At 42.9% G+C, this 72,089-nt stretch overlaps 6 non-coding genes across 6 annotated transcripts; 3 read left to right on the forward strand and 3 right to left on the reverse strand.

Moving 5' to 3' along the window:
• Positions 1-19,129: 19,129 nt before the first annotated feature.
• trnae-uuc (transfer RNA glutamic acid (anticodon UUC)) lies at positions 19,130-19,201 on the reverse strand. The gene has a single exon. It is a non-coding gene; the product is annotated as a tRNA-Glu (tRNA).
• Positions 19,202-22,137: 2,936 nt separating this feature from the next.
• trnaa-cgc (transfer RNA alanine (anticodon CGC)) lies at positions 22,138-22,209 on the reverse strand. Its single transcript has one exon. It is a non-coding gene; the product is annotated as a tRNA-Ala (tRNA).
• Positions 22,210-23,007: 798 nt separating this feature from the next.
• On the forward strand, positions 23,008-23,079 carry trnae-cuc (transfer RNA glutamic acid (anticodon CUC)). Its single transcript has one exon. It is a non-coding gene; the product is annotated as a tRNA-Glu (tRNA).
• Positions 23,080-40,098: 17,019 nt separating this feature from the next.
• trnak-cuu (transfer RNA lysine (anticodon CUU)) lies at positions 40,099-40,171 on the forward strand. Its single transcript has one exon. It is a non-coding gene; the product is annotated as a tRNA-Lys (tRNA).
• A 3,453-nt stretch (positions 40,172-43,624) lies between these two features.
• Positions 43,625-43,696, reverse strand: trnae-cuc (transfer RNA glutamic acid (anticodon CUC)). The gene has a single exon. It is a non-coding gene; the product is annotated as a tRNA-Glu (tRNA).
• Positions 43,697-45,328: 1,632 nt separating this feature from the next.
• On the forward strand, positions 45,329-45,400 carry trnaa-ugc (transfer RNA alanine (anticodon UGC)). Its single transcript has one exon. It is a non-coding gene; the product is annotated as a tRNA-Ala (tRNA).
• The last annotated feature ends 26,689 nt before the right edge of the window (positions 45,401-72,089 follow it).

The raw sequence follows: 72,089 nt of genomic DNA on the forward strand, positions 1-72,089 counted from the left end.
CAATTCTTCCGACATCACTGTCGCAATATTTTGAGGTTCGTAGCAACTTTACTACATTACTTTCGCATTATTTTGAGGTTTGTAGCAACACTTACTACATGACTGTCAGCATCACTTTGAGGTTATTCGAAAGTTTCACTCCATTACTGTTAGCATCATTTTGAGTTCATTAGCAATTCTTACTACATCACTGTCGCATCATTTTGAGATCATTAGCAATTCTTCTGACATCACTGTCACATTATTTTGAGGTTCGTAGCAACTCTTACTACATTATTGTTGCATTATTTTAAGGTTCGTAGCAACTCTTACTACATTACTGTCATCATCACTTTGAGTTTATTAGCAACTGTCACTACATTACTGTCGCATCATTTTGAGTTTATGAGCAATTCTCACGACATCACTGTAGCATTGAATTGAGTTCATGAGCAACTCTTACTAAATGACTGTCAGCATCACTTTGAGGTTGTTCGAAACTCTTCCTACATTACTGTAAGCATCACTGAGCTGATTAGCAACTATCACTACATTACTGTTAGCATCATTTTGAGTTCATTAGCAATTCTTCCGACATCACTGTCGCAATATTTTGAGGTTCGTAGCAACTTTTACTACATTACTGTCGCATTATTTTGAGGTTCGTAGCAACACTTACTACATTACTGTCAACATCACTTTGAGTTTCTTAGCAACTATCACTACATTACTGTTAGCATCATTTTAAGTTCATTAGCAATTCTTACTACATCACTGTCACATCATTTTGAGATCATTAGCAGTTCTTCTGACATCACTAGCATTAAATTGAGTTCATTAGCAACTCTTACTAAATGACTGTCAGCATCACTTTGAGGTTGTTCGAAACTCTTACTACATTACTGTAAGCATCACTGAGTTTCTTAGCAACTATCCCTACATTACTGTTAGCATCATCTTGAGTTCATGAGCAATTCTTACTAAATCACCGTCGCATCATTTTGAGATCTTTAGCAATTCTTCTGACATCACTGTCGCATTATTTTAAGGTTCGTAGCAACTCTTACTACATGACTGTCAGCATCACTTTGAGGTTGTTCGAAACACTTATTACATCACTGTAAGCATCACTGAGTTAATTAGCAACTACCACTACATTACTGTTAGCATCATCTTGAGTTCATTAGCAATTCTTCCGACATCACTGTCGCAATATTTTGAGGTTCGTAGCAACTTTTACTACATTACTGTCAGCATCACTTTGAGTTTATTAGAAACTATCACGACATTACTGTTAGCATCATTTTGAGTTAATGAGCAATTCTTCCGACATCACTGTCGCAATATTTTGAGGTTCGTAGCAACTTTTACTACATTACTGTCAGCATCACTTTGAGTTTATTAGAAACTATCACGACATTACTGTTAGCATCATTTTGAGTTCATGAGCAATTCTTACGACATTACTGTCGCATCATTTTGAGATCATTAGCAATTCTTCCGACATCACTGTCGCATCATTTTGTGATCATGACCAATTCTTCTGACATCACTGTCACATTATTTTGAGGTTCGTAGCAACTCTTACTACATTATTGTTGCATTATTTTAAGGTTCGTAGCAACTCTTACTACATTACTGTCAGCTTCACTTTGAGTTTATTAGCAACTATCACTACATTACTGTTAGCATCATTTTGAGTTGTTGAGCAATTCTCAAGACATCACTGTAGCATTGAACTGAGTTCATTAGCAACTCTCACTAAATGACTGTCAGCATCACTTTGAGGTTATTCAAAACTCTTACTACATTACTGTAAGCATCACTGAGTTTCTTAGCAACTATCACTACATTGCTGTTAGCATCATCTTGAGTTCATTAGCAATTCTTCCGACATCAATGTCGCAATATTTTGAGGTTCGTAGCAACTTTTACTACATTACTTTCGCATTATTTTGAGGTTTGTTACAACACTTACTACATGACTGTCAGCATCACTTTGAGGTTATTCGAATGTTTCACTCCATTACTGTGAGCATCATTTTGAGTTCATTAGCAATTCTTACTATATCACTGTCGCATCATTTTGAGATCATTAGCAATTCTTCCGACATCACTGTCGCAATATTTTGAGGTTCGTAGCAACTTTTACTACATTACTTTCGCATTATTTTGAGGTTTTTAGCAACACTTACTACATGACTGTCAGCATCACTTTGAGGTTATTCGAAAGTTTCACTCCATTACTGTTTGCATCATTTTGAGTTCATTAGCAATTCTTACTACATCACTACATCACCTCATATTTTGAGGTTCGTAGCAACTTTTACTACATTACTGTCGCATTATTTGGAGGTTCGTAGCAACACTTACTACATAACTGTCAGCATCACTTTGAGGTTATTCGAAAGTTTCACTCCATTATTGTTAGCATCATTTTGAGTTCATTTGCAATTCTTCCGACATCACTGTCGCAATATTTTGACGTTCGTAACAACTCTTTCTACATTACTGCAAGCATCACTGAGTTTCTTCGCAACCATCACTACATTACTGTTAGCATCATTTTAAGTTCATTAGCAATTCTTACTACATCACTGTCACATCATTTTGAGATCATTATCAGTTCTTCCGACATCACTGTCGCAATATTTTGAGGTTCGTAGCAACTCTTACTACATTACTGTCAGCATCACTTTGAGTTAATGAGCAATTCTCACGACATCACTGTAGCATTAAATTGAGTTCATTAGCAACTGTTACTAAATGACTGTCAGCATCACTTTGAGGTTGTTTGAAACTCTTACTACATTACTGTAAGCATCACTGAGTTTCTTAGCAACTATCACTACATTACTGTTAGCATCATTTTGAGTTCATTAGCAATTCTTCTGACATCACTGTCGCAATATTTTGAGGTTCGTAGCAACTTTTACTACATTACTGTCGCATTATTTTGAGGTTCGTAGCAACTCTCACTACATGACTGTCAGCATCACTTTGAGGTTATTGGAAACTTTCACTCCATTACTTTTAGCATCATTTTGAGTTCATGAGCAATTCTTACTACATCACTGTCGCATCATTTTGAGATCATGAGCAATTCTTCTGACATCACTGTCACATTATTTTGAGGTTCGTAGCAACTCTAACTACATTACTGTTGCTTTATTTAAAGGTTCGTAGCAACTCTTACTACATTACTGTCAGCATTACTTTGATTTTATTAGCAATTCTCACGACATCACTGTAGCATTGAATTGAGTTCATTAGCAACTCTGACTAAATGACTGTCAGCATCACTTTGAGGTTGTTCGAAACTCTTACTACATTACTGTAAGCATCACTGAGTTTCTTAGCAACTATCACTACATTACTGTTAGCATCATTTTGAGTTTATTAGCAATTCTTCCGACATCACTGTCCCATTATTTTAAGGTTCGTAGCAACTCTTACTACATGACTGTCAGCATCACTTTGAGGTTGTTCGAAACTCTTACTACATTACTGTTAGCATCACTGACTTGATTAGCAACTACCACTACATTACTCTTAGCATCATCTTGAGTTCATTAGCAATTCTTCCGACATCACTGTCGCAATATTTTGAGGTTCCTAGCAACTTTTCCTACATTACTTTCGCGTTATTTTGAGGTTCGTATAAACTCCTACTACATGACTGTCAGCATCACTTTGAGGTTATTTGAAAGTTTCACTGCTGTTTGCATCATTTTGAGTTCATGAGCAATTCTTCTGACATCACTGTCACATTATTTTGAGGTTCGTAGCAACTCTTAGTACGTGACTGTCAGCATCACTTTGAGGTTATTCGAAACGTTCACTCCATTACTGTTAGCATCATTTTGAGTTCATTAGCAATTCTTACTAAATCACTGTCGCATCATTTTGAGATCATTAGCAATTCTTCTGACATCACTGTCACATTATTTTGAGGTTCGTAGCAAGTCTTACTACATTATTGTTGCATTATTTTAAGGTTCGTAGCAACTCTTACTACATTACTGTCAGCATCACTTTGAGTTTATTAGCAACTATCACTACATTACTGTGAGCATCATTTTGAGTTCATGAGCAATTCTCACGACATCACTGTAGCATTGAATTGAGTTCATTAGCAACTCTTACTAAATGACTGTCAGCATCACTTTGAGGTTGTTCGAAACTCTGACTACATTACTGTAAGCATCACTGAGTTTCTTAGCAACTATCACTACATGACTGTTAGCATCATCTTGAGTTCATTAGCAATTCTTTCGACATCACTGTCGTATTTATTTTTAGGTTCGTAGCAACTTTAACTACATTACTGTCTTATTATTTTGAGGTTCGTAGCAACTCTTAGTACATGACTGTCAGCATCACTTTGAGGTTGTTCGAAACTCTTACTACATTACTGTAAGCATCACTGAGTTTCTTAGCAACTATCACTACCTTACTGTTAGCATCATCTTGAGTTCATTAGCAATTCTTCCGACATCACTGTCGCAATATTTTGACGTTCGTAGCAACTCTTACTACATGACTGTCAGCATCACTTTGAGGTTATTCGAAACACTCACTACATTACTGTAAGCATCACTGAGTTGATTAGCAAGTATCACTACATTACTGTTAGCATCATTTTGAGTTCATTAGCAATTCTTCCGACATCACTGTCGCAATATTTTGAGGTTCGTAGCAACACTTACTACATGACTGTCAGCATCACTTTGAGGTTATTCGAAAGTTTCACTCCATTACTGTTAGCATCATTTTGAGTTCATTAGCAATTCTTTCTACATCACTGTCGCATCATTTTGAGACCATTAGCAATTCTTCCGACATCACTGTCGCAATATTTTGAGGTTCGTAGCAACTCTTACTACATTACTGTTGCATTATTTTGAGGTTAGTAGCAACTCTTACTACATTAATTTTGCATTATTTTGAGGTTCGTAGCAACTCTTACTACATTACTGTCAGCATCACTTTGAGTTTATTAGCAACTATCACTACATTGCTGTTAGCATCATTTTGAGTTGTTGAGAAATTCTCACGACATCACTGTAGCATTAAATTGAGTTCATTAGCAACTCTTACTAAAAGGCTGTCAGCATCACTTTGAGGTTATTCGAAAGTTTCACTCCATTACTGTTAGCATCATCTTGAGTTCATTAGCAATTCTTCCAACATCACTGTCGCAATATTTTGAGGTTCGTAGCAACTTTTACTACATTACTGTCGCATTATTTTTAGATTCGTAGCAACTCTTAGTACATGACTGTCAGCATGACTTTGAGGTTATTCGAAACTTTCACTCCATCACTGTCGCATCATTTTTAGATCTTTAGCAATTCTTCCGACATCACTGTAGTATAATTTTGTGGTAAGTAGCAACTCTTACTACATGACTGTCAGCATCACTTTGAGGTTGTTCGAAACACCTACTACATTTCTGTCAGCATCACTTTGAGATCATGAGCAACTATCACTACATTACTTTTAGCATCATTTTGAGTTTATTAGCAATTCTTACTCCATCACTGTCGCAACATTTTGAGATCATTAGCAATTCTTCCAACATCACTGTCGCATTATTTACGTTCGAAGCAACTCTCACTACATGACTGTCAGCATCACTGATTTTATTAGCAACTATCACTACATTACTCTTAGCATCATTTTGAGTTCATTAGCAATTCTTATGACATCACTGTAGCATCATTTTGAGATCATTAGCAATTCTTCCGACATTACTTTCGCATTATTTTGAGTTCATTAGCAATTCCTACGACATCACTGTAGCATTATTTTGAGGTTATTAGTAACTCTTACTACATTACTGTCAGCATCACTGAGTTTATTAGCAACTCTCACTACATTACTGTTAGCATCATTTTGAGTTCATCAGCAATTCTTCCGACATCACTGTCGCAATATTTTGAGGTTCGTAGCAACACTTACTACATGACTGTCAGCATCACTTTGAGGTTATTCGAAAGTTTCACTCCATTACTGTTAGCATCATTTTGAGTTCATTAGCAATTCTTACTACATCACTGTCGCATCATTTTGAGACCATTAGCAATTCTTCCGACATCACTGTCGCAATATTTTGAGGTTCGTAGCAACTCTTACTACATTACTGTTGCATTATTTTGAGGTTCGTAGCAACTCTTACTACATTACTGTTGCATTATTTTGAGGTTCGTAGCAACTCTTACTACATTACTGTCAGCATCACTTTGAGTTTATTAGCAACTATCACTACATTACTGTTAGCATCATTTTGAGTTGTTGAGAAATTCTCACGACATCACTGTAGCATTAAATTGAGTTCATTAGCAACTCTTACTAAAAGGCTGTCAGCATCACTTTGAGGTTATTCGAAAGTTTCACTCCATTACTGTTAGCATCATCTTGAGTTCATTAGCAATTCTTTCGACATCACTGTCGTATTTATTTTTAGGTTCGTAGCAACTTTAACTACATTAATGTCGCATTATTTTGAGGTTCGTAGCAACTGTTAGTACATGACTGTCAGCATCACTTTGAGGTTATTCGAAACGTTCACTCCATTACTGTTAGCATCATTTTGAGTTCATTAGCAATTCTTACTAAATCACTGTCGCATCATTTTGAGATCATTAGCAATTCTTCCGACATCACTGTAGTATTATTTTGTGGTAAGTAGCAACTCTTACTACATGACTGTCAGCATCACTTTGAGGTTGTTCGAAACACTTACTACATTTCTGTCAGCATCACTTTGAGATCATGAGCAACTATCACTACATTACTTTTAGCATCATTTTGAGTTTATTAGAAATTCTTACTCCATCACTGTCGCAACATTTTGAGATCATTAGCAATTCTTCCAACATCACTGTCGCATTATTTACGTTCGAAGCAACTCTCACTACATGACTGTCAGCATCACTGATTTTATTAGCATCTATCACTACATTACTCTTAGCATCATTTTGAGTTCATTAGCAATTCTTATGACATCACTGTAGCATCATTTTGAGATCATTAGCAATTCTTCCGACATTACTTTCGCATTATTTTGAGTTCATTAGCAATTCCTACGACATCACTGTAGCATTATTTTGAGGTTATGAGTAACTCTTACTACATTACTGTCAGCATCACTGAGTTTATTAGCAACTCTCACTACATTACTGTTAGCATCATTTTGAGTTCATCAGCAATTCTTCCGACATCACTGTCGCAATATTTTGAGGTTCGTAGCAACACTTACTACATGACTGTCAGCATCACTTTGAGGTTATTCGAAAGTTTCACTCCATTACTGTTAGCATCATTTTGAGTTCATTAGCAATTCTTACTACATCACTGTCGCATCATTTTGAGACCATTAGCAATTCTTCCGACATCACTGTCGCAATATTTTGAGGTTCGTAGCAACTCTTACTACATTACTGTTGCATTATTTTGAGGTTCGTAGCAACTCTTACTACATTACTGTCAGCATCACTTTGAGTTTATTAGCAACTATCACTACATTACTGTTAGCATCATTTTGAGTTGTTGAGAAATTCTCACGACATCACTGTAGCATTAAATTGAGTTCATTAGCAACTCTTACTAAAAGGCTGTCAGCATCACTTTGAGGTTATTCGAAAGTTTCACTCCATTACTGTTAGCATCATCTTGAGTTCATTAGCAATTCTTTCGACATCACTGTCGTATTTATTTTTAGCTTCGTAGCAACTTTAACTACATTACTGTCGCATTATTTTGAGGTTCGTAGCAACTCTTAGTACATGACTGTCAGCATCACTTTGAGGTTATTCGAAAGTTTCACTCCATTACTGTTAGCATCATTTTGAGTTCATTAGCAATTCTTACTACATCACTGTCGCATCATTTTGAGACCATTAGCAATTCTTCCGACATCACTGTCGCAATATTTTGAGGTTCGTAGCAACTCTTACTACATTACTGTTGCATTATTTTGAGGTTCGTAGCAACTCTTACTACATTACTGTCAGCATCACTTTGAGTTTATTAGCAACTATCACTACATTACTGTTAGCATCATTTTGAGTTGTTGAGAAATTCTCACGACATCACTGTAGCATTAAATTGAGTTCATTAGCAACTCTTACTAAAAGGCTGTCAGCATCACTTTGAGGTTATTCGAAAGTTTCACTCCATTACTGTTAGCATCATCTTGAGTTCATTAGCAATTCTTTCGACATCACTGTCGTATTTATTTTTAGCTTCGTAGCAACTTTAACTACATTACTGTCGCATTATTTTGAGGTTCGTAGCAACTCTTAGTACATGACTGTCAGCATCACTTTGAGGTTATTCGAAACGTTCACTCCATTACTGTTAGCATCATTTTGAGTTCATTAGCAATTCTTACTAAATCACTGTCGCATCATTTTGAGATCATTAGCAATTCTTCTGACATCACTGTCAAATTATTTTGAGGTTCGTAGCAAGTCTTACTACATTATTGTTGCATTATTTTAAGGTTCGTAGCAACTCTTACTACATTACTGTAAGCATCACTGAGTTTCTTAGCAACTATCACTACATGACTGTTAGCATCATCTTGAGTTCATTAGCAATTCTTCCGACATCACTGTCGTATTTATTTTTAGGTTCGTAGCAACTTTAACTACATTACTGTCTTATTATTTTGAGGTTCGTAGCAACTCTTAGTACATGACTGTCAGCATCACTTTGAGGTTGTTCGAAACTCTTACTACATTACTGTAAGCATCACTGAGTTTCTTAGCAACTATCACTACCTTACTGTTAGCATCATCTTGAGTTCATTAGCAATTCTTCCGACATCACTGTCGCAATATTTTGACGTTCGTAGCAACTCTTACTACATGACTGTCAGCATCACTTTGAGGTTATTCGAAACACTCACTACATTACTGTAAGCATCACTGAGTTGATTAGCAAGTATCACTACATTACTGTTAGCATCATTTTGAGTTCATTAGCAATTCTTCCGACATCACTGTCGCAATATTTTGAGGTTCGTAGCAACACTTACTACATGACTGTCAGCATCACTTTGAGGTTATTCGAAAGTTTCACTCCATTACTGTTAGCATCATTTTGAGTTCATTAGCAATTCTTTCTACATCACTGTCGCATCATTTTGAGACCATTAGCAATTCTTCCGACATCACTGTCGCAATATTTTGAGGTTCGTAGCAACTCTTACTACATTACTGTTGCATTATTTTGAGGTTCGTAGCAACTCTTACTACATTAATGTTGCATTATTTTGAGGTTCGTAGCAACTCTTACTACATTACTGTCAGCATCACTTTGAGTTTATTAGCAACTATCACTACATTACTGTTAGCATCATTTTGAGTTGTTGAGAAATTCTCACGACATCACTGTAGCATTAAATTGAGTTCATTAGCAACTCTTACTAAAAGGCTGTCAGCATCACTTTGAGGTTATTCGAAAGTTTCACTCCATTACTGTTAGCATCATCTTGAGTTCATTAGCAATTCTTCCGACATCACTGTCGCAATATTTTGAGGTTCGTAGCAACTTTTACTACATTACTGTCGCATTATTTTTAGATTCGTAGCAACTCTTAGTACATGACTGTCAGCATGACTTTGAGGTTATTCGAAACTTTCACTCCATCACTGTCGCATCATTTTTAGATCTTTAGCAATTCTTCCGACATCACTGTAGTATTATTTTGTGATAAGTAGCAACTCTTACTACATGACTGTCAGCATCACTTTGAGGTTGTTCGAAACACCTACTACATTTCTGTGAGCATCACTTTTAGATCATGAGCAACTATCACTACATTACTTTTAGCATCATTTTGAGTTTATTAGCAATTCTTACTCCATCACTGTCGCAACATTTTGAGATCATTAGCAATTCTTCCAACATCACTGTCGCATTATTTACGTTCGAAGCAACTCTCACTACATGACTGTCAGCATCACTGATTTTATTAGCAACTATCACTACATTACTCTTAGCATCATTTTGAGTTCATTAGCAATTCTTATGACATCACTGTAGCATCATTTTGAGATCATTAGCAATTCTTCCGACATTACTTTCGCATTATTTTGAGTTCATTAGCAATTCCTACGACATCACTGTAGCATTATTTTGAGGTTATTAGTAACTCTTACTACATTACTGTCAGCATCACTGAGTTTATTAGCAACTCTCACTACATTACTGTTAGCATCATTTTGAGTTCATCAGCAATTCTTCCGACATCACTGTCGCAATATTTTGAGGTTCGTAGCAACACTTACTACATGACTGTCAGCATCACTTTGAGGTTATTCGAAAGTTTCACTCCATTACTGTTAGCATCATTTTGAGTTCATTAGCAATTCTTACTACATCACTGTCGCATCATTTTGAGACCATTAGCAATTCTTCCGACATCACTGTCGCAATATTTTGAGGTTCGTAGCAACTCTTACTACATTACTGTTGCATTATTTTGAGGTTCGTAGCAACTCTTACTACATTACTGTTGCATTATTTTGAGGTTCGTAGCAACTCTTACTACATTACTGTCAGCATCACTTTGAGTTTATTAGCAACTATCACTACATTACTGTTAGCATCATTTTGAGTTGTTGAGAAATTCTCACGACATCACTGTAGCATTAAATTGAGTTCATTAGCAACTCTTACTAAAAGGCTGTCAGCATCACTTTGAGGTTATTCGAAAGTTTCACTCCATTACTGTTAGCATCATCTTGAGTTCATTAGCAATTCTTTCGACATCACTGTCGTATTTATTTTTAGGTTCATAGCAACTTTAACTACATTACTGTCGCATTATTTTGAGGTTCGTAGCAACTCTTAGTACATGACTGTCAGCATCACTTTGAGGTTATTCGAAACGTTCACTCCATTACTGTTAGCATCATTTTGAGTTCATTAGCAATTCTTACTAAATCACTGTCGCATCATTTTGAGATCATTAGCAATTCTTCTGACATCACTGTCAAATTATTTTGAGGTTCGAAGCAAGTCTTACTACATTATTGTTGCATTATTTTAAGGTTCGTAGCAACTCTTACTACATTACTGTAAGCATCACTGAGTTTCTTAGCAACTATCACTACATGACTGTTAGCATCATCTTGAGTTCATTAGCAATTCTTCCGACATCACTGTCGTATTTATTTTTAGGTTCGTAGCAACTTTAACTACATTACTGTCTTATTATTTTGAGGTTCGTAGCAACTCTTAGTACATGACTGTCAGCATCACTTTGAGGTTGTTCGAAACTCTTACTACATTACTGTAAGCATCACTGAGTTTCTTAGCAACTATCACTACCTTACTGTTAGCATCATCTTGAGTTCATTAGCAATTCTTCCGACATCACTGTCGCAATATTTGAGGTTCGTAGCAACTCTTACTACATGACTGTCAGCATCACTTTGAGGTTATTCGAAACACTCACTACATTACTGTAAGCATCACTGAGTTGATTAGCAAGTATCACTACATTACTGTTAGCATCAGTTTGAGTTCATTAGCAATTCTTCCGACATCACTGTCGCAATATTTTGAGGTTCGTCGCAACACTTACTACATGACTGTCAGCATCACTTTGAGGTTATTCGAAAGTTTCACTCCATTACTGTTAGCATCATTTTGAGTTCATTAGCAATTCTTTCTACATCACTGTCGCATCATTTTGAGACCATTAGCAATTCTTCCGACATCACTGTCGCAATATTTTGAGGTTCGTAGCAACTCTTACTACATTACTGTTGCATTATTTTGAGGTTCGTAGCAACTCTTACTACATTACTGTTGCATTATTTTGAGGTTCGTAGCAACTCTTACTACATTACTGTCAGCATCACTTTGAGTTTTTTAGCAACTATCACTACATTACTGTTAGCATCATTTTGAGTTGTTGAGCAATTCTCACGACATCACTGTAGCATTAAATTGAGTTCATTAGCAACTCTTACTTAAAGGCTGTCAGCATCACTTTGAGGTTATTCGAAAGTTTCACTCCATTACTGTTAGCATCATCTTGAGTTCATTAGCAATTCTTCCGACATCACTGTCGCAATATTTTGAGGTTCGTAGCAACTTTTACTACATTACTGTCGCATTATTTTTAGATTCGTAGCAACTCTTAGTACATGACTGTCAGCATGACTTTGAGGTTATTCGAAACTTTCACTCCATCACTGTCGCATCATTTTGAGATCTTTAGCAATTCTTCCGACATCACTGTAGTATTATTTTGTGGTAAGTAGCAACTCTTACTACATGACTGTCAGCATCACTTTGAGGTTGTTCGAAACACTTACTACATTTCTGTCAGCATCTATTTGAGATCATGAGCAACTATCACTACATTACTGTTAGCATCATTTTGAGTTTATTAGCAATTCTTACTCCATCACTGTCGCAACATTTTTAGATCATTAGCAATTCTTCCAACATCACTGTCGCATTATTTACGTTCGAAGCAACTCTCACTACATGACTGTCAGCATCACTGATTTTATTAGCAACTATCACTACATTACTCTTAGCATCATTTTGAGTTCATTAGCAATTCTTATGACATCACTGTAGCATCATTTTGAGATCATTAGCAATTCTTCCGACATTACTTTCGCATTATTTTGAGTTCATTAGCAATTCCTACGACATCACTGTAGCATTATTTTGAGGTTATTAGTAACTCTTACTACATTACTGTCAGCATCACTGAGTTTATTAGCAACTCTCACTACATTACTGTTAGCATCATTTTGAGTTCATTAGCAATTCTTCCGACATCACTGTCGCAATATTTTGAGGTTCGTAGCAACACTTACTACATGACTGTCAGCATCACTTTGAGGTTATTCGAAAGTTTCACTCCATTACTGTTAGCATCATTTTGAGTTCATTAGCAATTCTTCCGACATCACTGTCGCAATATTTTGAGGTTCGTAGCAACTCTTACTACATTACTGTTGCATTATTTTGAGGTTCGTAGCAACTCTTACTACATTACTGTTGCATTATTTTGAGGTTCGTAGCAACTCTTACTACATTACTGTCAGCATCACTTTGAGTTTATTAGCAACTATCACTACATTACTGTTAGCATCATTTTGAGTTGTTGAGAAATTCTCACGACATCACTGTAGCATTAAATTGAGTTCATTAGCAACTCTTCCTAAAAGGCTGTCAGCATCACTTTGAGGTTATTCGAAAGTTTCACTCCATTACTGTTAGCATCATCTTGAGTTCATTAGCAATTCTTCCGACATCACTGTCGCAATATTTTGAGGTTCGTAGCAACTTTTACTACATTACTGTCGCATTATTTTTAGATTCGTAGCAACTCTTAGTACATGACTGTCAGCATGACTTTGAGGTTATTCGAAACTTTCACTCCATCACTGTCGCATCATCTTGAGTTCATTAGCAATTCTTTCGACATCACTGTCGTATTTATTTTTAGGTTCGTAGCAACTTTAACTACATTACTGTAGCATTATTTTTCGGTTCGTAGCAACTCTTAGTACATGACTGTCAGCATCACTTTGAGGTTATTCGAGACGTTCACTCCATTACTGTTAGCATCATTTTGAGTTCATTAGCAATTCTTACTAAATCACTGTCGCATCATTTTGAGATCATTAGCAATTCTTCTGACATCACTGTCACATTATTTTGAGGTTTGTAGCAACTCTTACTACATTACTGTTGCATTATTTTAAGGTTCGTAGCAACTCTTACTACATTACTGTAAGCATCACTGAGTTTCTTAGCAACTATCACTACATGACTGTTAGCATCATCTTGAGTTCATTAGCAATTCTTCCGACATCACTGTCGTATTTATTTTTAGGTTCGTAGCAACTTTAACTACATTACTGTCTTATTATTTTGAGGTTCGTAGCAACTCTTAGTACATGACTGTCAGCATCACTTTGAGGTTGTTCGAAACTCTTACTACATTACTGTAAGCATCACTGAGTTTCTTAGCAACTATCACTACCTTACTGTTAGCATCATCTTGAGTTCATTAGCAATTCTTCCGACATCACTGTCGCAATATTTTGAGGTTCGTAGCAACTCTTACTACATGACTGTCAGCATCACTTTGAGGTTATTCGAAACACTCACTACATTACTGTAAGCATCACTGAGTTGATTAGCAAGTATCACTACATTACTGTTAGCATCATTTTGAGTTCATTAGCAATTCTTCCGACATCACTGTCGCAATATTTTGAGGTTCGTCGCAACACTTACTACATGACTGTCAGCATCACTTTGAGGTTATTCGAAAGTTTCACTCCATTACTGTTAGCATCATTTTGAGTTCATTAGCAATTCTTTCTACATCACTGTCGCATCATTTTGAGACCATTAGCAATTCTTCCGACATCACTGTCGCAATATTTTGAGGTTCGTAGCAACTCTTACTACATTACTGTTGCATTATTTTGAGGTTCGTAGCAACTCTTACTACATTACTGTCAGCATCACTTTGAGTTTCTTAGCAACTATCACTACATTACTGTTAGCATCATTTTGAGTTGTTGAGAAATTCTCACGACATCACTGTAGCATTAAATTGAGTTCATTAGCAACTCTTACTAAAAGGCTGTCAGCATCACTTTGAGGTTATTCGAAAGTTTCACTCCATTACTGTTAGCATCATCTTGAGTTCATTAGCAATTCTTCCGACATCACTGTCGCAATATTTTGAGGTTCGTAGCAACTTTTACTACATTACTGTCGCATTATTTTTAGATTCGTAGCAACTCTTAGTACATGACTGTCAGCATGACTTTGAGGTTATTCGAAACTTTCACTCCATCACTGTCGCATCATTTTGAGATCTTTAGCAATTCTTCCGACATCACTGTAGTATTATTTTGTGGTAAGTAGCAACTCTTACTACATTTCTGTCAGCATCACTTTGAGATCATGAGCAACTATCACTACATTACTGTGAGCATCATTTTGAGTTTATTCGCAATTCTTACTCCATCACTGTCGCAACATTTTGAGATCATTAGCAATTCTTCCAACATCACTGTCGCATTATTTACGTTCGAAGCAACTCTCACTACATGACTGTCAGCATCACTGATTTTATTAGCAACTATCACTACATTACTCTTAGCATCATTTTGAGTTCATTAGCAATTCTTATGACATCACTGTAGCATCATTTTGAGATCATTAGCAATTCTTCCGACATTACTTTCGCATTATTTTGAGTTCATTAGCAATTCCTACGACATCACTGTAGCATTATTTTGAGGTTATTAGTAACTCTCACTACATTACTGTTAGCATCATTTTGAGTTCATTAGCAATTCTTCCGACATCACTGTCGCAATATTTTGAGTTTCGTAGCAACACTTACTACATGACTGTCAACATCACTTTGAGGTTATTCGAAAGTTTCACTCCATTACTGTTAGCATCATTTTGAGTTCATTAGCAATTCTTACTACATCACTGTCGCATCATTTTGAGATCATTAGCAATTCTTCCGACATCACTGTCGCAATATTTTGAGGTTCGTAGCAACTCTTACTACATTACTGTCAGCATCACTTTGAGTTTATTAGCAACTATCACTACATTACTGTTAGCATAATTTTGAGTTGTTGAGCAATTCTCACAACATCACTGTAGCATTAAATTGAGTTCATTAGCAACTCTTACTAAATGACTGTCGCATTTTTTGGAGGTTCGTAGCAACTGTTACTACATCACTGTCAGCATTACTTTGAGGTTATTCGAAACTTTCACTACATTACTGTTCGCATCATTTTGAGTTCATTAGCAATTCTTCCGACATCACTGTATCATTATTTTGTGGTTAGTAGCAACTCTTACCACATGACTGTCAGCATCACTTTGAGGTTGTTCGAAACTTTCACTTCATTACTGAAAGAATCACTGAGTTTATTAGCAACTATCACTACATTACTGTTAGCATCATTTTGAGTTCATTAGTAATTCTTACTACATCACTGTCGCATCATTTTGAGATCATTGGCAATGTTTCCAACATCACTGTCGCATTATTTTGAGGTTCGTAGCAACTCTTACTACATCACTGTCAGCATTACTTTGAGGTTATTCGAAACTTTCACTACATTACTGTTAGCATCATTTTGAGTTCATTAGCAATTTTTACAACATCATTGTAGCATTATTTTGAGTTCATTAGCAACTCTTTCTCCATTACTGTCGCATCATTTTGAGATCATGAGCAATTCTTCCGACATCACTGTTTTGAGGTTTTTTAGGTACCTTTGTTTGTAACCTCGTCCCCACTGATCCTGGATCTGCTCGAGGTTCCTGCCTGTTAAAAGGAAGGTTTTTATCACCACTGTTGCAGGATGTGCTGCTGATGGAGAATTGTTGGCTATAAACTCATTGAACTCACTCCAAGTCAATAGTTTTGAGCAAACTCACGACTCCTGATGTTTAACTCAATTGTTTGTTAAACACAGAGATCCAGGTGTAGTCCCTCTATGTTCATCCACTAAACTAGAATAGAGTTCTCCTCTTTCCATGGTGGAACAAAGAAGGGGGAGGGTCAATAAGAATATGATCTTTGGACGTTACAGCATCTAAAGACTCAAATCCATATTTCAGGATACATATTTGAGAGGGAGGAAACAGTGATGGGAGGCTGGAGGCTTGAAGGGCTTGATTTTTAGCGGCCAGTGAAGCCACCTTTTGCTGGCTGAGTTCCAGAGACTCATGGAGGCTCTTTGTGGAGGATTTCCACGAGAGAGTCCAGCATCGAAACTTGTTAGTTTCCTGTCAACTGAGTCCAGGATGTCCCCGAGGTCCTTATTGGGTGATGAGGGTGCGCTGGACGGTCGGCTTCTTTTGGGAAGTGGGGTCACCACGTTACCGGTCCTCCCCATGACGGGTCGGTGGCAGCACTCGTCTACGTTCTCCTGCAGACTTTCTGCGGTTCCTTCTTCCAGATTTTATTGATGAGGATTGTTGTGGATGAGAGAATTGAAAATTCTTACTGCAGTTTGAGGTTTTGATGATTCAAACTGTGTAGATTGGCGTTAAGAAGTTAGCTAGTTTGGATAAATTCAGGTGTGAGCCACCACACTGAATCAGGCACAGGTAGGACGTTCACCCTGACATAGAACATCAACAGTTTAACGTTGCTGGCAGGACTCCAACCTGAGCAGGGACACCCCAATGGATTTCTAGTCCATCGCCTTCACCACTCAGCCACAACGACCACATTCACACACACATTTGTAGAGGATGGATATTCACAAAATGATCTTAATTTCTGTCACAAGCCCATTTGTGTGAGGTCCTATTTTCTCTTTTTCAGCATTCCTTTGTTTCCAGGTCTCTAATAAGTGCAGAATTACAAAGACAAGCAAGCTGGATCCATCCTGGGCAGGTGATAGGAGCCATTGACCACTGGCCAGAGACCCTGGCACAGACGTTGGGGGTGGTGAGAGAGAGCATTTCTACAATTATATTCTACATTTATAGAAGTCTACAATCCTACAATTTCATTGAGCAGACGCTTTTGTCCACAGCCACGTACGTACATCACATGTATAGAATATATATGTTCCTCTTTCATCTACTGATTAACCACTAAATGCAGTCAAATGCCAGTAAATTCTGAGCATTTATTCATTATTCATGATTATTCATTATTTTTGAATCCATTTTCACTGTCACTCTTCTGTTCATTTTCAGTTTGATTCATAAAAATGAACAAACTTTGACGTGTTTTCTTCTCTTGTGTGTCAACAACTTTGGATTGAATCTCCTGACAAACAGACCACATGACCAGGAGGAAGTGTTGTTGGTGAGTTTGGCCCCTGAGCTCAAGACAGTTGGGACCAATAAAGGACAGCTTCCAATGCAGCTGTGAAGCCTCGTTGTCAGCTGGGAGGAACGACAGGTGTCTCCCTCTAGTGGCTCCTCACAGCAACACCAGCCTCATTTCATTCACATGCATCCACCACCTCACTACCAAAGGCCAGTTGGGCCTCCACAGACAGGAGAGTTTCAAGTGTTGGACAAAGGTCTTTAAGATGTTCTTATTAATTCTATAACATCTGAGATGAAAATCTATGGAATTACAACCAACAAGCAGCCAAACACCTGATCAGATGCTCCTTCATGAGGCTGAGAAGAATCAATCTAAACTGGGATGAAGAAAATTAACTGAGAGGAGAAACCTCCTGATTGGATGACATGGACCCACCTGATCCATGTCAGCCTTGTTGGAGCAGAAAGAGGTGGATCAGAGGAATCAGTGGATCAAGACTCAGGTGGCAGATGAAGAATCTCTTTATTCACAATGGAGTCAGAGAAATCTTCCAACGTGAGAGAACGTGACAGACCATTTTATACTGAAGACAGGCTGTGTGTGTGTGTGTGTGTGTGTGTGTGTGTGTGTGTGTGTTTATGTGCAGACTTTTCCCTGGAACAACATTTTTTATTTGAAGCAAGAAAGCAAGAGCCTCCAGATCAAAGTCAGAATTGATGATGATGTCATCAGGGCTTTGATAGTGTATTTATTTGTACCTAGAATTCTGTCTTTGATCTCAGGAGGATGTGAGAGAAACTCAACTTTAAAAAGTATATGAGAGCATTCAGCTTGGTTAGAAAACATTTTGACTGTTCAACAGTAGAGTTTGTTAGAAACAGTTTACAACACTCAGAATTAAATTGAAGATACAAAAACCTTCCACACTTAAATCCTGTCTCTAACTTCAAACTGGGGATGAACATTTTTATAATCAATCTGTCTCTATGTGATGGCCCTGCCATGGACTGGTGACCTGTCCAGGATAAACCCCGCCCCTCACCTGAGGGATAGGCTCCACCCCCACGAACCATTGCAGATCATCAATAACCAAAGCTACTAAGGAGGATTACAGAGTTTGGGAGTCAGTGACTTAATAGAGTCTAACAAAGGGTTGGACCTGAATGAGACAGTCACCCTTCAACATGGGGCCATGGCAGAGTGAACCAAGAACACTACAATGGGGGTGAGAGTGGAGCCATGATGGACTCACAGTTCATCACCTCCACCATCATGTGGACCACCTGATCACCTCTCCCTCAACCTCTAAATAACTCATTCCCTGACCGGGAATCGAACCCGGGCCGCGGCGGTGAAAGCGCCGAATCCTAGCCACTAGACCATCAGGGACCACACTGAGCTCTCCAACAACAGAGACTATAGACAATGACTCAAGAACACAGGACTCTGTGGTCTCAGCTTGAGATGCAGAAGGTCCACCAAGACCACCAGACACCTCAGCCCCCTAAAGACAGTCCACCCCCAGGATCCTGCCCCCTCTGCTCCAACTCAGCCCTCCATTCATAACGTGACTTTCGCTACGTCCGAACTGCCAAGTACTAACCTACGTCCTCCTGCTACGACCTGAACATGGCGGCACCACTCAGACACCCGAGAAGATTGGTGGGGAAGCACGACCTCTGCTGGCAGAGCACAGACACCGCAATTAGGTAGACAGCACCAACGAAAGCCCCACCTGCTGGCCTGACTGTGGTACTGCACTCCACTCTGAACGCACCCTTCACTCATTCTCTATTATTAAGCACGTTAACGCACCTGTAAAGGTGTGTTCACATTATATACATATTATATATTTATGCTTGGCCGTTTTTGATGAACTTGGGCGGTACTCTGGTGCAAAGATGAGGTCATGGAGCTGATCTGGGAGCAGTCCTGATGTTAAATGCTGTGATGAAGGACAGTGTAGAGGAAAAATGCGTCAAATTTAAATTTTAAACAGTTTAACGTTGTTGGCAGGACTCCAACCTGAGCAGGGAGACCCCAATGGATTTCTAGTCCATCGCCTTCACCACTCGGCCACAACGACCACATTCACACACTTTTGTAGGAGACTGAAATTAGACAATGAAAGTTCATGTCAGCACAGTCAAACATTTTTTGTCCTCTCTCAAAGACAAACTATTTGTGTGTGTGTGTGTGTGTGTGTGTGTGTGTGTGTGTGTCAGTGTTGTGACTGAGCGGTGAAGAAGACGACCTTCTGACTCCATTTTCTTTGTTGCTCTTCTATCAGTTCCTCAGTTTCTCTCATCAAGTGAAGCAGCTTTGACAGGTTTACTTCTCTGTGTGTTCACAACTTTGGTCTTTAAACTCCTGACAAACTCACCACGTCACACATTTGGTGAATTAAAGCAACAAATAATGACATCATGATGATTCAGGTTCGGGGGGCACGGCCTGGAGGAAGAGTGGCCGTCTAGCAGAGTTGCTGGTTCAGTTCTCACTTCAGCTGGTGACCATGTTGAAGTGTCCTTGAGCAAGACACTGAGCCCCTCATTGCCCCTGATGACCAGCATCCAAGACCAACAAGCTTCTGATTGGCTCTGATTCTCTGAGCCAAAATCCAACACAGGAAACAGAAACTCTTGAGGTTGTCTCACATTTTTTAAAGAAACTCAGCACAGGACAGTGATAGGAGGCTGGTTTCCTTGATGTGGGCTTCACCTCCACTGCTGTCCACATTTAAATGCTGGCTGATGCTGGTCCCCTGTTGAAACCTGGACCAGACCAGGGACCTTCAGACCTTCAGTCTAACGCTGTTCCAGCATTGGATGAAAAAGTCTGGTCCTCTCATCTTCTTCAACATTGACTTGTTCTACCAGGACAAGAGAATCTGAGCTTGGATGTCATTTAGCAGTCAAAGGCTTGTTAAACTGGTCAACATCAGCTGGTGTTCACTCTGATGATGTAGCGATGGTCTGGATTCTTCCTTCTGGAGCACCAAGCTGCTGGGAAGAAGCCTGATGATGTCAGAGTTGTGTTCAGTGGCTCCTGCTGGGTCCATTTCTGACAAATGGGCTCCAAAGAGTTCAGCTGTTTCAAAGGCTAAGAGAAAGCAGCACATCATGGCGGTCAGGAGACGAGGTGGCCGAGTGGTTAAGGTGATGGACTGCTGATCCATTGAGCTCTGCAGGCGTGGGTTCCAATCCCACGACGTTCCTCGTCGTAGGAGACTTTGGTTTCTGCTCCTAGATTCTGGAACGACTCTGAACTGTGAGGCTTTGCAAGAGGAGATTCTGCAGCACCTGAGAGCTGCAGTTCCAGGACCCCACAGCACCACCTACTGAATTGGATGATAAAATGCATTTGTTGGACTTTTGTTTTTTGGTGACAGCGCCACCTATCAAATTAGATGATAGCAAAATACTACTTTCTAACTGTAGTATTAAAGGTTTATTCATTCATTTTAAACTTTTTGGAGGAAACAACTGTAAATTAACCAGCAGTTACTGGTGATGCTTCACAGTTTCCAAGCTCAAACGGCCTCCTGCTTGTTGGACTCACAATTTCCAAAAAATGTAGACATCAAAAGTCAAATCATGTTTTTGTTTGGTTTTGTGTTGTTTTGTTTTTTACTGGAGGAAAACTTCAAATTGTGATGATGTGTCTGACTTAGAAACTGAACCCCCAAAAATCAAAAAGTCTCCTTCTTCTGTGCCGTGATCTCTGAGCTGATCATGATTGATCTCATCAATAATCCTTGGCAGCTGACCAGTCACACACAGCCCCCCCCCCACACACACACACTGAGACATGCAGCAGCTCACAGTAACTGCCTCAGTCACACAGCAGATAGACTCCTTTCTATAACAAGATAAGCAGTAGAAAATGGATGGAAGTGATGATGAACTGATGAACAGGTGATTTGTCCAAAAGTCAACATCAGATTCATTTCCAATCTGTGGAAGCAGTTTCATCTTGAGGTTCCAGGTAAGAACAGCCAGCTGTGGGCTGACACACATCTCTTCAGGAGCACTTCTATGCTCCAAACTTGCCAGGTTGAATTGTGTCTGTATTCTGAGGGCAGCAGGAGGACGGAGGAGTGAGGACACACACATTTGGAACTGAGAGCAGCTGTGTGTGGGATTTCCCCAGCAAAGATAAAACCAGCTCCTTCATGCTGGCTATGAAGGCTCACAGTCACACTGACCCAGCTACAAATACTTTGATATGCAACAGACTGGTTTCTCTTCTGGTAGTTTGTTATCAACTGTTGTCACATTTATGGATCAATTTAGCTGGTAAGATGAAGGCTCCAAAGGACCAGCTGGAGATGCCGGGGATTGAACCCGGGGCCTCATACATGCGAAGCATGCCCTCTACCACTGAGCTACATCCCCTCTGTCAGAGTCACTGTTTAACTGATGCAGCAACACAAACACAGACACAACATTTTTCTCCTTCATTTTAGGGATAAAAAGGAAGTCAGCCTGTGATCTCAAAGGCTCTGTGATCTCAGTAGTTTCACTGTGATGTCAGCCCACACAGCCTTAGACCACAGAGGCAAGTAAGGCTCCAGGAAGCTGAGGCTGCTCCGTTCTCAGTTCAGTCCAGAGTGAAGGTTTTCCTCTCTGAAGCTTTCCAATCCAGCCCAGATCCTCTCTGACTAGCAGGAGTCTTTGACCAGGAAATGAGAATTATATTGAACGTCTGCTCATCCTCAGAATGAAGTAAAAGTATTTGTGTTCCTAAAATAATCTTCAGATGTTAAGATCAATTATTAACATTGATTGACAGCTCTAAACTGACCCATCATCACTATACAGTTGCAAACTGAGGACTGGAATATTTAGAAATCCACAGTTGCTCATAACAACTGGTAGTACAAGTACACAGTAGAGACGACTGTAGGAAGTAGCAGTTGTGAGCCTTGAAAAAAATGCAGTAAAGACAGGAAGCCCCCATCACATTGTCAGTGTTTCAGTGACTGGCATTGTGAAGAGACTGAGACAAAGTCACGTTATGAATGGAGGGCTGAGTTGGAGCAGAGGGGGACAGGATCCTGGGGGTGGACTGTCTTTAGGGGGCTGAGGTGTCTGGTGGTCTTGGTGGACCCTCTGCATCTCAAGCTGAGACCACAGAGTCCTGTGTTCTTGAGTCATTGTTTATAGTCTCTGTTGTTGGAGAGCTCAGTGTGGTCCCTGATGGTCTAGTGGTTAGGATTCGGCGCTCTCACCGCCGCGGCCCGGGTTCGATTCCCGGTCAGGGAATGAGTTATTTAGAGGTTGAGGTGATCAGGTGGTCCACATGATGGTGGAGGTGATGAACTGTGAGTCCATCATGGCTCCACTCTCACCCCCATTGTAGTGTTCTTGGTTCACTCTGCCATGGCCCCACGTTGAAGGGAAACTGTCTCATTCAGGTTCAACCCTTTGTTAGACTCTATTAAGTCACTGACTCCTGCAAGGACAAACTCTGGTCAGTGTGGTCCCTGATGGTCTAGTGGCTAGAATTGGTGCTCTCACTGCCACAGCCTAGGGTTCAAGTCCTGGTCAGGGAAGCTGTGGATACCCTGAGGTTCTAGCCAACTATGGACTGATAGCTGACCTCCCCTCCTCTCTAAAATCCTGGAGAAAGCAGCTGCTAATCAGCTGAGTGACTTCCTCCATAACAAGAGTTGATTTGAGGGTTTCAGTCTGGTTTTAGAGCCCAGCACAGAGACAGCACTGGTAGAAGTCACTGGATATATAAATATATATTATAGATAAATATCGGCCGACTCATCAATGGCTGAGGAATACATTCAGTCAGTAGCATAACAGTCCTCTGAAGCTGTAACGTGAGCCCACTTCTACCGACTAGAGGAGAGGTAAAATTACACCTGAAATCTGAGGTTTGTCCCTCAAAAAGAACCGCGATGTACTAAAAGTTTCCTCCCCAGAATGATTCTATCAACAAACACTTTAAATTGATATTCTGGAGTTTTATTTCAGTCGCCTGGAATTTGCTGTGGAGTGAGTAAGATGGTATTTAAATGGCAGGCCTATCCACTCGCGCTAGCACGAGCATTGCAGATAGCGTCAGCAGGACCAGACCCAATGGGTCCAGAACTGTCTCCAGTTGCTGGGAGCACCCTGGTGAGCTGGGAAGGCCAAAGGTCCAGAAAAGTGAACCTCCACTTCAAGACTGCAGCTGCTCCAGAAAGCAGCTGCAGTCTTGAAGTGGAGGAAGAAGTGCATGGACAGGAACTAGGAGGAGAGACCACATCACCAATCCAGAACAGAGTTTAAAATCCTTCTCCTCAGTCTTAAAGCTCTGAAAGGAACATTCCAGGTAAAAAGGAACCTCAGATGTGTTCTTGTGTTTTTATTATTTCGAACGATGGCAGGGATTTGGTTTGAGAGCATCCATGTCTAACTAGGTTTTGGTGCATACTGCTAATTAGCTCCCACCGCAGGTCGTGGGGGCAGCAGATAAACAGACAAATCATAACAAGAACATCCACTCCAAATAGTCAAACACCAGGGTGGTGATCAAGTAGAGCCTCTGCATGTCAACAAAAGCACTGACAACTTTAAAAGAGAACAGAAAGTTTATTAAAAGACAAGTTTATAAGGACAGTTAAAGGTGTGTAGACGGCTGTTTACACTTTAATTCAGCTGTAGAAGAAGAAGACCTTCACTGTGAAAACTCATCCTGTGTTACAGCCGCCCCTCCAGGACGGTCAGGGACCAACTTCAGTCCTGGTCCTGATACACCGGAAATCCAACCAATCCCTCCCATAGGAACCATGTATTTGTTAAAGCAGCGCTCGCTGTGTCTGTGTAGGAGCCGGTACTGAGCGTATACTGCATGTGTACTACTACTAAAGGTACTTCACCGGAGGCTCCAGCTGATGTCACATATTTCTCCATCAGCTGGATGACATCACTGATATCAGAGACTCCGCCCACTCATTTATTTTCACACATCTCAAAGACAATTCAGTGTTTGATCAGGGATCAATACATCAATATAAAGATCAGTACTTGGTGCCAAGTGGATCTTTGATGGTGACCTCAGAGAAATCAGATCAGCCCTCACACCCTCCTGTCCAATGGTGGCTCCATGATTTCAGCTTCATCCTGTCTCTTTCCTGATGTGTTTTCCCTTCTGCTTTCAAAAACTCTTTACACCCACAACCTTCATGTCTGGCCTCCACCACCATGATTAGTTTCAGTTTCTCCTCAGCTTCAGTCACACAACACAGGATGGACAAAGGAAGTTTCTCTGTTGCGTCGTCTCAAGTTTTCCTGACCTGAGGAGCTTTGTTAACTAACTCAGCAAGACTGATGTCTCTCAGCTGTGTGTTCTCATCATTGTTCTCCATGTAGACACGTTGTCTCCACTGACCATAATCCACTCACCTTCCTTCATTCGTTGCAGTGTCCCAACCAGAGACCAGTCAGGTGGTCTCTGTTCCTGCAGTCATACTGGATATTCGCTATGTGAAGGGGACCAACAAAGTGGTGGTGGACGTGTTGTCTAGAGTTCCTCAGTGTGGTATTTGATTGTGACCGGTTTTCCTCTCTCTGGTTCTCCTCTTGTCTTTTCCTAGCCTCTTAAATTGCAACAAGAGATGCTGGACCACCGGAGCAGGCCACTGGTTCCCCTCCTGATAGTTTGACCTTATCTGAGCAGTCCAATGGGGGACGTATATGGTTTTTAGAGGTTTAGTGAATTATCATTTTGGGATTCAAGAAAAATTACATTCATGGTATTTTGGTAGCGGGATTCCCTTCAGGACCCTGTTCTTGTAGGGGGGTGTGATGGTCCCTTGGCTGATGTCTTTCATGATGTTTCTTGTGTTGCAGCAGGGAGCTGGAGAGTGGGGAGCTGTTCATTCCTCCTAGTTGGTTAGTTGCTCTCTTCATAAAGAACCCGCCTTGCCGGCCAGGAGCCGCTCTTCCTCCTCATCCATTGTCACTTTCATTTTCAGCAGCCAACATCTCTTCCTTACAGCTCCCTTACACTCATGCAACCATAACATTGACTCCATTGCCTGTCAAATCCCATGGCTCTTTTTGTTCTATTTTGTTTTGTTGTTGTTTTCTTGGTTAAAAAAAACATTATTTGGCTTCCTACCCACATCTCCCACTGTTTTGCCATTGCTTCAGAGCCAAGTCGTGAGAAATGGTTTCTCCCCAGTGTGGGTTCTCATGTGACTTTTCAGATGTCCCTATTCTGAGAATTTTTTACCACAAACTGAGCAGGGGAAGGGTTCTCCTCAGTGTGCATTCTCGTGTGTCTTTTCAGACATCCCTTTTCTGAGAATCTTTTGCCACACACAGTGCAGGGGAATGGTTTCTCCCCAGTGTGCATTTTCATATGTCTTTTCAGATGTCCCTTTTCTGGGAATCTTTTATGACATACTGAGCAAGGGAATGGTTTCTCCCCAGTGTGCACTTTCATGTGTCTTTTCAGACATCCCCTTTCTGAAAATCTTTTGCAACAAACTGAGCAGGGGAATGGTTTCTCCCCAGTGTGCATTCTCATGTGTCTTTTCAGATGTCCCTTTTCTGAGAATCTTTTACTACACACTGAGCAGGGGAATGGTTTCTCCCCAGTGTGTGCTCTCATGTGTGATTCTAGATGTGCCTTCACTGAGAATCTTGTGCCACAAACTGAGCAAGGGAATGGTTTCTCCCCAGTATGTGTTCTCATGTGTCTTTTCACACATCCCTTATCTGAAAATTTTATGCCACAAACAGAGCAGGGGAATGGTTTCTCCCCAGTGTGCGTTCTCATGTGTCTTTTCAGACATCCCTTTTCTGAAAATTTTTTGATACAAAGTAAGCATGGAAAAGGTTTCTCTCCAGTGTGTGTTCTCATGTGTCTTTTCAGACATCCCTTTTCTGAAAACGTTCTGCCACAAACTGAGCAGGGGAATGGTTTCTCCAAAGTGTGTGTTCTCATGTGTGATTTCAGATTCCCCGTTGAGAATCTTTTACCACAAACTGGGCATGGGAATGGTTTCACTCCAGTATGTGTTCTCATGTGTCTATTCAGACATCCCTTTACAGAAAATCTTTTGCCGCAAACTGAGCAGGGGAATGGTTTTTCTCCAGTATGTGTTCTCATGTGCGTTTTAAGATGTCGCTTTTCTGAGAATCTTTTGCCACACACTGAGCATGGGAATGGTTTCACACCAGAGTGTGTTCTCATGTGAGTATCCAAACTACTTCTGTAACGAAAACCTTTACTGCATGTTGAGCACCTAAATGGACGCTCATCCTCACTGACTTCTGTCTCAGATTCAGAAGGACCAAAGGTCACGTTCCTGATGATTTCTGATTCTCTTCCAGTTTTTAGTTTTTGCTCTTTTGAGCTGCAATGACTCACTTCCTGTCCTGGGCTCAGTTTCTGAAGCAAATTCCTCCTTGAGCCAAAGGGTTCCTTGTGCTCAGAGGTGGCCGTGTTATCAGGTCTGACCCAATCATCCTCACTGACTTCAGTCTCAGCTTCAGAAGAGTCTGACATCTGGTCTTCAGTCTTAGGTTGTACAAGTGTATCTGGATCTACCTTGCTGGCTGGTTCTGGTTCTGGTCCTCCACTCTCTTCTCCATCAGCTTCTGTTTTCAGAGGATGAATTGGGCTCCTGCTCAGAGACTCTTCTTTCAAGTTCTCCTCAGTTAGACTCTGATGAAGCTGTGGGAACTGAGGTTTCTCTTCGTCCCCTTCACTCTTCACAGGGACCAGAGTGAAGGGGAACGTGGTGATATCAGCCTCCTCCTGCCCTTGAAGCTGCGCTCCCTCCTCACTGGTCCAGAGCTCCTCCCACTCCTCTTTAATGTGGGGGGGCTCTGGGTCCTGCAGCTCAGGGGGAACCTCTTCTTTAATCACCAGCAGCTGCTCCACATCTGCAGGACACAAACAGCAACATCAGAAATCTCTTCATTTGACTCTGAAACAGCGGAGCAACAGACAGAAACAGAAATCAACTCAATGAAAAGAGACGTCCTGCTACTGACGACCAGTCAGCAAACTGGGAACAGAAACGCTGGCTTCAGATGCTTGGATCAACGTTGTGTCACCCAGGTCAAAGGTCATAGGTCCCCTCTGCTGAATGGTTTTGGTCCATTCATAATCACATTCACTCGTTGGAATGTTAGTGTCTATAATGGGACAAATGGACAATTCTTGAACGGCCAGTCCAACCCAAGGTCGCCAAGAAAAATCTTTCTTTTTTTAAAGTAGGCCTTTATAATATCCGTGTCAGCCTACATCTTAATGTCAAAAAAGAAGCAACATGCACAGCATCCTGGGCCAGCCTGACACACACACACGACACGGCAAGGCTGAGTGAAGCAGTCCTAGTCCCCTATTATCCAGCTAGAACCCTTCGCTCCCAGGATGGAGGGTTACTGGTGGTTCCTAGAGTTCTAAAAGTAGAATGGGAGCCAGAGCCTTCAGCTATCAGGCTCCCCTCCTGTGGAACGGTTTGAGTCCGGGATGCCCCCCCCCCCCCCCAAGACCTTCCTTTTTGATCAAACTTATAGTTAGGACAGCTTAAACCGGCCCTTCGATATTTTGCTGTAGGCTTCAACCTGGTTTATGCTTCTGCATGGCATCAACGCCGTACCTACACTGTCGACGCAGACCTACATGGACCCTACGCCGCAGCAGACGTGCACCTCCAAAATGTCCTGACTATTCATTGTGTCGACACGTCGTGACGTGAACATCAAGGACTGTGATTGGTCCGTTCAGAGGAGTCGCCGAATGCATTTAGAGGTGGAAGAACCTCCACGACAAAATGTGCGTCTCCGGAAGAAAATGGCCACAAGTCGTGTTTTTCATGTTCAAGGTTTTAAGTTTGATTCATGAAAACAAAGTCGTTCAAAGAGAAGCACTGGACTTTCTGTTGGAAATAGTTTTGTTTTGGAATCTGACAAGAGCCCCCGAAACCATAGAAAGACACAGCCACACCCCCTAGCAGCTTGGAGGTGAGCTGCAGAGCAACGCATTCCCTCAACACAGAACTGGGCACTGGGCTTCTCTCTCCTCCTCTCTGTCCTCCTATATGTGTCATACATAAATCACACACATTACTAACTCCTCTTCTCCCCTCATCCCAGATCCTGGTGCTGCTGAGGAGGCTGCAGACCTGAAGAGGCTCAAGCTGCCACCCGTAGCTCCACCTGCTCACGTCCCCGTCTGTCCATCAGTCTCTTCCTTTCTCTCTCTCTTTATCTCTGTCCCTCTCTTTCCTTCTGCATATCTGTCTTCCTCCATTCTCTGTCTTTGTCTCTGCCCTGCTCTCCTGCTCTCTTTCCCCCCAACCAGTCAAAGCAGAAGGCCGTCCCCACTGATCCTGGATCTGCTCGACGTTCCTGCCTGTTAAAAGGAAGGTTTTCATCACCACTGTTGCAGGATGTGCTGCTGATGGAGAACTGTTGGGTGGAGGTTCATTGAAGGAGTTTGGTGCTGGACCTGCTCTACTAGTAAAGAGTCATGAGAGAACTTTGTTGTGATTTGGTTCAAACAAATAAAATTGACTTGACTTGAACGTGATGATAGTGTGGAAAAACTGTCAAAAAGAATGAAGACAGGTGAGAAAGAAAAGGGAGGATTAAAAAGAAGAGATTAAAGAAAAGCTATGGTCCTGCTGAGTGTTGTGATGCTCATGTTTAGCTGTCAAGCTAGCAACTCTGGACTCACTGATCTGGACTGAAACTGCATTGAAATGAAACAACAGAGCTTCACTGGTGTCTGCAGGAGGTTTGCCTTTGGATTTTGTCCCCTAAATCGACTGTAACATTGGTTCATTCTGACGGGACTCATTTGGATATCATGTGACTTGCTGGAGACAGAGAGACTGCTGACACGTGTGTGTGTGTGTGTGTGTGTGTGTGTGTGTGTGTGTGTGTGTGTGTGTGTGTGTGCTGACTGAGTCCCACCAACATTGTGCTGCCTGCTCTTTGACTTTGTCTCAGGGGTTTTTCCAGCTGGTCTGGACCACTTGGTCTGATGAAGCTCCAGCTAGAATTCCTAGACTTTGTTTCCTGAGCTACTAAAACCTCCCTTTATGTTGGGAACAATGCAGCAGGTCCCTGGGGGACTCACCTGCTCTGTCCAGCCTGACTCGGGGCTTCAGCACGGCATCGAGCAGCAACCTCTGCCGGCGGTTCTCCCGCTCGTACTCCGCCACGGTTTCCTCCAGCAGAGCCACGATCTGCTCCGCGGCCGCCGCCAGCCGCTCGGTGAGCAGCGCTCTCAGCACCGGGACTCCAGCCGCTGAGTCTCCTTCTCCCAGCTGCAGCAGGAAGTCTTCAGCGGCGGCGAGGATCCGCTCCTGGACCGACACCCGCAGCAGCTGCGCGGCGCACATGTTGAGGTTCTACCGGCGCCACTCAGCCTTCAGGAGACAAAGACCGAGGCCGGGGGTTCACGGACTTCTCCTTCTTTCCTTGTTGTTTGAAAACCTCCCGCGTCTTCGTCTCGTTCTGTGAAGCGCGTTTTGATGACGTATGTGGTGACGTCCGAAGCCTCTTCAGCCGGCAGTGACCACGTGACTGATTCAGGACCTGCTTCTCCGGCTTGGCGTGAGATTCTAAATGTAAAGCAGTGAAACGCCGTGGTTTCCTCCCTCCTCGTCCAAAAGCGTTCGCTATTTGATCAAAGGAAGGAAAAACAAGTGACTCGATGTTGTGGAGGCTGAACTCAGAGTTGAGAGAACTTTCATTCTGATCTGAGAGCAGCAACAAAGCCACTGAGAAAAACTGAACCACTGTCAGAGTCGGCACAGCATCAGCAGTCAGGCTGTGTTCACACTGGGAGAAACCATCGGACAGAAACCTCCCTCAGTCACACTGAAGGAACCTGAACTGACTGCTGCAGCTGGGACACACACACACACACACACACACACACACACACACACACACACACACACACTCAGCAGGAAACATGAACAGAGAGATAAAAGCACAGGATGCCTCCTCCTCCTCCTTCCATAGATCAACTGATCTCCAGATTGACTTCAATTCTTTGATCAGAATTCTTCTTCCTCCTTGATAGATTTATTGATACTTTGTCATAGACGGTCCATTCCTATTGCAGGATGTTAAAGAGCAGAAGAACCAGGTTCCCATGTATGGAACTAGAATATTTATATACTGTATTGCAGTCGTTTCCAACATCCATCCATCCATTGTCTTCCACTTATTCCTGTTCAGGGTCATGGGGGTGGAGCCTATCGCAGAGTCTACAGGTGAGAGGCGGGGTTCACCCTGGACAGGTCACCAGTCCATCACAGGACCAACACATAGAGACAGACAACCATTCACTCTCACAGTCACACCTACAGTCAATTTAGAGTATCAATCAGCCTCGTCCCCTCTTGATGTCTTTGGACTGTGGGAGGAAGCTGGAGTACCAGAGAGAACCCACACAGGAACAGGAGAACATGCAGACTCACACAGAAAGATCCTGTGCTCCAGCCGGGACTGGAACCCTGAACCTTCTTGCTGTGAGGTATTTTTATCTCACAAGTGGAAAAATGTAGAATCTTCATGTCATTACATGTCGTTCTCCATTGGGTCACTAGGGGGCAGCACCTACCTGCATCACCAATATGAGCCTTCAGTCTGTCAGGGGGTAGAATTCAGTCACCACCAATGACATCAGAGTCAGAGTTTAGACATCAAAGACAGACATTAAAGCCTCTCTGATAAAACAAAAATATACTGCAATATTTTTTTCCAAAGTGAGACCCTCTTTATTCTCTAGTTTAATCTGCTGCAATAATAATGAGCATCTTTGTCAGTCTACTGATGAATGTCAGATATCTTTGATGACCAAACCTGGACGTTTGTCTCAGTTTGACTGGAAGTCTCATTCATTCATTTCTCCTCCATGATTTCCTGCAATGATTTCCTGGTTCTGCTCCATTCAGGTTCAGAGAGCTGAGATTAAAATCACTCAGGAATAAAAGAGGAGACACCAACAAGTCAGCATGGAAGAGGAGCAGGTTTTCAAACTGGTCACCCTGGCTGCTGGTCTGGGCCTCCCTTTGCCTCGGTGCTCCTTGAACCAGTGAAGGTCCTGGTCCAGTCTTCTCCACTGAGTCCTCGTCAACAGGGAGCACCTCCCCACCAGAGAGGTGCAGGGCAAAGGAAAGGAAAACTCCAACCAGAATGAACGCTGCACTAAAAACTGCCCTCCATTTCTTGAGGGGAACGTTGGGTCTTCCTCAGGCAAACGGCAGTCAGCAGTGGCTCAACATCTGAACTGAGCCCAGACCAGGTCAGCTGATCATTCACCAGCTCAGCCCCTCCCACTCATGACGAAGACCTTGAAAACCCCAACATCACCTCCTCCACCTCAGTCTGGCGTGTGTGGATGGAGGGCTGTGACGTCAGCAGCGATGACATCACTGACACAAACACACTGATCTCTGACTGGTCTGGTCTGAGTGGGATTCAGTGACATCACACAACCTGCACCAGATGAAGGGGCGGGGCATCCAGGAGCTGTGACATCACTGGTGACTCTTGTTGGGCCGCCTTCTTGGCCAAAGTGGAGGAGAACAGGACCCAAATACAGACGGGGGAGAGGAGCGTTCAACAAAAGGAGGCTTGAATGATGAAAAGACAAAGAACAACAAAGGAACTCAAAGCACCAACAGAGGAGAAAAGACAAAGTAGCAAACAAAAGCCAAACTTCCACTGGAAACTTGGAGGAGCTGGAACAGGAGGGAGAGAACATGAGGCTGAGAACCCTGGAGAGTGAGAGGTGGACAAATCCACCAGCGCAGCATCAGGAGAGCAAAGAAACCAGAAGGAGCTTTGAGGAGCTGCTGACATGCAGCCAGGGAGCGTCTGCCTGAGATGGGAGGAGCTGCTCATCCACCCAGATGGAGAAGCAGCCATCTTGCTCTTCTGACGCCGACCGGCAGAAGGAACAGAGGAGGTGAGGGGCCTCACGTTGTCATGGCAACATGGAAACATTCCACTCTGTCAGCGATGCCTCCATCAGACGCACTTTGTCTTTGTGAAGATCAAAGTGAAAGGAAATAATAAAATAAAACAATGAAGGCTGCATGAACTGAGTGACACACTTGAGGATGACATCAGCGAAATGTGTGATGTCACACTGCTGAGTCGTGAGGTCACCACCAGAGAACAAATGAGTGATGAGATGCTGATTATTGACTCTCTACTTTAAATGATCTCACTCTCTTCCAGCTTGAAGAAGTTTGAGGATGAATGAAGTCAAGAACTGGAAAAATGGAGAACGTTCACGTCATTACATGTTGTTCTCCACTGGGTCACTAGGGGGCAGCACCTACCTGCAACTCCTGGGAGCCCTCAGTCTCACCTCATTTTCAGGCTCCAACTAAAATGAAGCTTCAACTCTTCTGAATCCTCTCCACCTGTCAGATCTGTTTGAAACTTCCAGGTTTGATCAACATCCCAGTCTGAACACATCTACAGGTCAGCAGTGACCACAGCGCCACCTACTGGCAGCAGGAAATGACAGATTTGACACTGAGATGTCCTCGTCACGGCGTGATGGAGAGTTCTGATGATTCATCAGCACAATCAGACTCTGAGAACTCCTCCCTGCATGGTTGATGAGGGTCAAAGTTCCCATGTGTCTCACTTCAGGTGGAGGACCAGAGATTTTAGGCTCATGTGAGTGGTTGATTCTAATGTAAGAATAACAGACCACAGACTAGTCAGTGAATAAAACTGCCGACTTCTTTATAGACAGAAAATGTCAGAAAAACAAAAACTATTGGTACCAAACCCTTTACATCCACACACATTCAATAAAGGAGTCTCCCTCCAACCAACAGACAGAAACCAGACCTCAGGAGAATCAGGTTATTGACCTCTTTTGAGTCTTATTTGAAGTTAACCCGACTTATTTGAGTTGAGGTTAAATTTGGTGGCTGGATTTCTATGATTGTTTGTTTACTTCACGGTGTCTATTTGAGTTTCCTCAGTCTAGGTTCTCATTTGATCTTGGTTCAGCCTTTTTATGAGTTTTAGTTCTACGTTCCCTCTTCCTGTTGGGTTGTTTCACCGGCTCTATCCAAGCTTGAACTCCCTTTCAACAACCCACTCATGTAACACCGATTTGGCACACAATCAGGAAACGTGAACAAAACAAAGTCATAAAAATAAAACTCAGGGCCAAAGTATTTCAATTTACAACTCAATCTCACAAATCAATGATCAGAGTCTCTCCCGTTCATCACCAGTCTTTTCGTTCAGTCCGTTATCAGTCCAAAAGAAATTCAAGGTGTCTCTGTGAAACCTGTCAGTTCTGTCCTACCACAATCCCACCGTCAGGGTCAGTGTCACCTGGGTGGGTGAGGTTTGCAGCGCCATTTTCCACTCCGACTCTCTCTCTCCTGTGGGTGGCTCGCCATCTTTTCTCCACAGCGTCAGGTGTGTTTGCACACCAGTGATCCCACCTACAAAACCTGGCCAAATCCTCGTTCACAACGCAATCAACACAATCCAGAATCATGGACAGCAGTTGAGTCCAGTGTCTTCTCAAAAAATGAAGGAACCAAGGAGAAGACCTCAAAAGAGTCTGCTTTGTTTACTCTTTCCTCTCTCATTCTCGAGTCGTCCGTCTGCTTTAGTTTAGTTTATTTATATTTGTACAGCACTTTTCATCCAGAGACTGCAACACAAAGTGCTTCACAGAACTGAGAGAAAACAGGCAACATTCAATAAAATATAAAACAATACAATAAATACATGTTAAGAACCCGGCCTTCCCAACCCACATGACCTCATACATGCACACACCACCCCCCCACACACACAAATACACACACGCATACACACATACACACACTGACTGTCAGTAGGAACATGGCAGGGCACTGAAAATCCTAGTGAGGAAAGACCACCTATGGGGGCCATCCTCACCAGGAGGTGCCACAGCCCACAACCACAGGGAGCGCCGCCACCCAGACCCCCCGACCCGGACAGACCGGGTACACTCCACATATAATGCAGAGCCCCCCAGCTCTCCGGGCCTGGACGATCCCAAGGACGACGCCCCTGTGGGCGGACCAGACACACCTCCCAGTGTGGAGGGCCCCCACCAGGAAACACTGGAGCTAAAAACTAAAAGACTCAAAGAAGGTAGAGTAGGAAAGAACAGAAATTACAATGATATTAAAGTATCAGAATGACATAAAATATATATAAAATCTAAAAGTTTTAAGAACTAATAAAAAAGTAGAATAAAATAATTAAAAGACTAAAGTAACAATAAGATATCGTGATAAAATGAAAGGATAAGAGAGACTAAGTCAGTTAAAAGCTAAGCTAAAAAGGGGAGTCTTGAGCCTCCTTTTAAAAACATCAACAGTCTCGCGGTCCTTCAACACCTCACTGGCGCTGTCACCTGTCCCCACCTGCCGAAAGACTGCCACTATTGTCCCTGTCCCCAAGTGCTCCACAGTGACAGGCCTAAATGACTACCGACCCATTGCACTCACCCCAGTAGTCATGAAGTACTTTGAGAGGCTGGTCAAGGCCCACATAGAGGCCTCCATCGACGTCTCTGTGGACCCCCACCAGTACGCCTACAGGCAACACCGCTCCACTGATGACGCCATTTCACCAGTGGTCCACACAGCCCTCACCCATCTGGAGAGCAGGAACTCCTATGTCCACCTTCTCTTCCTGGACTTCTCCTCTGCCTTCAACACCATCATCCCACATGGGGGACCTGTTCAGTGGACCTGAGGACTGGTGACCTGTTCAGGGTGAACCCTGCTCTCACCAAATGTCACCCCCCCATAACCTTTAACAAATCAGTGGTACAGAAAATGGATGGAGTGACTGATTCACTGCAGAGGCACAGTGATGTTATTAATGGAGGAGTCTTTTCATTAAAGACTGAAGCTCCATACAAGACAGAGTCTGTAGACCAGAACATCACAACCTGGGAAGCTTTCACTTCTTTGGACAGACAGCTTTGATTTCAGCTTCTACCTCTGTAAAATTGAAAGTAAAGTAAATGGAGCACCTGTGAAGGTAAAACTGATGATGTCATGACTTGTTCAGTCCTGCAACGTTAAAGTCCAACACGCTTTTGATTGTCTCTGATTCTCTGTGGCAAAATCCTACAAGAGGAAACAGAAAATCTTGAGGTTGTCTCACTTTTTTTTTAAAGAAACTCTGCATAGGACAGTGATAGGAGGCTTGTTTCCTTGATGAAAGAGACTGGTGCTCTCATCTTCTTCAACATTGACTTGTTCTACCAGGACAAGAGAATCTGAGCTTGGATGTCATTTAGCAGTCAAAGGCTTGTTAAACTGGTCAACATCAGCTGGTGTTCACTCTGATGATGTAGCGATGGTCTGGATTCTTCCTTCTGGAGCACCAAGCTGCTGGGAAGAAGCCTGATGATGTCAGAGTTGTGTTCAGTGGCTCCTGCTGGGTCCATTTCTGACAAATGGGCTCCAAAGAGTTCAGCTGTTTCAAAGGCTCAGAGAAAGCAGCACATCATGGTGGTCAGGAGACGAGGTGGCCGAGTGGTTAAGGTGATGGACTGCTGATCCATTGAGCTCTGCAGGCGTGGGTTCCAATCCCATCCTCGTCGTAGGAGACTTTGGTTTCTACTCCTAGATTCTGGAATTACTGTGAGGCTTTTAACTGACAGACACCAGTTGAGTCAACTTCCCTTTCACAACCTGACCAAAACAACTCTGACACCCAGAGCTCACATGTGTCAATCACCTCTGGAGAAGGTCCCGCCCCCACAGAGCAAAAATCCTCCCATCAGTGAAGAAAACTGCAGACACCTCTTGGATGAGAGCTGAAGTGTCTTCTAGAAACCTGAAACAGTCCACTTGGAACGTTTAAATAATTCTACAATCCTACAGTTTCATTGAGCATTTGTCCAAAGCCACGTGCATGTCTCACATGTATATAATATATATGTGACACTCTTTCATCTACTCATTGACCAAAAATGCAGTCTAATACCAGTAAATTTGTGCAGAAGAAAACGTTATTTGTGCTGCTTCTTTATTTATTTATTTAGTTTAGTTAGTATTTTTTAATGTATTTTCTTTCAAGTCACATTTTGTCCATTAACTTCATAATCAGAGTCACCATCTCATCACATGACTAAAGTCTGGGTTCTGTATTGGTGGTAAAATATCCTTCCATGCCCCTCACTAGTTTGCACACAGAAAAGCATATTTTACTGGTTTCAGATCTCTTAGCTTGTTCTCTCTCTTAAACCTGCTGAGGCAGCTTTCATTGTGTGATTGATTTTAAAATATAAATATGGAACAGAACCATTGGAATCAGATGTCAGGACATTTGAAGGAATGTCAATCTCCTGTTGAAATGTTGCAGTGTGCAGCTGAGGCTCTCTGGCAGTGGCACCAGGAGCCACAATGGCAGAACCTGGACCCTCCTGGAGGAGAACCACAGGTGAGGGCCTTCTTGGCTCCAGATTGATGGAAATCAAGTGTCTGAGGCTGTTAGCAGCCATGAAGTTGATCTGGTTGGCACTGGTATTTGTTCTTGCTGCAGCTCAGGAGTGATTCAGGAGAAGAGGTTCAGAACAGCCAAGGTTGGGGACTGGAATTCTAAAATTTCCCCTGGAACCAAACAACCTTGGAGGGTAAAAGCTCCAATCATAGCCACTCAGATGCAGCAGCAGAAGAAGCTGTCATCCACCCTGACAGTCAGAGCATCAAGTCAAGGAAACATCACCATCTTGTAGTTCCAAACCTCCACCTGTCAGATTCAGCTACTTCTTATTGTGGGACTTTAAACTTGAACACAATGGAATTTGGACAAGGAGTTTTCCTTCCAGTCCAAACATCATCGTCCAGCCTCCAACCAGAGGTCCATCAGTTATCATGGAGCGACAGGTGGAGTCTGGATTCTTTTCTAGAATGAGACGGCAATGAGAGTCCTGCCAAGTGACATCACTGACATGAATGGATGACTTCAGTCACGTGACTGGAGGACACCCAGATAGCAAAGGTCCACTCATGTGTGTCCTCACTGCTCCACAGGTCTGTCAAATGTTCTGTAAAATAGTTGGACCCAGCAGAGCTGCTAGATTAGGAGTTGATGGAGTCGTTGCAGATACCAGGGTCCAAAGTCCAGCTTGAACCTGGTTTGTGCAGTTCTTTGTCAAGCTAGCAGCCATTCTTTTCACTGCCAAGCTAAAGTGACTTCTGTCAACAAAGGTCAACATACAAAAGGATATTTCTACTGTCAGTTCAAGATTTTGATCAAACTCCTTTTTCAGAGCTGGAACCTTCCTCTTGTGTCAGCTTTCTGTTCCCATCTCCATGGTAACGGTCAGTTTTGACCCACGTCTTCAATCAGCTGTCAAATAAACTAAAACAGTTTTCTATCCTCCAAGTTGTTTCCATCTCTTGGTGACCTTGTTAGGCTTCCTTATCCATGGAAATATTGGTTTGAAGATTTAGTTGTGGGCCTCTGGACCTTTTTTTAGTCACTAAACCCTGGATTTATTTTTTCAGCAACAGAACTTTAATACAAACACAAAATGAAAAGCAGAACAAGCCAGAACCCTAAATATGGATTTGCAAGGTCAACAAACAACAACCAGTCAAGCAAACCAAACCAACAGAAACCAACTACAAACTGTTTGAGTCATGACAAAGTCCAGGACCCACTTTTCACCCTACAATGTAAACCAATGGGAGGCTGTCTCCTCAGACACACATAGCCTCAAACTGACGCTTCTCTCGTCTACACTGTAACTCTCTCCACTTCACAAATAACTTCACTACATTCCTGACAAAAATGCCGACGAAAATATGTTACATTCAACTTTTGACCACAATCTGGGGATTGATGAGCCTTTTTCAAACAACAAACTCTCCAAAAATCCTCTCTCCTCTCCACTCTGACAGAGAGCAGCGGGGGAGGGGCTCTTAAGAGGCTCAGCTCTGATTCTCACTTGGTGTCACACTGAGGCTTCTACCTCCTAAACTACAAGTCCCACCGCTCTCATAAAATACATCCTTGGATTCAGGACGACTCCTGCTACTTTTCTGCAGTGGACAGAAGGAGGCTCAGGCCCTAACAACACTGCCTCCAGCTTTAATTAAGACCTCAGTTTTGTTCTCTGCCTCCATGACAGGTTAATGGACATCAACTGGTCCTGAGTCACCGGGAGACACGGCGATGTCCAGCTGAGTGACATCAGCAGGACTGTGGAGGTTTATACTGAGTCTCCTGACGACAAGTGGCAGTACAGAGATATTAAAGAGGGTCTGAGCTAAAACTGAACCTTGGGGAACTTCAACCTTTGATCTCAGAGTTCTATTTTTAATCTTAGAATTCTTTCTTTGATCTCTCCTTGATTTCTCAATGATTTCTTTGTGGACTCCAATTGTCTCTGATCTCTCAGTGAGACAAAGACAGAGCAGCTCCAACCTCAGCCTCCAGGAGGCCCTGATCCTCTAGTGGTCAGTCCTCTGTGTTGTGGCTGCAGCAACCCTGGTTTGAATCAGGGTCCCAGCAGCAACATTCCTACTGACTAGTGTTTGTTGTTCAACTGGACAGTTTGTCTGGTGAAGCTCTCTCAGACACTCCTTTCTTCATCCTGCCTTCAGGCTCAGCAGCATCAGAGTCAATGTGTCTGACTCAGACCAGAACCCTCAACCTGGAGGCTGTGGTGCAATGAGAACACATCTGACAACCAATCAGAGGAGGGTCTGTTTGACCCCTGAAAACTCCATGAAAGCCTGAGAGGAACTTGTTCTTCATCTCCAAATTCCCTCCCTGCACGTTGTCTCTCCAGAAATCATTCCAGTCCAAGTTGAACCTTAGACTAAAAGCTCCCAGTGGGTGATGCAGGCTTCACCTCACTCCTGGTTCTGGAACCTCACCAGTTCTTGCTCTCTCACCACTTGGATCTCATGTTCCTGACATCTCTGAGCTTGTTTCCTATCCACCTGTCTCATGTTGATGAGGTCATCCAGCCTGATGATCTCCATGGTTCTCCTTTGAGTGGTTCCCTCTGGGAGAGTTCTCTCTCTGTAACTTGTGTGTGTGTTTGCTCGAATCATGTTTCTCCTTGACAGCACTTTAGTGTTTTTTCCACTGGTGTCTCATCTGTGGTTCACCTTTTATTTTACTTCTTTGTCAAAGATGAAGGTGTTTGTGGTCATTCATCAATCATGTGATGGCTCATGTGACTGTGAGTCTGATGGAGAGCTTGTAGCGTCTCTCACTCTGATCACTTCAGGCTATTGAAGCTACTCAGATGTAGCCTGACTAGCTCAGTCGGTAGAGCATGAGACTCTTAATCTCAGGGTCGTGGGTTCAAGCCCCACGTTGGGCGTTCATCTTGAACATCCCTGCTTGTCCTCTCACTTTCTGCAGCTGTGGGGCTTTGATTGGAATTGAAAGAAAAATCGCTGAATGAACAACACAAACACAGGCTGTGTCTGAAGGTCCACACCTGCACCCGACTCAGAATGAAAAAACCAGTGTGGACTCAATTGTATCCACTGTCAATTCTGATTCTGGAGAAATTTCTTCATATGTATTGATGGGCGCGAGCCAAGCAGAAATTTCCCACAATGCCGTAGTGTTTGGTCAGTGTTGAGCAGGCGTCAGTCTGACAATGATCTCATATTATTGTGTCATCACCTGACCAGACCCAAAAGTAGGCTCAGGTATCAGTTTCTTCTCAATGCTAATGTCTGCTAGCTTAGTCTGCTACTTTGATGGCTCTGCCTGCTCAAAGGTCCAGACCCAAAAGTAGGCTCAGGTATCAGTTTCTTCTCAATGCTAATGTCTGCTAGCTTAGTCTGCTACTTTGATGGCTCTGCCTGCTCAAAGGTCCAGACCCCTGGATGTGGTGGTTCCTACCTGAACGTAGATTCTGTCAGCTCATGTTGTTAAATCAACTCACCAGGAACACCAGTAGATTTCAATGGACTGACAATGAGTCTCATTGAATGGGTGTCTCGTCCAACGAGAAACAATCAGTCTCAGGTTGAAGCTCATCAATGAGGTCTTGTGGATCAGTGGCTTGCATGAATGAATGAGTTGGAAGACTTCTTGGAAATTAAAGTGGATTTAATACAATGAAGAAAACCCTTAAGACAGAGTGATAATTCCAGCAGAGTAATTAAGGCCCATATTGAGTAGCAGGTATGAATTAGCCTGGATTTATCTGAGCTTGAACATGAATGGATGACTTCAGTCACGTGACTGGATGACTTCAGTCACATGACCCAAACAGCGACCATCAGTCTCCTTCCAATCCTGTACTTTGGTAAACAACAAAAACAGAGTAAAAGTCTCTGGCAACATATTTGTTTCCTGTAGGGTTTCTTCATGTATGTGTGGTGTACTTGCTCTCCCAGAGGACTGCCATCTTTGTTCTGTGGGCTGACATGTTTTAGTGTCAGCACAGGTCATAGCGCTGAGACTTAACTCTCATTCTCCTCCAAGTATTATTTCCACCTCACACTCCTGCATATATTCAAGTGAACAGGGAACACAAATTCATGCTCAACTTCTCCTGTGTATTCATCCACAGTCACTAAACAACAACCAAACCAAACAAAAGAGGTTTGCTAGCATGGCGATCAGCTGTAGTTCACCATCATCTGGGTTCAAATCCCACCACTGCCATCATGTCCCAGGTCACAGGAGAGGTATGGCAGGTCTCTCGCAGCCTTTCCTTTCACTTCCACAGGTATCTTCAAACCTGTGACCAAAAGAAGAAGTAGGTCCTGAAAACTCTCCAGCTGGTCCAGAACACTGCTGCCCGTGTGTTGACTAGAACTAGTAGAAGAGACCATGTCTCTCCTGTACTGGCTTCTCTGCATGGCTCCCTGTCACATTCAGAATAGAATTCTAAATTCTCCTTCTACCATCAAAGTCCTCAACAGTCAGGCTCCTTCCTACCTGACAGAGCTCCTAGTCCCCTATTATCCAGCTAGAACCCTTCGCTCCCAGGATGCAGGGTTACTGGTGGTTCCTAGAGTTCTAGAAGTAGAATGGAGCCAGAGCCTTCAGCTATCAGGCTCCCCTCCTGTGGAACCGTCTCCCAGTTTCAGTGCTCACAGTGGTCCTCAGTGAGCTCAGGGAGCTTGTGAGGATAACCAGACACATGAAAAACTACAGGGAACATTGGCTGGAGCTCAGTATCTCCTGATGTACATGGCAGGGAAGCTGCTGCTGATGTCATCAAAATGAGCCCTGGAATCACAAGGTTTGCTGTGACGAGAGGCACTGACATCAAGACATGTTTGGAGCTGTTTATGGTTGATGGTTCTGTTCATTCCACTGTCACTAAAAAGAGTCAGCATTGCTGTGACAAACCTCAAAGGAAAAAAAGTCCATGGTGACAAGTGGAAAGACATTGATGAGGGACACCTGGATGCTTCTGTTGGTGTTCTTCTTCTTCCTGGAGTGTTCAGATCCTGCAGTGAGGCCACTGATCGTCTCTGGGACGCATCGACAGGCAGAAATATTTTCCGGGCCACAAGGCCACTTCAGAACTTTCAACGAACATCAAGAGTCCTCAGATTTGACGACAGAGACACCGGAGCAAGAACTGACAAGCTTGCCCCCATTGGGGATGTCTGGGAAAGATGGGTGCAGCTCCTTGCACCAACATTCATCCCAGGGCCAGAGGTGAGAGTGGATGAACGTCTTGTCCCTTTCTGAGGAAAATGCCCCTTCCAGCAGTCCATGCCCAGTAACCAGGAAGGACGGCAGAGCAGAGTTTGTGTTCTGGCTTGTTCTGCTTTTCATTTAGTGTTTATATTAAAGTTCTGTTGCTGAAAAAAAGACTTTTATGCCAAACCCAAAGGTTCATTTTATCATTTTTTTAATTGAAATCAAGGGTTTACTGACTAAAAAAAGGTCCAGAGGCCCACAACAAAATATTCAAATCAATATTTCCATGGATAAGGAAGCCTACCAAGGAAACCAAGAGATGGAAACAACTTGGATGATAGAAAATTGTTTTTAGTGAATTTTACAGCTGATTGAAGATGTGGGTCAAAACTGACCGTTACCATAGAGATGGGAACAGAAAACTCAAATGGAAGCTCAAAAGGGGACTTAGCTCCAATGGTAGAGTGCTAGCTTAGCATGTGGGAGGTAGAGGGATCCATGCCCTCATTCTCCAGAATACTTCAGCTTGTTCTGTTGATCAGAGGAGCTGCTGGGTGATGAATGCTGATGTTTGTCCACTGCTGTGATAAAGTGTCCCCTGTTACTGAGATGAGAATGAACACCTGCTCAGGTCAAAGCTGCAATCAAACCAGGGACTCTGAACCTCCCACACAGTGAAGGAGTTTGTCCTGCAGGTTGATGGACGCTTATTAAGTTCTATCTTTGATCAAATATAAGAAATGTAAAATAATTCAACATTGATTGCATTTCCCTCCTTTCTTTGGTGCCCTCAGACTTTCTGAGAACTGTAGGAGGAACTGCTCTCTGTTTTGTGTTTGTTCTGCTCAGTGTAGGAAGGAACGAAAGACCGGAGCTCTAAGTTTTCCAGTTCCTACATCAGTGAACAGACTTTCTGTGCTGCGAGGAACCAAAGCTACTAAGGAGGATTACAGAGTTTGGGAGTCAGTGACTTAATAGAGTCTAACAAAGGGTTGAACCTGAATGAGACAGTCACCCTTCAACATGGGGCCATGGCAGAGTGAACCAAGAACACTACAATGGGGGTGAGAGTGGAGGCATGATGGATTCACAGTTCATCACCTCCACCATCATGTGGACCACCTGATCACCTCTCCCTCAACCTCTAAATAACTCATTCCCTGACTGGGAATCGAACCCAGGCCGCGGCGGTGAGAGCGCCGAATCCTAGCCACTAGACCATCAGGGACCACATTGAGCTCTCCAACAACAGAGACTATAGACAATGACTCAAGAACACAGGACTCTGTGGTCTCAGCTTGAGATGCAGAGGGTCCACCAAGACCACCACACACCTCACCCTCCTAAAGACAGTCCACCCCAAGGATCCTGTCCCCCTCTGCTCCAACTCAGCCCTCCATTCATAACTGACTTTGTCTCAGTCTCTTCACAATGCCAGTCACTGAAACACTGACAATGTGATGGGGCTTCCTGTCTTTATTACATTTTCTTCAAAGGATCCCGTGTGTCTTCTTTCTCTCTGTCTGTACTTGAGTGTGGTACCAGGCCCAGCTTGAACGGGTGACTGTGTCTGAGTGGGTCGAGGCTGGGCTGCAGGTATTGGGAGGTTAGAACCCATCTGTGAGGCTCCAGGTGGAGCGATCACCTGTGAGGGTCCAGGGACAGCAGGAAGCTGCACAGATGGTAAAGACATGGAGGGGAGACAGGTGGTGCTAGAGCAGTAACAGGAAGTGTCTGGCATTTTGGTTCATCCTGTGAGATGACGTGAGGTTGTGGTTTTGCCTCCAGCCTCACCTCCTCATCAGTGTTCAAAAGGTTCAAAGGTGAAAAAATGGGATTCAACCAAACAGCTGGAATGAAGAGTTGGTAACACTTGCAGAGCTGCAGGGAGCTGGACAGGTCTCACCATGGGGGGATTTGTCCCACAGATCCTGCTGAAGTGGCTCCTCCTCCTGAGACCTGCAATGCTGGCTGGACCTTTGGAAAAAGAACACAACAAATTTTCATAAACATTTACTTCAGCAGGAACACACAAGAAGGTGGGACTGGTTCCTTTTTCATGTTCACTATTTTGTCGTCTTGGTTCATGTTTTGGTTGTCAAAGTTAATTCTGAATATTTGTGGAAAGTTCGCCTGCCTTTACTTGTACCAGTACTTCCTTTAGTAACAAATTAAAAAGCTCAAGCTAAACTTCAGTCAGGACAACCATTCTTTCTCATTCTTCGACCTCTGTTTTATGTCCATGACCATCCTGTCTGTCACCTTTGGTGATGGAGACATCAGTTGATGACATCAGCAACGGTCCTCAACCTAACTGCCTCTGCCAGAAGCGAGCTGTCATCTGTCTCAGGGGACACAGTCAAGTGGACCGGGGCGGATGAGGGCCTGCTGCTTCCTTGAAATATTTCTCAATATTTCAGTTGCAACTGTATAGTGATGGTGGCTCAGTTTAGAGCTGTCAATCAATGTTAATAATTGATCTTAGCATCTGGAGATTATTTTAGGAACACAAATACTTTTACTTCATTCTGAGGATGAGCAGACATTCAATATAATGATTATTTATTAGTCAAAGACTCCTGCTGGTCAGAGAGGATCTGGGCTGGATTGGAAAGCTTCAGAGAGGGAAACCTTCACTCTGGATTGGACTGAGAACGGAGCAGCCTCAGCTTCCTGGAGCCTGACTTGCCTCTGTGGTCTAAGGTTGTGTGGGCTGACATCACAGTGAAACTACCTAGATCACAGAGCCTTTGAGATCACAGGCTGACTTCCTTTTTTCCCTAAAATGAAGAATAATAATTTAAAAAATGTTGTGTCTGTGTTTGTGTTGCTGCATCAGTTAAACAGTGACTCTGACAGAGGGGATGTAGCTCAGTGGTAGAGCGCATGCTTTGCATGTATGAGGCCCTGGGTTCAATCCCCGGCATCTCCAGCTGGTCCTTTGGAGCCTTCATCTTATCAGCTAAATTGATCCATAAATGTGACAACAGTTGATAACAAACTACCAGAAGAGAAACCAGTCTGTTGCATATCAAAGTATTTGTAGCTGCGTCAGTGTGACTGTGAGCCTTCATTTGTTTCCTCCAAAAAGTTTAAAATGAACTCAATGCTGAATCCCTCGTCGTCATCACTGAGCTGCAGAATTGGTCCATGCAGGAGGCTGAGCAGGTCTTCCTCTCTGGTCCAGTGTCTCAGCACAGGTCAGAGTAGAGAATTAAAACATGAACACAAAACTTTATCAGCTGTTTACTGATATCAGTGACTACCTTCAAGTAAGAGTGTTCGTGAATGGACCCTTTTTAAAGTTTATGTTATAATGTTTGAAAAATGATGCTCACAAAATCAATATAAAAGTGTTTGTGCTAAAATGATTCCAGTAGATTTTATTGCCATTTTAAGAGTTCAAGCGTAATTTGATGACATTGTTTGATGTCATGACTCTCAGTTACTTTAGCAGGACCATCGTGACATGAAATCTTCCTCATCATCCCATATTGACCCTCAACCCCTCACACAGAACCAGGAGCCCTCAACTGAAGGAACCTTTAAAACTGAGAAGTTGGACAGAAAGCAGTATTTTGGTGGAACGAACCTTTAAAACTATAAATTAGAAAGTATTTTGTTGGAATGAACCTTAAAAACTATAAATTAGAAAGTATTTTGGTGGAACGAACCTTTAAAACTATAAATTAGTAAGTATTTTGGTGGAATGAACCTTTAAAACTATAAATTAGAAAGTATTTGGTGGAGTGAACCTTTAAAACTATAAATTAGAAAGTATTTTGGTGGAATGAACCTTTAAAACTATAAATTAGAAAGTATTTTGGTGGAACGAACCTTTAAAACTATAAATTAGAAAGTATTTTGGTGGAACGAACCTTTAAAACTATAAATTGTAAGAGTTGCTAATGAACTCAAAATGATGCTAACAGTAATGTAGTGATAGTTGCTAATCAACTCAGTGATGCTTACCGTAATGTAGTAAGTGTTTCGAATAACCTCTAAGTGATGCTGACAGTCATGTAGTAAGAGTTGCTACGAACCTCAAAATAATGCGACAGTAATGTAGTAAAAGTTGCTACGAACCTCAAAATTTTGCGACAGTGATGTCGGAAGAATTGCTAATGAACTTAAAATGATGCTAACAGTAGTGTAGTGATAGTTGCGAATCAACTCAGTGATACTTACAGTAATGTAGTAAGTGTTTCGAATAACCTCAAAAGTGATGGTGACAGTCATGTAGGAAGAGTTGCGACGAACCTCAAAATAATGCGACAGTGATGTAGTAAAAGTTGCTACGAACCTCAAAATTATGCGACAGTGATGTCAGAAGAATTGCTAAAGATCTCAAAATGATGCGAAAGTGATTTCGTAAGAATTGCTCATGAACTCAAAATGATGCTAACAGTAATGGAGTTAACGTTTCGAATAACCTCAAAGTGATGCTGACAGTCTTGTAGTAAGAGTTGCTACGAACCTCAAAATAATGCGACAGTGATGTCGGAAGAATTGCTAATGATCTCAAAATGATGCGACAGTGATGTAGTAAGAATTGCTCATGAATTCAAAATGATGCTAACAGTAATGGAGTGAACGTTTCGAATATCCTCAAAGTGATGCTGACAGTAATTTAGTAAGAGTTGCTACGAACCTCAATATAATGCGAAAGTAATGCAGTAAAAGTCGCTACGAACCTCAAAATATTGCGACAGTGATTTAGTCCGAATTGCTAATGAACTCAAAATGATAGTAACAGTAATGGAGTGAACGTTTCGAATAACCTCAAAGTGATGCTGACAGTCATGTACTAAGAGTTGCTACGAACCTCAAAATAATGCGACAGTGATGTCAGAAGAATTGCTATTGAACTCAAAATGATGCTAACAGTAATTTAGTGATAGTTGCTAATAAACTCAGTGATGCTTAGAGGAATGTAGTAAGTGTTTCGAACAACCTCAAAGTGATGCTGACAGTCATTTAGTAAGAGTTGCTAATGAACTCAATTTAATGCTACAGTGATGTCGTGAGAATTGCTCAACAACTCAAAATTATGCTAACAGTAATGTAGTGATAGTTGCTAATAAACTCAAAGTGATGCTGACAGTAATGTAGTAAGAGTTGCTACGAACCTTTAAATAATGCAACAATAATGTAGTAAGAGTTGCTACGAACCTCAAAATATTGCGACAGTGATGTCGTAAGAATTGCTAATGATCTCAAAATGATGCGACAGTGATGTAGTAAGAATTGCTAATGAACTCAAAATGATGCTAACAGTAATGGAGTGAAACTTTCAAATAACCTCAAAGTGATGCTGACAGTAATGTAGTAAGAGTTGCTACGAACCTTTAAATAATGCAACAGTATTGTAGTAAGAGTTGCTACGAACCTCAAAATAATGCGACAGTGATGTCGGAAGAATTGCTAATGATCTCGAAATAATGCGACAGTGATGTAGTAAGAATTGCTAATGAACTCAAAATGATGCTAACAGTAATGGAGTGAACGTTTCGAATAACCTCAAAGTGATGCTGACAGTCATGTAGTAAGAGTTGCGACGAACCTCAAAATATTGCGACAGTGATGTCGGAAGAATTGCTAATAAACTCAAAATGATGCTAACAGTAATGTCGTGATAGTTGCTAATAAACTCAAAGTGATGCTGACAGAACTGTAGTAAGAGTTGCTACGAACCTTTAAATAATGCAACAATAATGTAGTAAGAGTTGCTACGAACCTCAAAATAATGTGACAGTGATGTCAGAAGAATCGCTAATGATCTCAAAATGATGCGACAGTGATGTAGTGATAGTTGCTAATTAACTCAGTGATGCTTACAGTAATGTAGGAAGTGTTTCGAAAAAACCAAAAAGTGGTGCTGACAGTCATGTAGTAAGAGTTGCTACGAACCTCAAAATAATGTGACAGTGATGTCAGAAGAATTGCTAATGATCTCAAAATGATGCGACAGTGATTTAGTAAGAATTGCTAATTAACTCAAAATGATGCTAAGAGTAATGGAGTGAACGTTAGCATCATTTTGAGTTCATTACAATTCCCTGGTTCAGATTTGACTCGTCTGAATCCAAACACAGCAGCGTTCTTCCACCAGGCCAGATGAGTTGATCATGATAACAAGATATCTTCATGCTACTACAACACACAAACTCATCACAAGAAAAGACTTCATGGTGGAACAACAAATCTCTTCCCAATGGGAAAAACACTGAGTTGAACAATCAACTTTTCCATGATGACATGGAGACCTTGGCAGCAGCAGCAGGCTTCCATTGGGGGCTGATATGCCAGCTCCACTTAGCCTTCTTTGGAATGGTTTCACCTGGAGTGATGCTGTTATTGAGACCTTTTATCTGGAACAACACCACCTGCATGGAGACTGAGGACTTCAACAGATGCAGATGTTGACCCAGAATAAATCTAAATATTCCAGATGTGTTAAATCAATCCAGCAGCAGTGGCGGGAGCGTCGTAAACTCACTCACTCAGCAGCCGTCAGCCTCCGTACCTGCACGGAGTCCAGCCTGATGTGGTCTCTGTTGTCTGCTCCCAGAGGTGGTCTGTCACTCTGAACCAGGGGGCTCATCTCTCTGGTGGGAGGTTAGTGGAGGAGCTGCAGCGGGGGAGGCCAGGATGGGCTCCTGTAGGAGGAGCTCTGGCCCTCCTTCAGCACCAGCCAGTGGGAGGGAGTTTGGAAACCTGAGGAGACACAGGAGGAGCTACAGGGGGAGGGAAGGTGGATCAGAACCGTTCTAACAAGAGCGCCGAGGGGACACAGGAGGAGCTACAGGGGGAGGGAAGGTGGATCAGAACCGTTCTAACAAGAGCGCTGAGGGGACACAGGAGGAGCTACAGGGGGAGGGAAGGTGGATCAGAACCGTTCTAACAAGAGCGCTGTCCCACTAATGTTCCTCACCAGAATCCTCCTGTCAGGGGGGAACTGTCCATGGGTGCTGATGCAGCGGACTGAAGGTTCAACGTAGTCCATGCTGAACTGGTCTTTAGGCACCAGGTGGACTTTGTGCTAAAAACAGCAGAAAAAAAAGACAAAAAGGGGAGAATTTCAACAAAAGTATGCAAATGAGCTGAAGATCAAAATACAAAAAGTAAATCAAGGTTTTTTCAAATGATTGCCAGCTATTTAGCTAAGAGAAGGACAAATGTCAATCAAGATGTCAGAATGGAACGATCCCACTGGCTTCTGGTCAAGGGAACCATGGAGATGCTAACTTCCTGTTGGACTATCAGGGTGTCTCATCCCTGACATGCTAACTTCCTGTTGGACGATCAGGGTGTCTCATCCCTGACATGCTAACTTCCTGTTGGACGATAAGCGCGTCTCATCCCTGACATGCTAACTTCCTGTTGGACGATAAGCGTGTCTCATCCCTTACATGCTAACTTCCTGTTGGACGATAAGCGTGTCTCATCCCTGACATGCTAACTTCCTTTTGGACTATCAGGGTGTCTCATCCCTGACATGCTAACTTCCTTTTCGACTTTCAATCACTTTCATCAATCATCTTTCAATTCATTCGTAGTATTCGTTCCTCCGCCGTAGCCTGAAACGCGCCTCCAAAAAATCCTGCTTAAGCATCGCGTCGACGCGTGGTGACGTCAACGTCGAGGACTGTGATTGGTCCGCTCAGAACGTTATTTCCGGTTCAGTCGCAGCACAACACCGCCATTTTCAAAGTTTCTGTGGTGAAGGCTCCAAGAAAAAATGGACCAAGCTGAAGAAAGGATTATCGAGGAGGTGCTCAAGTACGACCACCTCTACAACTCCTCTTCGCGGCACTACAAAGACTGACAAATGGCCAACAATTGTTGTCTGTGACCGGAAGAAAACCAAGGAATCTGACAAGAGCCCCGTAAACAATACAAAGACAAAGCCACACCCCCTAGCGGTTCGGCGGTGTATTGCAGAGCAACGCGTTCCCTCGACGCAGAATAAACCAGGCTTTCCAGTCGCACCTGTTTTACGCCCCCGTGCCAGATAAGGACCCCCATCGGGCTGTGCCACTCTGGAGGGAGCGCGTCTCACAGTCAGTCAGCGGAACCATGCGGATCCGGGCCTGAGCTGTGGGAAGGAGCGCCAATTGTATCGGGTTGTTGTTTTCTGGACTGCAGCAGAACAGGAGCAGCCGGGACTGGAATGTAGACGTAGGTTATCTTGAAGTTGACTCAGTTATGGTGAACGATATTGTGGTTCAACACTTTAATGAGCTTTAAGGCAAACATATTTCATGAGGAAACAACGCCGGAATTGGACGGATTTCAGCGGCACACAACAACGTATCCGATACACCTCATTGGAAACCTGGTGGTCTAAGACTAAGAAACACCAGTCACCATGAAGAAAGGAACTTTTAGCTGAGTACTCATGTTCTTTTCTGCAGGTTGAATGTGGCATTTGTTGGACAGAAGCGTCTCATCTCAACAAAAGCACCTCTTCAGTGCTGAGGCATGATGGGGCCAGGCATGAGAATGAAGTCCCAGATCCACCAGGATGAACTCAGGTATACAGCCACTCTCCAACTGACTCACAGTTGCTTCATTGAGAATTAATTCCTATTCATTTCTTCTCTCCTTCATCTTTAACCATCCAGCTTCCAGGAAGCAGATGCTGGATGAGGCTCTGCTGAATTTGATCCTGAAGGACTGCCAGCCCCTCAGCATTGTTGAGAGGGAAGGGTTCAGGGAACTGGTTCAGGTCCTTGAGCCTCATATGTTTGCCAACCAGAAAGGTTTGTGTGGAAATGATCTAAAGCAGTCGTTGATATCTCCAGTTTATTTCATCTCTAATTTCAATGTATTGATTTACTCTGGGCGTCATTTTCAGACCATCAAACAAACGGTGGCCAAAAAGTACCAGGAGGAACGGGAAGGAGTGAAAAAGGAAGTCCAGCTGCCATGTGGACATCTGTGGACATGGAGGCTCCCTTGGCTCTGACCTGTCACTGCATTCGTGAGAATGAATGTGTTGGGAGTGCAAGACTTTCCACAAAGTCACCCTGCATCATTTTGAGGTTCCTAGCAACTCTCACCACATCACTGTCGCATCATTTCTTAGGTTAGTTGCAACTCTCATTACATCACTGTAGCATCGTTTTGAGATTCGTAGCAAGTCTCACCACATCACTGTAGCATCATTTTGAGGATCGTAGCAACTCTCACTACATCACTGTCGCATCATTTTGAGGATAGTCGCAACTCTCACGACATTACTGTAGCATCGTTTTGAGATTCGTAGCAACTCTCATTCCATCACTGTAGTATCATTTTGAGGATCTTAGCAACTCTCACTACATCACTGTCGCATCATTTTGAGGATAGTAGCAACTCTCACCACATCACTGTAGCATCGTTTTGAGATTCGTAGCAACTCTCATTACATCACTGTAGTATCATTTTGAGGATCGTAGCAACTCCCATGACATTACTGTAGCATCATTTTGAGATTCGTAGCAACTCTCACTACATCACTGTCACCTCATTTTGAGGATAGTAGCAACTCTCATTACATCACTGTCGCATCATTTTCAGGTAATTAACAACTCTCACCACATCACTGGAGCATCATTTCTTTGGTTAGTAGCAATTCTTAAGACATCACTATAGCATCGTTTTTGAGGTTTTTAGCCACTCTCACTACATCACTTTCAACATCATTTTGAGGTTAGTAGCAACTCTCACTACATCACTGTAATTTCATTATGAGCTTCATCGTAATTATCACATCACTGTCGCATCATTTTTAGGATAGTAGCAACTCTCACGTCATTACTGTAGCATCATTTTGAGATTCGTAGCAACTCTCACTACATCACTGTAGCATCATTTCTTCGGTTAGTAGCAACTCTCATTACATCACTATCAGCATCATTTTGAGATTTGTGTCAACTCTCACTACATCATTGCCACCTCATTTTGAGGATCGTAGCAACTCTCACCACATCACTGTCGCATCATTTTGAGGATCGTAGCAACTCTCACTACATCACTGTCGCATCATTTTGAGGATAGTCGCAACTCTCGCGACATTACTGCAGCATCATTTTGAGATTCGAAGGAACTCTCATTACATCACTGTAGCATAATTTTGAGGTTCGTAGCAACTCTCACCACATCACTGTAGCATCATTTCTTAGGTAAGTAGCAACTCTCATTACATCACTGTAGCATCATTTTGAGGTTCGTAGCAACTCTCACCACATCACTGTCGCATCATTTCTCAGGTAAGTAGCAACTCTCATTACATCACTTTAGCATGATTTTGAAATTACAATCAACTCTCAGCACATGTCTGTAGCATGATTTCTTAGGTTGGTAGCAAATCTCATTACATCACTCTAGCATCATTTGGTCATTTGTAGCAACTCTCATTACATCACTGTAACATCATTTCTTAGGTTTGTAGCCACTCTCATTACATCACTTAAGCATCATTTGGACATTTGTAGCAACTCTCATTACATCACTGTTGCATCATTTTGAGGATAGTCGCAACTCTCACGACATTACTGGAGCATCATTTTGAGATTCCTAGCAACTGTCATTACATCACTGTACCATCATTTTGAGGTTCGTAGCAACTCTCACCACATCACTGTAGAATCATTTCTTAGGTAAGTATCAACTCTCATTACACCGCTTTAGCATTATTTTGAAATTAGTATCAACTCTCACCACATCACTGTAGCATCACTTCTTAGGTTTGTTGCAACTCTCATTACATCACTGTCGCATCATTTCTTAGGTTAGTAGCAACTCTCACCACATCACTGTAGCATCATTTTGAGGTTTGTAGCAACTCTCACTACATCACTGTAGCATCATTTCTTAGGTTCGTAGCATCTCCCATGACATCACTGTAGCATCATTTTGAGGTTTGTAGCAACTCTCACTACATTACTGGAAGCATCAGTTTGAGCATCGTACCAACTCTGCCTACATCACTGTAGCATCATTTCTTCGGTTAGAAGAAACTCTCATGACATCACTTTAGCATGATTTTGAAATTACTATCAACTCTCACCACAACACTGTCAGTATAATTTCTTAGGTTAGTAGCAACTGTCATAACATCACTGTAGCATCATTTTGAGGATCGTAGCAACTCTCACTACATCACTGTCGCATCATTTTGAGGATAGTCGCAACTCTCACCACATCACTGTAGCATCGTTTTGAGATTCGTAGCAACTCTCATTACATCACTGTAGTATCATTTTGAGGATCGTAGCAACTCCCATGACATTACTGTAGCATCATTTTGAGATTCGTAGCAACTCTCACTACATCACTGTCACCTCATTTTGAGGATAGTAGCAACTCTCACCACATCACTGTAGCATCATTTTGAGGATCGTAGCAACTCTCATTACATCACTGTCAGCATCATTTTGAGGTTCGTAGCAACTCTCACCACATCACTGTAGCATCATTTCTTAGGTAAGTAGCAACTCTCATTACATCACTTTAGCGTGATTTTTAAATTACTATCAACTCTCACTACATCACTGCCACCTCATTTTGAGGATCGTAGCAGCTCTCATTACATCACTGTCGCATCATTTTCAGGTAATTAACAACTCTCACCACATCACTGGAGCATCATTTCTTTGGTTAGTAGCAATTCTTAAGACATCACTATAGCATCGTTTTTGAGGTTTTTAGCCACTCTCACTACATCACTTTCAACATCATTTTGAGGTTAGTAGCAACTCTCACTACATCACTGTAATTTCATTATGAGCTTCATCGTAATTATCACATCACTGTCGCATCATTTTTAGGATAGTAGCAACTCTCACGTCATTACTGTAGCATCATTTTGAGATTCGTAGCAACTCTCACTACATCACTGTAGCATCATTTCTTCGGTTAGTAGCAACTCTCATTACATCACTGTTGAATCATTTTGAGGTTCGTAGCAACTCTCACCACATCACTGTAGCATCATTTCTTAGGTATGTAGCAACTTTCATTACATCACTTTAGCATGATTTTGAAATTACTATCAACTCTCACCACATGAATGTAGCATCATTTTGAGGATCGTAGCAACTCTCACTACATCAGTCGCATCATTTTGACATTTGAAGCAACTCTCAATTCATCACTGTAGCATCATTTCTTAGGTCAGTAGCAACTCCCATGACATGACTGTAGCATCATTTCTTAGGTAAGTAGCAACTCTCATTACATCACTTTAGCATGATTTTGAAATTACTATCAACTCTCACCACATCACTGTAGCATCATTTCTTAGGTTTGTAGCAAATCTCATTACATCACTCTAGCATCATTTTGAGATTAGTAGCAACTCTCATTACATCACTGCAGCATCATTTCTTAGGGAAGTAGCAACTCTCATTACACCGCTTTAGCGTTATTTTGAAATTACTATCAACTCTCACCACATCACTGTAGCATCACTTCTTAGATTTGTCGCAACTCTCATTACATCACTTTAGCATCATTTTGAGATTAGTATCAACTCTCACTACATCACTATCAGCATCATTTTGAGATTTGTGTCAACTCTCACTACATCATTGCCACCTCATTTTGAGGATCGTAGCACCTCTCACCACATCACTGTCGCATCATTTTGAGGATCGCAGCAACTCTCACTACATCACTGTCGCATCATTTTGAGTATAGTCGCAACTCTCGCGACATTACTGTAGCATCATTTTGAGATTCGTAGGAACTCTCATTACATCACTGTAGCATCATTTTGAGGTTCGTAGCAACTCTCACCACATCACTGTCGCATCATTTCTCAGGTAAGTAGCAACTCTCATTACATCACTTTAGCATGATTTTGAAATTACTATCAACTCTCAGCACATGTCTGTAGCATAATTTCTTAGGTTGGTCGCAAATCTCATTACATCACTCTAGCATCATTTGGTCATTTGTAGCAACTCTCATTACATCACTGTAACATCATTTCTTAGGTTTGTAGCCACTCTCATTACATCACTTAAGCGTCATTTGGACATTTGTAGCAACTCTCATTACATCACTGTTGCATCATTTTGAGGATAGTCGCAACTCTCACGACATTACTGGAGCATCATTTTGAGATTCCTAATAACTGTCATTACATCACTGTACCATCATTTTGAGGTTCGTAGCAACTCTCACCACATCACTGTAGAATCATTTCTTAGGTAAGTATCAACTCTCATTACACCGCTTTAGCATTATTTTGAAATTAGTATCAACTCTCACCACATCACTGTAGCATCACTTCTTAGGTTTGTCGCAACTCTCATTACATCACTGTCAGCATCATTTTGAGATTTGTGTCAACTCTCACAACATCATTGCCACCTCATTTTGAGGATCGTAGCACCTCTCACCACATCACTGTCGCATCATTTTGAGGATCGCAGCAACTCTCACTACATCACTGTCGCATCATTTTGAGGATAGTCGCAACTCTCACGACATTACTGGAGCATCATTTTGAGATTCCGAGCAACTGTCATTACATCACTGTACCATCATTTTGAGGTTCGTAGCAACTCTCACCACATCACTGTAGAATCATTTCTTAGGTAAGTATCAACTCTCATTACACCGCTTTAGCATTATTTTGAAATTAGTATCAACTCTCACCACATCACTGTAGCATCACATCTTAGGTTTGTCGCAACTCTCACCACATCACTGTAGCATCATTTTGAGGTTTGTAGCAACTCTCACTACATTACTGGAAGCATCAGTTTGAGCATCGTACCAACTCTGCCTACATCACTGTAGCATCATTTCTTCGGTTAGAAGAAACTCTCATGACATCACTTTAGCATGATTTTGAAATTACCATCAACTCTCACCACAACACTGTCAGTATAATTTCTTAGGTTAGTAGCAACTGTCATAACATCACTGAAGCATCATTTTGAGGATCGTAGCAACTCTCACTACATCACTGTCGCATCATTTTGAGGATAGTCGCAACTCTCACCACATCACTGCAGCATCATTTCTTAGGTAAGTAGCAACTCTCAATACATCACTCTAGAATCATTTTGAGATTCGGAGCAACTCTCATTACATCACTTTAGCATCATTTTGAGGTTCGTAGCAACTCTCACCACATCACTGTATTATCATTTCTTAGGTAAGTAGCAACTCTCATTACATCACTTTAGCATCATTTTGAGGATCGTAGCAACTCTCAAGACATCACTTTAGCGTGATTTTGAAATTACTATCAACTCTCACCACATCGCTGGAGCATCATTTTGAGGATCGTAGCAACTCTCACGACATCACTTTAGCGTGATTTTGAAATTACTATCAACTCTCACTACATCACTGTTGCATCATTTTGACATTTGTAGCAACTCTCATTATATAACTGTAGCATCATTTCTTAGGTTAGTAGCAACTCCCATGACATCACTGCAGCATCATTTTGAGGTTTGTAGCAACTCTCACTACATTACTGGAAGTATCAGTTTGAGGTTCGTAGCAACTCTCACCACATCACTGTAGCATCATTTGTTTGGTTAGAAGCAACTCTCATGACATCGCTTTAGCATGATTTTGAAATTACTGTCAACTGTCACCACAACACTGTCAGCATCATTTCTTAGGTTAGGAGCAACTGTCATAACATCACTGTAGAATCATTTTGAGGATCGTAGCAACTCTCACTACATCATTGTCGCATCATGTTGAGGATAGTCGCAACTCTCACCACATCACTGTAGCATCATTTCTGAGGTAAGTAGCAACTCTCATTACATCACTTCAGCGTGATTTTTGAAATTACTATCAACTCTCACCACATCACTGTAGCATCATTTCTTAGGTTTGTAGCAACTCTCATTACATCACTCGAGCATCATTTGGACATTTGTAGCAACTCTCATTACATCACTGTAGCATAATTTTGAGGATAGTCGCAACTCTCACGACATTACTGGAGCATCATTTTGAGATTCCTAGAAACTCTCATTACATCACTGTAGCATCATTTTTAGGTTCGTAGCAACTCTTACTACATTATTGTTGCATTATTTAAAGGTTCGTAGCAACTCTTCCTACATTACTGTCAGCATCACTTTGAGTTTATTAGCAACTATCACTACATTACTGTTAGCATAATTTTGAGTTTTTTAGCAATTCTTACGACATCACTGTCGCATTATTTTGAGGTTAGTAGGAACTCTTACTACATGACTGTCAGCATCACTTTGAGGCTGTTCAAAACTCTTACTACATTACTGTTAGCATCACTGAGTTTCTTAGTAACTATCATTACGTTACTGTTAGCATCGTTTTGAGGTCAATAGCAATTCTTACGACATCACTGTCAGGATCATTTTTAATTTACTCGCAACTCAAACCACATGACTGTCAGCATCACTTTGAGGTTTTTCAAAACTTTCACTCCATTACTGTTAGCATCATTTTGAGTTCATTTGCAATTCTAACTACATCACTGTCACATCATTTTGAGATCATTAGCAATTCTTCCGACATCACTGTCGCATTATTTTGAGGTTCGTAGCAACTCTTACTACATGACTTTCAGCATCACTTTGAGGTTATTCGAAACGTTCACTCCATTACTGTTAGCATCACTGAGTTGAATAGCAACTATCAGTACATTACTGTTAGCATCATTTTGAGTTCATGAGCAATTCTTACTAAATGACTGTCAGCATCACTTTGAGGTTGTTCGAAACTCTTACTACATTACTGAAAGCATCACTGAGTTTCTTAGCAACTACAACTACATTACTGTTAGTATCATTTTAAGTTCATTAGCAATTCTTCCGACATCACTGTCGCAATATTTTGAGGTTCGTAGCAACTTTTACTACATGACTGTCAGCATCACTTTGAGGTTATTCGAAACGTTCACTCCATTACTGTTAGCATCATTTTGAGTTCATGAGCAATTCTTACTAAATCACTGTCGCATCATTTTGAGATCTTAAGCAATTCTTCCGACATCACTGTCGAAATATTTTGAGGTTCGTAGCGACTTTTACTACATTACTGTCGCATTATATTGAGGTCCGTAGCAACTCTTACTACATGACTTTCAGCATCACTTTGAGGTTATTCGAAACACTTACTACATTACTGTAAGCATCACTGAGTTGATTAGCAACTATCACTCCATTACTGTTAGCATCATTTTGAGTTCATTAGCAATTCTTACTAAATCACTGTCGCATCATTTTGAGATCATTAGCAATTCTTCTGACATCACTGTCACATTATTTTGAGGTCCGTAGCAACTCTTACTACATTATTGTTGCATTATTTTAAGGTTCGTAGCAACTCTTACTACATTACTGTAAGCATCACTGAGTTGATTAGCAACTATCACTCCATTACTGTTAGCATCATTTTGAGTTCATTAGCAATTCTTACTAAATCACTGTCGCATCATTTTGAGTTCATTAGCAATTCTTCTGACATCACTGTCACATTATTTTGAGGTTCGTAGGAACTCTTACTACATTATTGTTGCATTATTTTAAGGTTCGTAGCAACTCTTACTACATGACTGTCAGCATCACTTTGAGGTTGTTCGAAACTCTTACTACATTACTGTAAGCATCACTGAGTTTCTTAGCAACTATCACTACATTACTGTTAGCATCATGTTGAGTTCATTCGCAATTCTTACGACATCACTGTCCCATCAGTTTGAGATCATTACCAATTCTTCTGACATCACTGTCGCATCATTTTGAGATCTTTAGCAATTCTTCTGACATCACTGTCGCATTATTTTGAGGTTCGTAGCAACTCTTACTACATGACTGTCAGCATCACTTTGAGGTTGTTCGAAACACTTACTACATTACTGTAAGCATCACTGACTTGATTAGCAACTATCACTACATTACTGTTAGCATCATTTTGAGTTCATTAGCAATCTTCCGACATCACTGTCGCAATATTTTTAGGTTCGCAGCAACTCTTACTACATGACTGTCAGCATCACTTTGAGGTTATTCGAAACTTTCACTCCATTACTGTTAGCATCATTTTGAGTTCATTAGCATTTCTTACTACATCACTGTCGCATCATTTTCAGATCATTAGCAATTCTTCTGACATCACTGTCACATTATTTTGAGGTTCGTAGCAACTCTTACTACATTATTGTTGCATTATTTTAAGGTTCGTAGCAACTCTTACTACATTACTTTCAGCATCACTTTGAGTTTATTAGCAACTTTCACTACATTACTGTTAGCATCATTTTGAGTTTATGAGCAATTCTCACGACATCACTGTAGCATCGAATTGAGTTCATTAGCAACTCTTACTAAATGACTGTCAGCATCACTTTGAGGTTGTTCGAAACCCCTTCTACATTACTGTACGCATCACTGAGTTTCTTAGGAACTATCACTACATTACTGTTAGCATCATCTTGAGTTCATTCGCAATTCTTCCGACATCACTGTCGCAATATTTTGAGGTTCGTAGCAACTTTTACAACATTACTTTCGCATTATTTTGAGGTTTGTAGCAACACTTACTACATGACTGTCAGCATCACTTTGAGGTTATTCGAAAGTTTCACTCCATTAATGTTAGCATCATTTTGAGTTCATTAGCAATTCTTACTACATCACTGTCGCATCATTTTCAGATCATTAGAAATTCTTCCGACATCACTGTCGAATTATTTTGAGGTTCGTAGCAACTCTTAGTACATGACTGTCAGCATCACTTTGAGGTTATTTGAAACGTTCACTCCATTACTGTTAGCATCATTTTGAGATCATTAGCACTTCTTTCAAAATCACTGTCGCATCATTTTGAGATCTTTAGCAGTTCTTCTGACATCACTGTCGCATTATTTTGAGGTTCGTAGCAACTCTTACTACATGACTGTCACCATCACTTTGAGGTTATTCGAAACACTTACTACATTACTGTTAGCATCATTTTAAGTTCATTAGCAATTCTTCCGACATCACTGTCGCAATATTTTGAGGTTCGTAGCAACTTTAATACATTACTGTCGCATCATATTGAGTTTCGTGGCAACTCTTACTACATCATTGTTGCATTATTTTAAGGTTCGTAGCAACTCTTACTACATTACTGTCAGCATCACTTTGAGGTTATTCGAAACGTTCACTCCATTACTGTTAGCATCATTTTGAGATCATTACCAATTCTTCTGACATCACTGTCGCATCATTTTGAGATCTTTAGCAATTCTTCTGACATCACTGTCGCATTATTTTGAGGTTCGTAGCAACACTTAGTACATGACTGTCAGCATCACTTTGAGGTTGTTCGAAACACTTACTACATTACTCTAAGCATCACTGAGTTTATTAGCAACTATCACTACATTACTTTTAGCATCATTTTGAGTTCATTAGCAATTCTTACTGAATCACTGTCGCATCATTTTGAGATCTTTAGCAATTCTTCTGACATCACTGTCGCATTATTTTGAGGTTCGTAGCAACTCTTAGTACATGACTGTCAGCATCACTTTGAGGTTTTTCGAAACACTTACTACATTACTTTTAGCATCATGTTGAGTTCATTAGCAATTCTTACGACATCACTGTCCCATCAGTTTGAGATCATTACCAATTCTTCTGACATCACTGTCGCATCATTTTGAGGTTCGTAGCAACACTTAATACATGACTGTCAGCATCACCTTGAGGTTATTCGAAACTTTCACTCCATTACTGTTCGCATCATTTTGAGTTCATTAGCAATTCTTCCAACATCACTTTCGCAATATTTTGAGGTTCGTAGCAACTCTTACTACATTACTGTTGCATTATTTTAAGGTTCGTAGCAACTCTTACTACATGACTGTCAGCATCACTTTGAGGTTGTTCGAAACACTTACTACATTACTGTCAGCATCACTTTGAGTTCATTAGCAATTCTTCCGACATCACTTTCGCAATATTTTGAGGTTCGTAGCAACTTTTACCACATTACTGTCGCATTATTTTGAGGTTCGTAGCAACACTTAATACATGACTGTCAGCATCACCTTGAGGTTATTCGAAACTTTCACTCCATTACTGTTCGCATCATTTTGAGTTCATTTGCAATTCTTCCAACATCACTTTCGCAATATTTTGAGGTTCGTAGCAACTCTTACTACATTACTGTTGCATTATTTAAAGGTTCGTAGCAACTCTTACTACATTACTGTCAGCATCACTTTGAGTTTATTAGCAATTATCACTCCATTACTGTTAGCATCATTTTGAGTTTATTAGCAATTCTTACGACATCACTGTAGCATTAAATTGAGTTTAGTAGCAACTCTTACTCCTCCTGGAACCGTCACCTTACCGTGGTGGAGGATTTTGAGTGCCCTAGTGACCCTAGGAGTTATGCTGTCGGGGCCATTTTTCCCCTGGTAGGGTCAACCTAGGCAGACTGGTCCTAGGCGAAGGGCCAGACAAAGAACGGTTCAACAGACCCTTCATGGAAAATCAAGCAAGTGCTACATGTACCCTGCCCGGAGGGGCACTGGGGCCCCGCCCTGGAGCCAGGCCCAGGGTGGGGGCTCGAAGGCGAGCGCCTGGTGTCCGGGCCTTGGTCCGTGGGGCCCGGCCAGGCCCTGCCCGAAGAGGAGACACAGGCACGTCCTCCCTTGGACTCACCACTCATCGGGGGAACCGGAGGGGTCCGGTGCAATGTGGTTTGGGTGGCAGTTTCAGGCGGGTGTCTCGGCTGTCTGAACCACAGACATGGAAGCTGGCTTTTGGGACATGGAACGTTACCTCTCTGGTGGGGAAGGAGCTGGAGCTGGTGGAAGAGGTTGAGTGTTACCGGCTAGATATAGTCGGCCTCACCTCCACACATCGCTCTGGGTCCGGAACCCGAGTCCTTGAGAGGGGTTGGACTTTCTCTTTTGCTGGAGTTGCTCCGGGTGAGAGGCGGAGGGCGGGGGTGGGCTTTTTGGTTGCCCCTCGACTCTCTGCCTGTACGTTGGGGTTTACCCCCGTGGACGAAAGGGTTGCTTCCCTGCGCCTTCGGGTCGGGGAACGGGTCCTGACTGTGGTCTGCGCATATGCGCCGAAAACTAGTTCAGAGTACCCACCCTTTTTGGAGTCCTTGGGAAGGGTACTGGATGGTGCCCCGGCTGGGGACTCCATTGTCCTACTGGGAGACTTCAACGCTCACGTGGGCAACGACAGCATGACCTGGAGAGGTGTGATTGGGAGGAACGGCAGGCTCGACCTGAACCCGAGTGGTGTTCAGTTATTGAACTTCTGTGCAAGTCGCAGTTTGGCCATAACGAACACCATGTTCGAGCATAAGGATGCCCACCGGTGCACATGGCACCAGGACACCCTAGGTCGCAGGTCTATGATCGATTTTATAGTCGTATCATTTGACCTGCGACCGCATGTTCTGGACACTCGGGTGAAGAGAGGAGCTGAGCTGTCAACTGATCACCACCTGGTGGTGAGTTGGATCAGATGGCAGGGGAAGATGCCGCGCAGACCTGGCAGGCCCAAACGAGTAGTGAGGGTTTGTTGGGAACGCCTGGCAGAAGAACCAGTCAGAACGATCTTTAACTCCCACCTCCGGCAGAGCTTTGATCACATCATGGGGGTAGTGGGGGACATTGAGTCCGAATGGGCCATGTTCCGCTCTGCCATTGTCGAGGCGGCTGCTGTGAGCTGTGGCCGCAAGGCTGCTGGGGCCGGCCGCGGGGGTAATCCTCGAACACGCTGGTGGACACCAGAGGTGAGGGGAGCCGTCAGGCTGAAGAAGGAGGCTTACAGGGCATGGCTGGCCTGTGGGTCTCCAGAGGCAGCTGGCCAAACGGTGTGCAGCTGTGGCGGTCGCCAAAGCAAAAACTCGGGCATGGGAAGAGTTCGGTGAGGCCATGGAGAACGACTATCGGTCGGCTCCAAAAAGGTTCTGGCAAACCGTCCGTCGCCTCAGGGGGGGAAGGCGGCAACTTGCCCACACTGTTTACAGTGGGGGTGGGAGGCTGCTGACGTCAACTGGGGAGATAATTGGGCGGTGGAAGGAATACTTTGAGGAACTCCTCAATCCCACCAGCACGTACTCCGTGGAGGAGACAGAGTCTGGGGAGTGCTTGGGGGGGGGGTCGTCCAATCTCAGGGGCAGAAGTCGCCGAGGCAGTTAAACAACTCCGCGGTGGCAGAGCCCCGGGGGTGGATGAGATCCGCCCCGGGTATCTCAAGGCTCTGGATGTAGTGGGGCTGTCTTGGCTGACAGGTCTCTGCAACATTGCGTGGACATCGGGGGAAGTGCCTTTGGAGTGGCAGACCGGGGTGGTGGTCCCCGTCTTTAAGACAGGGGACCAGAGGGGTGTTCCAACTATCGGGGGATCACACTTCTCAGCCTCCCTGGTAAGGTCTACGCCAGGGTACTGGAGAGGAGGGTCAGGGCGATAGTCGAACCTCAGATTGAGGAGGAGCAGTGTGGTTTTCGTCCTGGCCGTGGAACCATGGATCAGCTCTTCACCCTCGCAAGGGTGCTGGAGGGGGCATGGGAGTTTGCCCAACCAGTCCACATGTGCTTTGTGGACTTGGAGAAGGCTTATGACCGTGTTCCCAGGAGCATACTGTGGGGGGTACTCCGGGAGTACGGGGTGGATGGCCCTTTACAAAGGGCCATTCGGCCATTCTACCGGAGGAGTGAGAGTCTGGTCCGTGTGGCCGGTAGTAAGTCGGACTTGTTCCCGGTGAGGGTTGGACTCCGCCAACGCTGCCCTTTGTCACCGGTTCTGTTCATAACTTTTATGGACAGAATTTCTAGGCGCAGCCGGGTGGTGGAGGGGGTTGAGTTTGGTGGCGGGAGGATGTCGTCTTTGCTGTTTGCGGATGACGTAGTCCGCTTAGCGCCATCGGGCCACGACCTCCAGCTCTTGCTGGGACAGTTTGCAGCCGAATGTGAAGCAGCTGGGATGAGAATCAGCACCTCCAAGTCTGAGGCCATGGTCCTCAGCCAGAAAAGGGTGGTTTGCCCACTCCGGGTCGGGGGGGAGGTCTTACCTCAGGTGGAGGAGTTTAAGTATCTCGGGGTCTTCTTCACGAGTGAGGGTAAGATGGAGCAGGAGATTGACAGGCGGATTGGGGCGGCATCCGCAGTCTTGCGGTTGCTAAACCAGTCTGTTGTGGTGAAGAGGGAGCTTAGCCAAAAGGCCAGGCTCTCGATTTACCGGTCAATCTACGTTCCAATCCTCACCTATGGTCATGAGCTTTGGGTAATGACCGAAAGAACAAGATCGCGAATACAAGCGGCCGAAATGAGTTTCCTCCGCAGGGTGGCTGGGCTCTCCCTTAGAGATAGGGTGAGAAGCTCAGTCATTCGGGAGGGACTCAGAGTAGAACCGCTGCTCCTCCATGTCGAGAGGAGCGAGTTGAGGTGGTTCGGGCATCTGGTGAGGATACCTCCTGGGCGCCTCCCTCTGGAGGTTTTCCAGGCATGTCCAACTGGGAGGAGGCCGACCCAGGACACGGTGGAGGGATGATATCTCTCGGCTGGCCTGGGAACGCCTCGGGATCCTCCCGGAAGAGCTGGTTGAAGTGGCTGGGGAGAGGGCAGTCTGACTTCCTTGCTGAGACTGCTGCCCTCGCGACCCGGACCCACCGGATGAAGCGGAGGACGACGAAAGACGACGAAAGAAACTCTTACTACATGACTGTCAGGATCACTTTGAAGTTGTTCGAAACTCTTACGATATGACTGTCAGCATCACTTTGAGGTTGTTCCAAACACTTACTACATGGGTGTCAGCATCACTTTGAGGTTGTTCGAAACACTGACTACATTACTGTAAGCATCACTGAGTTTATTAGCAACTATCACTACATTACTGTTAGCATCATTTTGAGATCATTAGCAATTCTTCCGACATCACTGTCGCAATATTTTGAGGTTCGTAGCAAAACTTACTACATGACTGTCAGCATCACTTTGAGGTTATTCGAAACTTTCACTCCATTACTGTTAGCATCATTTTGAGTTCATTAGCAATTCTTACTACATCACTGTCGCATCATTTTGAGATCATTAGCAATTCTTCTGACATCACTGTCACATTATTTTGAGGTTCGTAGCAACTCTTACTACATTATTGTTGCATTATTTAAAGGTTAGTTAGCAACTCTTACTACATTACTGTAAGCATCACTGAGTTTATTACCAACTATCACTACATTACTGTTAGCATCATTTTGAGTTCATTAGCAATTCTTACTAAATCACTTACGCATCATTTTGAGATCTTTAGAAATTCTTCTGACATCACTGTCGCATTATTTGAGGTTCGTAGCAACTCTTACTACATGACTGTCAGCATCACTTTGAGGTTGTTCGAAACACGTACTGCATTACTTTAAGCATCACTGAGTTGATTAGCAACTTTAAGTACATCACTGTTAGCGTCATTTTGACTTCATTAGCAATTCTTACTACATCACTGTCGCATCATTTTGAGATCATTAGCAATTCTTCCGACATCACTGTCGCATTATTTTGAGGTTCGTAGCAACTCTTACTACATTACTGTTGCATTATTTAAAGGTTCGTAGCAACTCTTACTACATTACTGTTAGCATCACTTTGAGATCATTAGCAATTCTTACTCCATCACTGTCGCATCATTTTGAGATCATTGGCAATGTTTCCAACATCACTGTCGCATTATTTTGAGGTTTGAAGCAACTATCACTACATCACTGTTAGCATTATTTTGAGTTCATTAGCAATTCTTCCGACATCACTGTAGCACTATTTTGAGGTTTTGAGGTAAACTTACAAAGCTGAGAAATGTTCATGAAGAAGAAAGGCACACGTTATGATTGAGGCCAGAAACTAAAACTCCACACCAAATGTACTTTGACTTGTAGGATAATGAACTTGAATGTGTTGAAACAGCAGATCAATGAATCCACTACCACACAACAAGATGATGACCCCCTACCACAAGATGGCGTCACAGATCCTGACGCTCTGAGCAGGAAACACCGAGCAAAACATTACAACAAAGCTCCTGTTGTTCCCTCCAGGAAAAACTGTGGCTCTGATGAGAAGAAGGATCCCAGCGTCCTCTGAGGATCCATGGCCGCACCATTGGGTAGAAGGACGATGGGGTCGGCACCAGGAGGAACCCTGGTGTCTCCGATGCAGGGAAGATGGAGCAGTGAAGAGGCCACATTGTGGCGTCCTAAAGAGGACATTTGGTGGAGCCTGAGACAGCAAACATCACGCCCCCTTCATCAGAAGAACCACAGCACCAGAAGAAAGAATCCCGGCAGTGACGACAGGGAGGATCAGGGTGACCTCCTCACCTCCACCTTTGAACCTTCAAATGAACTTCAAAAAGCTTTAGAGTGGAGAAGGATTTTAAAACATTTTATTGTTTTTTCCTTTCATTCTCATTTGTGCGATTGTCTGATTTATTAGAAATAAACACTGTCTGCTGGGTTTCCATTGACTGTGATTCTCTTTTTGCATGCAAGTTGAAAGTTCTGCCAATAAAAACACAAGTATTTGAAGACCAAAGGAAGAACCCCCAAAGTCACGACCCTGAGATCAAAGTGAACGCTCTGATCTCAGAGGTCTGGGATATTTCCCATCCCATGGTCCTTCAAATAAGAGCCCTGTGCCTCTGTCTCAAAGTTTTCAACCGTATTTGTTTGTTAAATTAAAACCAGACGACCACTGTGGTCCTTTTTACACGGTAAGTAAAGCACAGATGCCCTGGTGGACCTGTTGGCACCCTGGACTTTGAATCCAGTGACCTGAGTCCAAGTCTCCGTTCAAGCAGTTTTCCTGCAGCCTTCAGCAGAGCTGCCATGTTTCTCTGTAGAGAACTTAGTGATGCTCTCAGCAGGTTGAGGGCACCACCAACAAGTGAGGTATGAACCTCTGACTTCCTTCTTGGCAAACAGGAAACTCCTAATACCTCATTTGAGTAAAGTACCTCATATTCCTGACATCCAAGTAGTAGTGAAGTGGAGGAAGAAGGGAGGAGATCTCCAACAGGATCCTTCTTTCCTCTGTCCTCCTTGATCTCATGGATCACCACAGTCAAGTGGAGACCCAAGCTCCCGGATGGATCTGGCACTCAGGAACTGCTGAGTTTTCCAGTGGACTTTGTTCCATCCATGGTTCAGGAACAGGACTCCTCCTGGTTAACCTGGTATCTTTCCACCCAACTGTGGGTTCTTGGAGAATTTTTCATGTCGTGTCAAGAAATCAGGCTGGTGGGTTTTTCAATGAGAGAAATTCTGGTAACTTAATTAAGTGGCATGTTTGTTGAAGCAGTAATTAACTGATAAATTAAAGAAGGCCTGGCCAGTCTTTGCTCCCAGGTCATACGATGGAGTTAGAAAGTCCTGAATCAATCTGGAGTTCCATGATTTCCTTGTGGTTCATGATCCTTTTGCCAATGTAGTCTGGAACAAGAGCAAGATGAACCTCCAAATAGCAACAGGTTGATTGCAGGTGATGTCAAGTGGTATTTAGAGGAACCTCCTCCTTGTATTTGGTTCCATGGTGGAATGGTGAGCCCTCTGGACTCTGGATCCAGTGATCCCAGTTCAAGTCTTGGTGGGACCTTCCTGTCTGGAATGTGTCCCATGTAACAAACTGATCAAGAGATGCAATGTGGCTCTAATGTTCTGGTTCATTTCTTACTGCCATGAACACAGACTGTGTGTTTAATGTTAACAATAAATGCAACAACTAAGGAGCCAGTAGCTCCTGTGGAAAAAAATTCTACTTTGTCAGTGAATTAATTCAGTCTGCAACTGTCAGTGTCTGTCAGGATGGCCGAGCGGTCTAAGGCGCAGCGTTCAGGTCGCAGTCTCTCCTGGAGGCGTGGGTTCGAATCCCACTTCTGACAAAGGACATTTTCTCCACATTCCCATGCATCCACAGTGGTACATTCCAAACCCAGTTGAAGCTGCTCTCCACTGATGGGAGTGAGTGGTTAAACTGGCAGCAGAGGAGGCAAAGGAGCTTCCCTGTGATGGTCCAACATTGCCTGGTTTCCTCCAACATGGAGCAGCCACCAAACTCTAACTTCAATGTTGGATTAAAGTCTGCTGAAGAAATGTGTTTGGTTCAAAAACCCATTTGTGTTCATCCTTCAATTCACATTTTGTCCATTAACTTCATCATCAGAGTCTCCATCTCATCACATGACTAAAGTCTGGGTTCTGTATTGGTGGTAAAATATCCTTCCATGCCCCTCACTAGTTTGCACACAGAAAAGCATATTTTACTGGTTTCAGATCTCTTAGCTTGTTCTCTCACTTAAACCAGCTGAGGCAGCTTTCATTGTGTGATTGATTTAAAATATAAATATGGAACAGAACCATTGGAATCAGATGTCAGGACATTTGAAGGAATGTCAATCTCCTGTTGAAATGTTGCAGTGTGCAGCTGAGGCTCTCTGGCAGTGGCACCAGGAGCCACAATGGCAGAACCTGGACCCTCCTGGAGGAGAACCACAGGTGAGGGCCTTCTTGGCTCCAGATTGATGGAAATCAAGTGTCTGAGGCTGTTAGCAGCCATGAAGTTGATCTGGTTGGCACTGGTATTTGTTCTTGCTGCAGCTCAGGAGTGATTCAGGAGAAGAGTTTCAGAACAGCCCAGGTTGGGGACTGGAATTTTAGAATTTCCCCTGGAACCAGACAACCTTGGGAGGTAAAACCTCCAATCATAGCCACTCAGATGCAGCAGCAGAAGAAGCTGTCATCCACCCTGACAGTCAGAGCATCAAGTCAAGGAAACATCACCATCTTGTAGTTCCAAACCTCCACCTGTCAGATTCAGCTACTTCTGATTGTGGGACTTTAAACTTGAACACAATGGAATTTGGACAAGGAGTTTTCCTTCCAGTCCAAACATCATCGTCCAGCCTCCAACCAGAGGTCCATCAGTTATCATGGAGCCACAGGTGGAGTCTGGATTCTTTTCTAGAATGAGACGGCAATGAGAGTCCTGCCAAGTGACTTCAGTCACGCGACTGGATGACTTCAGTCACGCGACTGGATGACTTCAGTCACGCGACTGGATGACTTCAGTCACGTGACTGGATGACAGTGTAGATGCCATTGTAGAGGTTGGGGAAATAGTCTCTGAGAATCCAGCTTGAACCCACAGCCTCCTTGTTTTCCAAAAACCCAAACAGCGACCATCAGTCTCCCTCCAATCCTGTACTTGGGTAAACAACAAAAACAGAGTAAAAGTCTCTGGCAACATATTTGTTTCCTGTAGGGTTTCTTCATGTATGTGTGGTGTACCTGCTTTCCCAGAGGACTGCCATCTTTGTTCTGTGGGCTGACATGTTTTAGTGTCAGCACAGGTCTTTGCGCTGAGACTGAACTCTCATTCTCCTCCAAGTATTATTTCCACCTCACACTCCTGCAGATATTCAAGTGAACAGGGAACACAAATTTATGCTCAACTTCTCCTGTGTATTCATCCACAGTCACTAAACAACAACCAAACCAAACAAAAGAGGGTTTGCTAGCATGGCGATCAGCTGTAGTTCACCATCTTATCCAGGTCATATGACTCAGGAGTAGCGTGGCCGTCTGGCAACCAAAGGGTGGCTGGTTTGATCCTCACTTTCTCCAGTGACCATGTCAAAGTGTCCTTGAGTAAGATACTGAACCCCTAAATACTTCTGATGAGTAGGTTGGCTCCTTGCATGGCAGCCTTCAGCATCAGTGTGTGAGTGTGTGTGAATGAGAGGACATTGTTCAGCTCCTTGAGGGCTGCTGAGGTAGAAAGGCTCTGTACAAACTGAGTCCTTTTACCATTTCTTTCCTGCTTCTAGCAGCGCTGTTGTCACTTCCTGTGACCGTGGAGGAAAGGGGTCCCCCTTCAGAATAAGTTTGATATCATTGTTACTTCCTCTTCAACATGCCTTTAGCAGACCAACTCAGAGAGCAGCACAGTGAGGTAGTGTGGCCGAGCGGTCTAAGGCGCTGGATTAAGGCTCCAGTCTCTAAGGAGGCATGGGTTACTGGAGAGGTGTGGCTCTCACAGCCTTTCCTTTCACTTCCACAGGTATCTTCAAACCTGTGACCAAAAGAAGAAGTAGGTCCTGAAAACTCTCCAGCTGGTCCAGAACGCTGCGGCCCGCGTGTTGACTAGAACTAGTAGACAGTACTCCTGTACTGGCTTCTCTGCATGGCTCCCTATCACATTCAGAATAGAATTCTAAATTCTCCTTCTACCATCAAAGTCTTCAACAGTCAGGCTCCTTCCTACCTGACAGAGCTCCGAGTCCCCTATTATCCAGCTAGAACCCTTCGCTCCCAGGATGCAGGGTTACTGGTGGTTCCTAGAGTTCTAAAAGTAGACTGGGAGCCAGAGCCTTCAGCTATCAGGCTCCCCTCCAGTGGAACCGTCTCCCAGTTTCAGTCCAGGATGCAGACACCCTCTCGACCTTTAAGAGCAACCTTTTTGATCAGGCTTATAGTTGGGCTGCTTAGGGTGGCCCTTAGATATGCTGCTATAGGCTTAGGCTGCTGGGGGATCTCCCATGGTGCACTGGGCTTCTCTCTACTCCTCTCTGTCCTCCTTTATTTGTCATTTATAAATCATACTCAGATGTGTCACTAACTCCCTCTCCCTTCATCCCAGATGTCGGTGCTGCTGGAGGAGGCTGCAGACCTGAAGAGGCTCAAGCTGCCACCCGTAGCTCCACCTGCTCATCGTCTGTCCATCAGTCTCTTCCCTTCTCTCTCTCTTTATCTCTGTCCCTCTCTTTCCTTCTGTATATCTGTCTTCCTCCATTCTCTGTCTTTGTCTCTGCCCCGCTCTCCTGCTCTCTTTCCCCCCAACCGGTCAAAGCAGAAGGCCGTCCCCACTGATCCTGGATCTGCTCGATGTTCCTGCCTGTTAAAAGGAAGGTTTTTGTCACCACTGTTGAAGGATGTGCTGCTGGTGGAGAACTGTTGGGTGGAGGTTCATTGAAGGAGTTTGGTGCTGGACCTGCTCTACTAGTAAAGAGTCATGAGAGAACTTTGTTGTGATTTGGTTCAATACAAATAAAACTGACTTGACTTGACTACATCTATATACATGTACATCTCTATAGGTTTATCTTTACATCTCTATAACAACATCTTGTCTTATTATGGCAAAAGGTTTCTGAGGTTTGTACAGTAACTTGGGGGGGGGGTACCACAGCATTAGCTGTTTCCCATGGACTCTGCATCATTCACAACTCCTAAGCAGGTTACTAAAACAATATTATGAAGAATAATAATCATTTACAATATTTTCATAAAGCAGCAAACCGACAGATCCTTGTCCCTGATTCTTCTCTCTCTCTGCCCTCCATGCAGGTCCTACCTCAGACGGTGCTCACAGTGGTTCTCAGTGAGCTCAGGGAGCTTGTGAGGATAACCAGACACATGAAAAACTAGAGGGAACATTGGCTGGAGCTCAGTGTCTCCTGATGTACATGGCAGGGAAGCTGCTGCTGATGTCATCAAAATGAGCCCTGGAATCACAAGGTTTGCTGTGACGAGAGGCACTGACATCAAGACATGTTTGGAGCTGTTTATGGTTGATGGTTCTGTTCATGCCACTGTCAC

This window comes from Aulostomus chinensis, chromosome 1 (assembly GCF_037954235.1).
Source record: "Aulostomus chinensis isolate RoL2024-O1b breed Wild chromosome 1, RoL_Achi_v1.0, whole genome shotgun sequence".
NCBI classification, from domain to species: domain Eukaryota; kingdom Metazoa; phylum Chordata; class Actinopteri; order Syngnathiformes; family Aulostomidae; genus Aulostomus; species Aulostomus chinensis.